We start from the raw sequence: 61,195 nt of genomic DNA, 5'->3' as shown, positions 1-61,195 counted from the left end.
AGCATCACACTGTCCCTTTAACCAATTTTTAAACTGCTTCCACGAGTTGAACTTGTCACAACAGGAAAAGCACAGGTTTAACGAACAACACTGATGACAGCAGTGTTCCATTTAGGTGTGTCCGTTCCAGTAGGCCAACATGCACAATGCCAACGATGTCTGATTGGTGCGCAGTTATAATCCGTGTCAGTAGTTACAGTTAAAGTATCCACTTCTAAAGGTTTCTTATCAGCTGACATATATACAGGAAAAATACAATATGAAAGAATATGCTGTCCTGCTAATATGATGATGGCATGAGCTGAAAAGAGCTGTGGTGGTGTGTTACCCTGGGAACGGCCTCTGGGAAACCTTAATTATGGAGCAAAGTAATTACTGAACCAACCACTGCCCGTGGGGAGAGATTCACACAACCCTGACACGCATGCTCATGCTTATTTAGAAATCATACCAAACACAATTAACACAACCAATTTATTGTCTTTCAGGAAAAAAAAAAAAAAAAAAAACACGCACAACTCTGAAAACATAGAGAAATGTACACCTTTAAATTACACAAGCTCTTATAAACAAAATAGTCTCTTTCTATATTTACATCAGCAAGGACAGGACATGAGACTCCTCAGCATGTCTCCACCAAAATAAGAATAACATTTTTCCTCTGATGTCCATCTCTGTACACAAAAGCCAGCATCTGTACTTTCCACAGCCCCAACCCTGAGGTCTGAAATCTATCTTTTCCCGCCATTTTGATTTGTCAACCTTGCAGTTAGCTAAAGGTGGATTGACCCCAGTGCTATTTGGGTACATTAGGTTTTCATTAAATTGTCCTACTGGTCAACATGCTCACTGAGTGATGAGAACAAAGACACCAAAACTACCCACGTGCTCAGAAGTGTTAGCCACAGATTACTACAGGCTAATAGCAACATGCTATTAGCTAAACATACCGAGGAGCATTTAGCAGGTTGATCTCTGGCAGTACGTGATGCAACCAAATATTCAGCTCCTGAGGAGCGGTTATGGGATGCGCACAGTCTGCCAAAACTCCAGCACCAGCTTCACTTGGACTGGAAAGAGGTAAAGTAGCTAGTTATACACACGTTTTTGTCTAACATGTTTGAATTGTACCAATTTGTGACATAAAACTACAAATGTAGCTACAGGTCATCTAAGATTACTCAGCAAATGACTTTAAAGATTGCAAGTTATATGGTCAACTTTCAAATTTACAGGCACTTAGCACAGTGTCTGCTAAACCATTCGCATCAGTAGCATTTAGCTTAAAGAGTTTTAGTATTCAAACTAAGGATTTCTCATTTCCTTTGAAGAAAAACAAAATAAAACCATTCTTAAGGTGGTATTCCTACTTGTAAAGTCAGGCGAGTTTTCAGAAACCCGGTGTGCAGCATGAGACAAATCAACATGTTTGTCCACACAGCTAACAGAACACAAATATTACTTGTATGAGCTTGAACAGGATTAAAAACAGTTTCAACTGTGGTTTCCAAACTCAACCAGTACAGACTAATCACATCTGCCCGTGAATGCCACCTTACTATCAAAGAACATGGTATGGGCATATGATAAGTGCTTACAGCCATCATAATTTTAGGTGTCTGTGTTCTCATTATTTGACCAGTGGTTCAGTCTCTCAGAAAACCCATAACCCATCAGTTAACGTTTGCTCCATTTTTGTATCCACCTCAAGAGAAGGGGGTTACATCCTACCAATCAATAATGGTTCCCTCTCCAATGTGAAACACACAGATTTGGGGATGATCTGACTATCTGTTTGATGTTTGGTGAACAGGAAAGTAAAAGATGGAGTTAGAAGACAACTGTTTAGCATACTGATTGATGTGTCACTGCAGAAATCGTTTTAAGCTTCATTCTGAATCTTCAAGTCTGAAACTAATTCCAGTGCAGCGTCAAGAAATTTCAGAAAGATGTCAGAATGTCAGTACTTTGGAACAAGGCCCAATTTCACTAGTACCAAGAAAAGATTTGTAAAAAAACAAAACAAACAAAACCGTGTTTTATTTAGATACTTTCTGCAGTGGTGTGGGAGGCTGCATCTCAAAAGGAAAAAAAACAAAAACAAAAAACAGCAGACATTTGAATACACAGATGGGAGGTGCTCAACACGAAAATCAATAAACACTCAAAGAAGCAAACACAGAGGTATATAGAACAGGTAAGGCTGAGGTCAACCCACCATGCTATGAAGAGGGAACTGATAGACACACAAATACAGCATTACACAGCACAGCTCAACTGAACAGTGTGATGTGGGAGGGCGAGGAAGAGGAGGGTTTGATTGTTGACCCCTATGAATAAATTTTGCGTCTTGGAATCAGTGTGTAGCCATTACTTTTCTAACTTCTGCAGCTCTTTAAACAGCCTAGCCCCTATGTGATATGATGTGCATGCAGTTACACCTGTTCAAGCCCAGACAATCTGAACCATGAGTTACACGGGTTACATGTAACATTTTCGCAAAAAGTAAGATACGGTAAAAATACTTTATGTGAAAAATGAACAGACAAGGTTCAGTGCTCCTCCATCTTCATTGAGCAATAACCAGCCTTCACCAGCAGGGGGCAATACTGACGCATGGATAAGATAATATAGGTTAATCACAGGCCTGTTGCTCCAAACAGAGAGAAGTTACTCAGCTGCTCTAGGGTCCTTCAGCTGTCCAACAGGTGAAAATGGGGATTCTATTGGACTTGTATGGTTCCTTTCACACTTTCCTCCGATGACTCTAATCCCCGTGGGCCATTTGGTTCGCCAAAAGCCAACATTGGAGGAAAATAAGCAGCATAAGTGATTCAACGATACACCCGGTACATTAAAACGTCAACTTCTGTATTCTAACACAAAGCAGCTGATGACATGTTGTCCATGACAGGAAATGAGTGAGATAAGAGTTTGCCTTTATGTGTGTGTGTGTGTTTCGCTGGGGACTGCGCTAATTGGCAAAGGAACAAGCGTGACATTTCCTTACAGAGGAGTAATTTTTCTCATTCAGTGACAACTCAATCCCTCCCTGTTTTCCTTAGTTCATCCTCCATTCTTCCTCTCTGTCAGCCAACAAAGAGCAACCCTTCCTTCACAGCTACCCTCGCTACCCCCTCCCATCCCTCGCCTCCATTTTCCATTTTTTTTTAACCCCCCCGCCCCCCCTCAGTCTGTCAGGAGCACCAGTTCCCCCTCACTCCTTTCTCCCCCATCACTTTCGTCTCCTTCGCTGTACGGGGGCCGCTCCCTCTCTCGTTCCCTCTCCCTCTCTCTGGGCAGGGAAGTGGGCGTGGCATGGCCCTCCCCGCGACATGGGCCGGGCGGGACCTGCGGCAGGTAATGCTCCAGTAGCGCGGGGTGAAAGGGCATAGTTGCCATGGAGACAGAGCCAGCGCCGCTTGGGTACTGGCCATCGCTGTGCGAGTAGTGGAGCTGCTGAGGCTCCGTTTGACTGAAAAGACAAATAGAATGAGACTATAACATGAATCTACTTCAGTTTGCTGGTGTACAGAGATATTTTTCTGTCATATGATAGAGATGCTTTTAATGCAATACAGTTACGTCAGATTTTAAACAAGAATTCATGAATATGTTCTGATTCTTGGTTTTTAGTGGAAATTTTAAAGTTGAACTGAAAATGTAATTGTTTACAAGGAAATATACACTATAATCTTTTTTTTTTTTTTTTTAAATTACACAGGAGAAAAACACGGACAAAGCGTCTGAGATTCTAGGTGGGTGTTTCCCATGGCAGCAACTGAGTGGCGTGGTGCGAGGAGTTATATCTGGTGCCTCTGGTTCTGGAGGTCAAATCATTTTTTCCCATAGAAAGTATTAGGTGAAGGACCTCTTCGGCTTGGAGGGACATGAAACTCTCCTGGTTGACTCATCAGTAGAAAAGACTGACAAAATATATCTAGTTCTTTGATTAAAAAGTTGAAGGTACAAGCCTGTGTTCATAAAAACTTAAGGAGAAAGTTTAACTGCCTTTAGATGCGTTTCAGCAAGAACCGTCCAGTCTCCGAGCTTCAAGTTCTGTTCAATGAGCCACTAATGGAGGGTGGACGCCAAAGATTACGGTGATGTCTACCGTGCTGGCAGCCATAATCAATTTTTCTTTTGGATTCTAGGTCAATTTTGGATGAATTCAGCAACTGTGGCGCTGTGCCTTGTTGACAAAATTCAGTGTTTTTGATTTGCCCCACTGACCGGCTTCTCCACAGCAGTCGTGGCGGAGGGTCATGGTTATTATATTTAGAGCCATCCACCAAAATGACAGACATAACATGAGTTCTCAGAAGCAAAGCTGAAATGTTTACAACTGATCATCATAACGTTAGCACTGGTTCCCACTACATGTTGCTTTCTGGTCATGTTGGCTCCTGCGCCCTCAGTGCTGTGTTTGCTAAAGGTAGTTCTCTTCTGACAGGACTGTGAAAAGTCATAGTAGCGGGTAGTCATGTTACCTCAACACCTTTGTGGTTGTGGGAATTGAAGTGATACAATAAACTATAATCATGACACATTAAAACCAGTAACTGGTTTAAAATTAAAATTAAAACCAGTAACTGGTTTTAATGTTGCAAAGAGGAACTACCCTGAAACTGATAAACACTCAGAACACACCACTGTTAACAGTTCCAACCTCCAACTCCTCCAGTTTAACTAGTTGGAGAGCTAGAGGGAACAATGGCGAGGGATGCTATTCATCGCCGAGGACAGCCTGAAAACAGCCCAGCTGCAGTATCAATACTCCACTTTTGTTTGTCTTCAAGAATCGAAGAAAAAAAAAAAAACTGCAGGCATTGTCCATAAAATGTGGAGGTGCAAAGCACACTCTTGTTAATCGAGTGAATTGTCAGTGTTGTCTGCCAGGGACAAATTCTCTCACTTTATCTCAAATTTGTGCAAAGCAGGCTGGCCTCGGTGCCTGCATTGGTTTCTACCTGTGTGTGTAGGTCGCTCTCTGTTCCTGCCGGCGGCTCTTCATCATGGCCTTGTACTCGCCCACCCTCAGCCTCCGCCCCTCCACGATGCAGGTCCGTTTGGGCCGGGGTTTGTACTTGTAGTCGGGGTAGCGCTCCAAGTGCTGCCGGCTCAGCCTCGCCTGCTCTTCATAGTAAGGCTGCTTCTCTTGGTTGGACATTGCCTTCCACCTGGAACCTAAAGACAAAGACACATTGGCAGGAGTATGGTTAAAATGTTGATTTAGCTTTGAGTTTGAGTTTTAATTTTGGCGGGGATTTGTGTGTTAGCTTTAGACTTAGTCAGTCACAGATTTTGCCAGTCCCGTTTAAGTCTGATTTTAGTCATCTTGTAATTAGTTTGACTTAAAACATACCGTTCAAAAAACGTTTGTCTTTCAATGACATTTTTTTTCCTTTCTAGTTAAAATTAAGTCCCTTCGAAGGGTGTCCTACAGGGCTGTGTAGTTAACACGCATCCAATATAACAGCAAATTCCAGCTGGGGACATCAGTTGCATGTTATGCTCCTCTTTTTCAACTTGTTTCCTGTGTGTGTCCAATAGAGGCGAAGGGCCAAAAGGATAATCGTAAAATAATAACTAGTCCTTTTGTCAGGCCTTCTTTTAGTTAGAATTCCCTCAACATTTTAGTCAAATTTAAGTCATACTTTTAAATCCATATTTCAGATAGATATATAGATATCTTTGTTTCTCCCCAACTGAAATCCCAAATAAAAATGATTTAAGTATTGCAGTTTTTAGGAGCTAACTTCAGTATCACAACTGAAACTTACTTGACTCTCTGTCACAAAAATATCAATGTCAATAAATCCCTTTCAAAGTGAGACTGAAAAGCAGTCGCTGTGGCCACAAGTGGCAATTACAAGACAATGAAACTTAACCCTTAATTTTACAAAATTCTCTTGACAAGATGTCAAAATTACGCAGGCGTGGACTGCACACCACAAGCAGCAAACAACAAGTACCTCTCCCATGACCTTTCTCAATACAGAGTAGAGCAGAAAGGAAGAATATGCTCAATTTGCAGCTGGTACAGTAATTGCGAGATGTTTAAGTTTAGTTATTTATTTTACTGGGCACCTCAGTTTATCTACTAAAGAGAATCATATCTTATGTCAAAAACACAACGGAGCTGTTGGGATGACCATAGACCTTGCCTTGCTTGTCATTTTGGGAGCTGGATAGGCCTGCTAGCTTGACCTGTAGAAAGGCCATCTCAGAAAATGTTGGTGCACTTGTTTAGTATTGACCACATTCCAAATCTAGATTGTTAGTTCCCTGCATAAATAGGATCCACAAAATATATTTGATAAAGTGGGCAGAGCAAGACCACTCCTGGGCATTTAGTGTAACAGAAGCACAACTAAAGAGGAGTCGTGCAGTCAGCATACTCAACATTAGTGTGAGTTACAAAGCAATATGTTAGCCAACGTAAGCTTCTGGTCATACCAGACCAAGTACTTAGCAAGAGTGTGTTTAATTATGACTTTGTTTTTCATTTGTAAGAGGAAGATTATTTCCTCTTTGTAAAGTTACAAGAATTGACCTTTGAAATAGATTTTGCAATATCTGGAATAGAGTTTTTTAGATTTTAATCAATCACTACATTTTCACAAATTCATTATGGTGCATGAAAATGCCTATTTCATTTTATACCGAACCAAGATGATTTGATTAGCTAAGGTCCTCCTTTTTGGGTAAATGTGTGATAAACCATCTTCAGAGAAGTCTGATGTTGGGTTTATTTACTAATTGATGTGAAAACTGGCTTAAACATTATCAATCATCCCACCACTGTAGAGTGCATTGGAAAAAGCAGTGCTTTGTACATTGAGAGGGACGTGTTTAACAAGTAGTTAATAATAAGATTGTATGTTTAAAACACAAGTAGATTACTGATATGCATAAGAGGCATGCTTGTGTGTATTCACGTCTGCATGTCTGTGTAAGTCCCGGTGAAGGATGGCGGCATATAATCACACAACCTCTCCACAACAGAAAGGAATGTAAATGTAAATGTTTGGTCCAAGGAAAGGGATTCAAGCGTGTGTGTGTGTGTGTGTGTGTGTGTGTGTGTGTGTGTGTGTGTGTGTGTGTGTGTGTGTGTGTGTGTATGTGTCTGTGTTTGTGTCTGTGTTTGTCTGTGTCTGTGTTTGTCTGTGTGTGTGTCTGTGTGTGTGTCTGGTCGGAGAAGCAGGTGGATATTCATGCCCTCACATGTTCCAGGCAGTGTCTCAGAATAGAGACACAGAGTGAAACCCACCCCTACCCAGTGCTGGGCTCACCCAGGATCTTGCTGATGGAGGAGTTGTGCATGTCAGGAAAGGCCTGCAGGATCCTCCTGCGCTCGTCCTTGGCCCACACCATGAAGGCATTCATGGGTCTCTTGATGTGGCCTGAGGAGGGAGGGGGCCGGGCCTCAGCGTAGCTGCCCGGGACCGAGACGGGCAGAGCACCTAAAGGAAAGAGGGCTACAGTCAGAGGACCGCACTACACTGGTGCCGGAATATTTTATTGAATATCTCTCTATCGCAGGGAGTGGCACACTTCTTATTAACCTTTTTCTATTATACCCCTAAAACCGGAGAATATCCTTATGCTCACCTGCTCAGTAACTTTTACTCACTGAAAGTAAAGTTTCTGTTCACCCACAAACATCTAATTGTTCAGTTATGATTCGCTTTCCCCACCTACATTCTCCATCCTGACATTTGTACCAGAAACTCTTTTCCAGTTTCTCATTAAAGCTTCTAAACTTCAAGAAGGTGATGATGTATTTTGATACAGTTCAATCTGGAGGTGGTGGTGGAAGTTATTTTTGGATACTCAAATGTCAATGTGATATTCTGAGGGGGCAATAATAAAACAGTTTGTAATGATAACTAGTAGAGTATACTGCCTTTGAAATAACACCACTCCTTATTACTTATTACATTAACATGTTACTTAACATGTTACTTCCCAACAATGAAAAGTATTAAACAGGCTCCTCCAGGGCCACCTACCCTCAGAGTCACTGCTCAGGTGGTCCTCAGTGGACGGCAGGCGATGTCTGTCTTCAACCTGCTCGGAGTGGGAAATTCTCTCGCTGTGGGGAGAATCTTTATACTCCTGCAGACATAAAAAAGACAAAACAGGTGAAGTCAGACATGCAGTAAAGGCAGGCAAATATTCACACTCAAGCACAAAGAGGCGATTTGAATTTCGACTGCAGTAAAAAGATGACCCAATGTCCAAGGGGTGTGTTCCAAGGCACGCGTGTGTTACACGGAGTGCTATTTAAGGTGAAGAAACAGCACGCTCGCCATATCAGCTGCTGTTTAAATGCAGAGCTGTAAATGCAAAGAAAGGAAATTACAACACTAAGGAGGAGGAAAAATGCTGTTTATTGTTTGAGGGAGGAAAGGTGAAGGAGAAAAGGTAACAACTTCTGAATTTGCAAAACTATCACACCATCAATGTATTATCTACCATTCATTCCCGTGCTGTAAAACAGTATTTATCCCTGCGCAGTGGAGCGGAATACCAAAATAGGTCAGTCAACAGTATTGGTGTTAAAGCAGCAGCAGAGACGAGATGGAGCAGGAAAATGGAGTAGAGGAGGAGAGCCACAGAGTACAGTATTATTGTGGACAAAGAGAGAGGGCAGGTGGCTCAGTCAATGCCACACTGAGGCCTTTGTGGTATTGTGAGGCTGTAACAGCTGTTGCTCCAGGATGAGGCTGGGACCAAAGCTCCAGCCACCTCAGAGAATGAAAACCAAGACCGGAATAGAAGACAATTTTTACAAGAACCAAAACAAAAAATAACAACCAGGATTTTTACAAGGGGGATCCAGATGAAATATATAATTTCAAGAGGCTTTATTATCACTTGAAAAAAAATAAATCTACATAGAATCTAAGATGAGAACATATGAGTGCAAAGTTTTCCATTTTCCTTTGCATTTTGCCACTAAACTCATGTGTAGTTAAAACAAGATTTTGTACTTTTCCAATGTAGCACATGACTATAATCACAAAATGTAGAAGAACATTAGCTGATACCATCTTTGTCAGGCGATACTGAATATGCCGTCCCTCTTCCCTTACTAATAATGGAAACAAGAGAGACATAACTTATTTTTCTGTTTTATTCAGTTTATTTATCAGCATTTTCCAGGGGGCAACACCCAAAATACTGCACTGTGTGTGCGGTTCTACTATAGCTGAGATATTCTTCAGTCGGTTAAATCCTCAAGAGGACCATGATTCCCTGTAACCCTAAACCTGACTCTGACCCCTGATTAGACCCCCACATGTTAGCTAGAGAAAGAGAGACACACTGAGACTGTTTCCTCATATTCAGGCTGTTCAGTAAGTATGGTGAACATAGTGCAGCACTTAGCAGCTAAAGAGCCAGATATTTCCCTCAGGAGATGGTAGAGACCAAAACCAGAGCTAAAACAGAGTGAGTATTGGACTTACATCCATGAATGAATGATCATGTTGTTCTGGATGTGTACTATACATAAGCAACTGTTTGCTAATATGTAGGCCATATCAACTTAAATGGTGACACTGTATGTAAATCTTGTGCTCACAACTTGTTTCTGCTGCCCCCAAATGGCCAAAAAATTAGTAGCTTCAGGTTTAAGCAAACAGGATAGCCGGGCACCTAGGCTGCAAGTGTTTGTCTGAAGTTCTAAATGAATCTGAAAGTATTAAACTGTAGCCAAGGTGAGTAACAGTGAGGATAACACTGTCTACACATCAGGCCTAGCGTGAGCAGCACGTTAGCAGATCAGCAGCAGCAGCTCCAGTGCCCTGTGTGTGTCTACAGAGAATGTGTTCAGGCACAGTGTTGGAGGCGCTTACAGCCCAAGACACAAAGACTGTCAAAATCATGCGTGTGAAACACAGGAAAATGACTCTGAGCATAAAAATTTGACTCATGGCACGTTAGCGAGCATGTAGTGCAAGGAAAACTCTAGCCATTACGCAGCTTGTGTGGACAGCTGGATTGACTATAATCATCCGATTTGTGTGAGACAGACGACTGAAAAACATGACTGAAACGCTTTTTGTGTAGACCTGAAGTAAACTAAGGAGCTTTGAGCTAGGGATATTTATGTAACCATCAAATTATAAAACAGTGAAAACCACACAAATTTCATTTCAAACATATTTGATATTTGTGTGAATCTGGACGTCCGTATCAGCTAATCCCTAGCAGGAGACTATTAGAGAGAGGTATCATGGATCAAACCACAAAGAAAATAAAAAGATGTGAAGAAGCCTCAGGTGTGAGAGAAGACCAAAAATAAATAAATAAATAAAAAATAAATTACAATAAGTGAACACAATTTGCTTTTACTTTCACTTGCTGTACTTTTTATTCTTTGCTACTCAACTCAGACTTGTGCCGTGTTACGGAAATGTTACTAGATACTGTCGCAACTCTAATGTAAAAATAACCTTGGTGCTTTTTCAGACATTTGCCAACATTTACGTAACAATGTCCATGTCTGAAAATGGCTCTAGACAGCAACCTTGTGACTGTGTGTGTTAATTTTGTGTAAATTGAGGATTAATTCACCATCTTTCCACCGCCGTTTCTCTCTCGGTCCCTGTCTCTCTCCCTCTCTCGCCCTGCGCTGCTGTGGCTCCTCAGGAGCTGCTGGGCATCATGGATAGCCTGGGTGACAACATCGCCATCTCCGAGGAAACCTGAAGACAAAAACAAAGGACGAGAAGCAGGAGAGGAACAAAAATGAGGAACAAGACGATAAAGATGATGAAGAAAAATTATATTAGACAGAGGAAGGTCAAGTGTTGGAGGCAGTTATGATGAAATTATGCCAATGACCATGTGCTTTTCAAATATACAAAATAGAGATTAGGCATCTAAATGTTAAATCTATCTGAATGTCCTTTTTTCCTTCTTTTTCTTTTAGCTTTATGTCAACGAACATTAACTTGTAATAAAAAAATTAAAGACATATGACAAAAACATTTTATTCACGCTCAGTTTTTCCTATGTATGCAAATGGCACTAGTTTTTTTCCTGAGCATTTTTTAGTGTGATAACCCGCAGTTCCTGCTTTGAAGTGTGCTATATGTTTGTTGCCAAGTGATCATTACTGTGGTGTGTCTGCTTGGCGCAGAGATCATCTGTCAATCAAACACTGGGGGTGGTAAGATAACTTCTTTCTTGGAGTTTGAGTTTCTGTAGGCTCCCCTCTCTTACTTGTCATAATTCATTGGTGCTAATGCTAACTTCCCCAAAATGTGAAATGCATTGTTTTCTTTGCCCTATATGACATTTTTAAGGAAAGAGGTGGGAAACACCAAGTATAAAAGCTTTAAGTTGAATCTGTGATGAAAAAAAGTAGAAAAAGTGGCATTTATCTTTTTCACAGTGCTACTTTTTTAAATTAAAAAGCTGTTATGTGTAGAATTTTAAAATGCTTGACTATGGCTTGACTTTGACTTGACTTTGTAGCCCCCAGTTGTGGAATCAAAGACCATGTGGCTGATAAAAGCCCTATAAGCAAAGAAAAAAATGCTATCACAAAGATTGAAAGATTTTGAATAATTTGTTTTTTTGTAAACAAATAAATCTTCAAAACGCATTGTTATGAGGCCTAATCAACTTGCTGAAGCATTTCCTCCCACATTAAAAATTTCCAAAGCCAATTTTTGGAGGAATCGGTCAATCAGTGAAATAGTGTGAAAACATCGGCAAGACTGTGTATCACACCACCTGTGTGCATGCACAAAGAAACAAACAAATTGGGGACCCATTCATGAAAAGCATTGCTCCATAGTGCTACTAGTGGTCGCAAACTCCAAAAGGTATCATTAAGAAAATGTTGTGTAAGCACAAGGGAGGCCTTTTATGGCCCAAAAGAAGGCAGTTTAAACCCTGTTACCTCAACAAAGCAGAAACACAGAGGGTGTTTAATACCACAACTTTGATTTGAGTGTCTTAGAGAAGCTGTGAGAATTTTTTTTTCTCCTCTGTCATCATGAAATCCTGTTTCAGTGGAACTCACTGAGGGCAGATCGTGGTGGACTGTGGGACACTTCTCTCTGGAGATCTCTGGGTCTGTAGGCCCCCTGCAGTGCCAGCGATCCTAGCTCCAGGCTTTGTGGACTGGGTGTTTTTCCCAGCTCCAGCCCCTTTGGCTTGGAGGTCAGGTTCAAGGGCTGACTGGCTTCCTAAACACACATCGAGAGCATATCAGCAGGGGGGAGGCCACTTACGCAAATTCAGGCGTAATTACAAAGGGCGAGGGTGTGCATGTATTCCAGTTATGTACGGCACATTTGGCATGTCAGAGCGCATCTGTCACACCTTTGCAGCGTTTCTGGTCTTTTGTCTTCATGTTCACCTCATCCGCTTTCCTCTTTTGTTTATTTAAGCTATGTTGGTCTATCTCTGCTCGAGAACAAGTCATGCAAATACAATTCATTCTACATAAACACACAGGGAAGAAAACGCTCATGCACACCTATACCACACACATTAAACCTTTGAACAGAGGGTGTGGTGTATTCCAAAAGCTTTTCAGCCTTCAAAATAAGAATAAAGTGCATTATCTGTTTAATCTGGAGAGCTTCAGTTTCTTTAAAACCACTCCAACCAACTTGGGAAATGAGTTTGTTCCAGTGAGAGGTACATTTACATGGTTGACATAAAATTCATACACTGGATTGATATTGTACCTGTCGGAAGGAACCACTGCTCCTCTTCACAGGGGTGGAGTGAGGGTTCGGTAGCAGCTGCATAGGATAGTCCACGGCTGTGGAAGATGTAAAATTTTCTATATGAAAAACATTATCACTGGTTGATACTCAGACTTGCAAACACAGATTCAAATGTACTGAATGTGTGGTTACTCTGAACATCAGCAGTATCAGAGAGAGCATGCTTCTACCCTGCTTGACGCACAACTGTTACATAGAGAAAGTGGCCGCGCCAAGTGCCTGCTACATCAAAACTATGGAGTCATATGTTAGCTTGTCACCCAGGTAGGGCACACTGCAAATGAATGAAACAAAGCCAATTCTACAAATTGTTGAGGATCACACTACGTGGGTTGTGTTAAGATAAATCTTAACAAGGTACGTGTTTGCTCTCTTTAATTCGCTTTTGATAGCTTAAAAAACCTGACAGCCCAATAAAATCCATTCTGAAATAAAGTGTTTTATCATTACATTAGGGTTAACATAATTCTCAACATGGCTAAAAATGTGCTTCATTTGGTTTGGCATTACTTGGGAATTCCCCGAAGTACAATGTCCTGTTGATAGTTACATGCAAGTTATATGCAAATGAGCAAACGTATACAAGACTCTATCAACATGAAATTAAATAGCATAGCGCTTGACTCTGCTATACAATCCAAAAGAAGACAACTTCGAATGTCTGGCTACAGCTGACCTCTTCCACACAACCCAACAGTCCTACAATTTTTTACATTAATCTGTTAAAACACTCTGAAGCACTCATACACTGGTGCGCACTTTCCTGAAATTGAGAGAGCAAATGAATGGGTATCCTTAAATTCCACCTACAATGTGTTAAAGACTGACCTTGTGTCAGACAGGTTTGGTTTGGTTTCATTCTTCCTTCATAACAGGGTATATATGAATAGGTTAGGAAAGAACTGACAAACCCCAATGTTCTCAGCACTAAAAGCCTGGTGGACAGAGACCTTGGATTAGGAACAATAAGTGATCACAGTGATAACTAGAATGGCACTCAGCAGAGTGCATACCTCTGCCAAGGCCAATGTCAGAGAAAAAAATTCAAATTCATGGTTAATGATCTGGATTTGCCCCAAAATCGAATGGGTTCTTCCCTGACCCATGCCCCATCCTTTCACCAAGTTTTGTGCAAATCAGTTTAGTACTTTTTGCGTAATCCCACTGACAAACAAACCAACAAACAGACATGGGTGAAGACATAACCTCCTTGGCGGTGGTCACAATAGACGGACTAATAGAATACAGATCATTAAGGATCAGACCCAGCAGAATTACATTAGCTGATTTTAGGTGCATGCAGATTATGATGGGTTGGGTTTAGATGTTTCTCTCCAACTAAAAAAAGTTGTGTTCAGACAGACAACAGAAGAAGCCTGACAAAAAAGTTCAACCTGCTCAACAGAATGTGTTGGGTAATCAAATATGTGCAAGTATAGGTTCCTGGTAGATTACTTTGTAATATAAACATGTTAATACTACTGTTTACCCCACATATGTTACAATGAAAGATAAAATGATTATTGTGGTGATAACTTTACAGAGTTTTAAATCTTATCTGATAATATGAACCACTGCATAGTGTTTTGTGCCAGATAAGTCTTAAAATCATCGATCTGTTACTCAAACTGGCCCTCCAGAATCATACTTAATCAACTCAGTGATACCTGGAATAACAACCCCCCCCCTCATCAACATAATGTAGCTCCTGGCTTTTAGGGGTGGTGTGATAGATTCATATAAGAATCACAATTCTTATCTTCTATGATTACCAGTCGCGATAGCAGGGTTGGTATTGTTTTCACCTTGTGAGTGTGTGTGTGTTTGTCATGATCGCAAAATGTGGTCCTGGAGACACCAACTGTAACTATCACATAGTTTTGAGTAATTTCACAGGTCTCTCTCTGTCTTTCTGTCTGTGGACAGATTTTGCCACCATGATAGCGTCACAACCGTGCAACATAGCCATAAAAAATTTACAGGTATGTAGTTGACATCAAAATGAATGGCCGAGTTCGAAGATTGATGTGGTCCGAGCATGGGGGCTGGAAGTAGGTGGGTTGGAAAATAGGGAAGGGAACTTTGTCCCCTCACTTCATGCCCTTGGCCCATAATCGTTTTAAGTTGTGGATCACTGTATCCCAGTTTCAATCATTCCTGTCCACTCTAAGACATTAGGTAAAACTACAGACCATCTGGCAATGGGATCACAACAATCACAACACCCGTCAACACGTTGACATTGACCAATGAGTAATAAGTAGTCACCACTAGCAACAATAGTGTGGCCGGTACTGTTTTGTGTGCACTGTGTATGTGCGCATATTTGTGTGTGTGTGTGTGTGTGTGTGTGTGTGTGTGTGTGTGTGTGTGTGTGTGTGTGTGTGTGTGTGTGTGTGTGTGTGTGTGTGTGTGTGTGTGTGTGTGTTTCTTCATGGCAAAACGTAGACACCTACTGTAAGAACTACCAGAGAGGCAGTTTTGAGTAATTTCGCAGGTGTTGCCTGAGTACTCATGGGTTGGAACGTCACGGCTGGTGTGATCCCATTGCAACGTTATGATGACAGAATGGAAAAGGCGAACCTCAATTGCAAGGGCACAGTGCAGCGCTCGGACAGTGTACACTTCGCACACACTGGAGGTATCTTGTAGTTCATCTTTGAGTGCATTTTGGACTTAACTTTTTCAGACCAAGAACTTTTTACAAAACTATTGTTAGCAGAGTGGAACACCGAATTCCAGCACTAACGAATGAGCAAACCATAGAAGAGAATAAAATTGCGGCAGATGAAAATAAGATCCGTGTGATAAGGAGACTAACCTTCCTCAGACTAATACACGAGACAGAAATGTTATATTTCCATCATGTTTTCCACATTGTTTTTGTTCGTTTGAGATTCATCTGGCACTCATTTCATTATCTTATCTTGTTGCATCCTCTGCCTCTGCATAGGTTTAATGGCACAAAACGGAATAATTAGTGCCACCAACTGTTTATCTCAATGCCCCGAAATTTCTTTTACTGATTTTCTGTCATATTCAGTTAAGAATATTACATTTTGCCATTCCAGCAGTGGATTTATGGTTTAATGCAAGCCAATGTAACCCCAATCCAACTCTCACCACAGCTGAAACCTCTCTGGTAGCTTGATGACCGACCTGGCTTGCAGGGGATTGGTTGCAGTGGCAGGGTCATCTGTGGGTCAGACGTGACTGGGAGGGGCTGGGTGTTGGGGTGGAAAGCCGGGATCATCACGTAGGGCATGTTCACCTGCTGGGACAAGGCAGGACAAATACACTTTACAGAAAAGTTCTAGCCTCATTTGTGTGAAACACAGGTTTCTGATCTGCAATTGAAACTTCTCATTTAGAAATACCACCCCATGCAAGTACTGTTGGCTGTGATATATGAAGATGTGAAGGTCTTGAGAGGAGCTGACCTGGATCTGCTGCTGAAGCAGGTTGATCTTGTGCTGCTGCTGGATTAGCTGCTGCTGCTGCTTGGCAATCTGATATACAAGACATTTCATTTTCACACACATCATTTACTGCAACCTGCAAGTATAAAAGAAACTGGTAGGTTGTTTTCTTCAGTTATTGTTAGACTGACAATGACGATCTCACACCCACTCTGCCCAGAGAGACAGGGAAGTTGTAGAGGTGGAAGGATTAAATGATGAGCCACAAGAAGTTGAGGAATGCGAGGGAGAGGGAGAGCAGCTAGTGCAGCAGCATCAAGGAGCTGACCTTCATGAACGAGCGCAGGAATGTCGCCGAGAGAGGATGGCTATAACAGGTTTATAGCCTTCTAGCAGTTACAATGCTAGCAACGTTAGCAACAATGACTCAGTACCTCTTGAGGTACAAAGGGGTATTACTGCTGATGGGCCAGGGCTAGCTGGTTAGCATGCTAACATCAGTAGATGTCTCTGCAACACAATACATAGACGTCTTTGACATAACTTAAAAACTGTTATTTCTGTGCATTCTGTTGATAATCTTTGAATGTTTTAAACTAAAATACTTGCATATTGCCCCTTTAAACAAAAGTTCTACTAATTACTATATAGTGCATTCATACTGAAAAACTGACATTTGAAATACATTGAAAATGCCTACATGTCTTTACTACATTTATTATATTTAAATGGTATAGATGTATTTGATTAAGCCAGCTTAGTTAATGAAAGAAATATATATTTCTATAAAACTGACAGTTTAAAGAAAGAAAGTTAAAGAAAGAAATGTATATTTTTGTAACACTGACAGTCAAGTTAATTATCCTGAAGTCACGTATAGGCTACTATTAGTAATGCGTTATAAACAGCACTGTTAAACTGCTGTGACAAAAATCTGATAAGTAAAATTTCTACAGTTGAAGCAATTTGTCAAGCTGCAACTACTCTGCATTCTAAGGGAAACCACAAAACTTTTCCAGGAACTTAACTTTTTAGAAACTAGTTCTAATTTTAGGTCTTTGGTCATAGCTGCTACCCAACAAAAAGTTCCAGCTTCTAAGGCTTCTCAGCTGTGGCTTTTATGAGTGAGACTATTTAGATGCCCTGGGAAGTCTTTGGGTAAAGGGGGAATGCCACTGATTTTACATTGTTTTTTAACAGTTCTTGGAGAATATTATTGTATATGTAAAAAGAGTCTTTTGTGGCTCCAAAGGGAGCTGATCAAAATCTGATAAACTGAATCGAGTGATGTCACTTGAGTCAACCTTGATTGAGGCTGAAGACTAGTTTTTTAAAAGAAAAAAAATCTGGGGATGTGGAGTTAGAAAGAAATGAGTTTACCAGACTTCTTTAGCCTGCTCCTCAATCTCTGCTTGAGGCTAGGCTCCAAGCTACATTAGTTCCTACTAGCATTATATACCCGAATCGCCGACCACACTGTTCGCGGGCGAGTTGCATTGGGGGTAGTGTAGGCGCCAGATTTTGACAAAGAAGAAGAACGCAAGAAATAAAAAAGGCAATATCTCTGGCTCTGTTGCATCAATTTTGACCCTTTCTTCTAACTTACTAATCGAGAGTCTGACAATGTTACAGGAGTGCAATGCTAAAACTGGAATATCTTTTAAGTGCTCAGCGAGTTGACTGGTCAAACACAAGTCTCCAAACTGCTACAACATGTATACAGTACCATTTAGACTGCAAGAAGGCACCGGTGGTGACTAGTATCAATATTAGAAAAAGGCATGGGGGTTACTTCTAATGGCACTGACATTTAAAAGAAAGTTGTGTCATGAGATGTCAAATTATGTTGAGTTTTTACCTAAAAGTGGAGTGAGACAAGGAGAGAGTGGATGAGTGAGTGACAGGACAGAAGAACCAAAAATTTACTTAAGGGCCAAAAATAAACCACAAGAAAATGCAATCAACAGACCATCTCTACTTCGTTGACTGCTGTCTCCCCTCTGACATTTTTTGTCTCCCACTCCACTGCTAGACTTCTCTTTTCTAACATTCATTCCAACATAACACAGTCATGCAGTAGTGAATTACAAAGAAAAACAAGATGACTCTGTGCTGTTATCTCATCGTGTGCAAATTTGACATCTCAAACAAAGATCGCTTTTAAATTTCATCTACCAAATTTGCAGTCTTTACGCTTCATATACGGTCAAACACAAACATGAATACACAGAGGGGACTTTTAGTTCCTGATTTATTTCCTTTGCCTCCTCAGTTTCTAGGCCTGTTTGGTCAGAAAGGTTTAGTTTTTATCAAAATAATAGCCGGTGTGGACACAGAAATTTGTTTTGAAGTTACATCATGTTTGCATATTTTGGTGATAATGATAGTAGATGCATTGATTCTGAGTGGTACCTGCTCCTGCTGTTGTCGAGCCAGTTCCATCTGCTGCTGCTGTTTCTCCAGCAGCAGGGCGGCCATGTTCCTCTGCTCAGAGTGGGCTCCCAGTAGCTGCTCCCTTAGACCGCTCAGCTGGTTGATCATCATCAATAACTGGAGCTCCTTCTCTGCCAGAGACTCAGGGGTACCTAGAGGGGGTCAGGGGGTCAGGTTTCTCTAAAAATGCTTGAGCGCATATATTTCATGTCAGAGAGGCAGTGTTACTTTTTTACTATTTCAAAGTTTGTGCTTCGGTTATGACTTTTCTACATATCATATTTTGATCATATTTTGGGTACACTTTCAAAAAGTGTTGTGGTTGTTGTGTGTGTGCCCCCCTCCCCCCCCCCCCATTCTCACAGGCTAAAACTATCTCTATCACAGTATTTATGTATTTTTCATCAATTGCCAAAACTACAAGAAAGGAAAATGACTACATGCTGTGACATAATGGAAATTAATCAATACTGAGAGGTACAGCAAAACTATATGTAAGACCTGACTGTGGTTACCACAGCAGGAACAGGGACAATGGTAATCGAGGCTGGGTTCCTCTGAACATCAGTTAGTGAATGTCTGTTGCCTGCTGATAATATATGTAATTTCACCAAGCAAGACTTCCCACCTTCTCCTGGTTCTCTAGATGTATCTTTTTGTTTGTCGCTATGTTTTTGTCCCAACGTACCCTGATTTTATACGGAACATAAGCTGGAACCAACAAACCACAGCAAAATGATCACACCAGCAGTGTACTAAATTACTGCACACAACCAGGTATTGCTTTTGAAATATGTAGCATTTTTGAATTAATAAAGAAAATTATGATCCTGGCAAATGAAAAAATAAAGCATATATTTTCACAACCTAATAGTAATGTGTTGGAAATAATTCTATATAAATGGTGTAAAGATGTTGGTGGTGTCTGAAAGCTGACCTTTCAGTTGTCCTGCCCCCACTGTGCTTTTATCCAGAAGTTTCTCCTTCCAGTCAGCATTCAGCAGCTTCTCAATGGTGGGCATTACTGTTAACAGGACAGAACAGGTACTCAGCAGAACCGCACTAGGCTGCACTAGATGGCATGAAAAATATAATCTGTCAAATAAAATCCATCTGACACCAAAATACTTTCTCAGCCTCTCCTCTGCCTTTCTAATGGCATTGATTGAAGAAGACATTTGAGGTGCCAAAGGGCAGAGGTTGTTTGTGCATCTGGGAGAAGTTTTGAGTGTTTGAGTGGATCAATATTTAGACAGAGAACAATCCAAGGTCAGCTAGGAGGGTGAATTTGAGAAAAATTTAAGGCGAGGAGTGCATGTTAGTGAAAGACTTGGGGGCAGGGAGAGTCTCAGGAGTGGCTTGGAGAGCAGCCTTTTACTTCACATGTGAAGGACCGAACGAAATCAGACAAAAAAGCACCGCGGCAACCCGATCCCCCCCAAACCCATTCAGGAACCAAACAACACACTCACATCGCTAGACAAATCGTCACTTTTAGGCATAGATTTTCAGTAGACTGCATTGTTTAATGCTGAATAGCAGCAAAATGTAGTGCACTTAAACACATAAGATATGGACTTATCAAAGACTGGTCAGTGAGAAAATTGAATGGACGTGTGTATACAGTGAGTGACGGAGAAAGACTCCCATAGAAAGCAAAAAAGCTGAGGTGCAGAAAGGAGACAGACTTTGGAGCTACACTGATTCAAATGTTTCAAATGGTGAGCACTTGTTGAGGTGAATTAAGTGCAGATCCAAATGCAAGTCACTTTACAGCCTCTCATGCTGCTGAGTGCTGTCGAAACAACCTGGTCTAGAAAACTACCTCCATCAATTTCAGTTTTAATTGATTTGATTATATGTTTGCAGAGATCTCTGAACAAAAATCAAACATCAGATAAATAGAGACACTATGTGCAGATTGGAAAAATGTCCGACTTTGGCGCCACCTGGTGTTAGTGCCCTCACGGATATGGCCCGGAGACACTGAAAAGACTGCACCAAATTTCAAATCAACACACTGACACTTTAAAAAGTGTAGGTTTTTTTTTTAATTATGTTCTAATATTTAAAGTTTCACTATCTTAAGGTGCCAGTATACTTCATCAGAAGTGCTTGTTGGACGGTCAAATAGCTTCAGAACCCACCTGAACAATCCGATGTACTTGTCTCTCTAGCTCTGTTTTTTTTCATGTGAACAATAGAGTGCAACACTGTGACATATATAACAGATATAGTAACTCGATCCTCTCTGACAACCAGCTATTTTCCCTGCCTTCGAGTGTTGCAACTCAGAGCACACACATCCCACCTCTCCCGGAATGTCCCACATACTGATAGCAGCTCCCTGATGCCCGCAAATCATATACGAAGTCGTTAATGTGTTTTTTGTTTTTTTTGGACAGAGCATCCATCTTCCACAGGGAACATTAGTGTCTGTACAAAATTTAATGGGACTCCATCCAGTAGTTAAGATATTTTAGTCCAGACCAAAGTTGTGAACCCAGTGACTGCTGCTGGCATGGCTAAAAAGATGACCCAACTTAAATTAAACCAGACTGATCCTTTAATATTTAACAAAAAAATCAATCATGATTATTAAATATAAATTATAAGGGTAGCTGAGGAAATACCTTTTTACTCTTACTGAGTTCTGACTGAGCTCGTTGTTTGATTCTTAACAGCAAAACATTTCCAGAAAAAGCTAGTAAGTGAACCTTATATTAAGATTATTTTGTCAAAATATTCAAAACAGGTTAACAGATATCAACAGTGTAATAGGTTGGGCCAAGTAAAAGTTTTCCAGTTTTATGTAGCACAAAGTATGATTACTTGGCAGCTCTGTCAACAATAGTCCTGACACTGCAAAGTGGAAAGTGAATGAGAGACCATGTTTAGACGGACCTTCCTTGAAGTTGGATTGCCCTTCTGGTCGATCACGTGTTCTGACCTCCTTCAGTCCCACGGGGCTTTGCCTGTGAGCCAGCTCCTTACCTGGAGAGCTGTCCTGTAAGGACACAGGAAAAAAGAGAACATCAACTGACCAAGCAACAGATCAGGATAAGGAAAAGCAAACTTTCTGCTTTGACATAGTAATCTGTTACGCTTCCCACATTTCGTAAACGCCTGTCAAAAACGCGTTTCACGTCTTTCGTGATAGCCTTACCGAAGGGGAGCGGGACAGTGGTGGGGTCAGTTGGCGAGCTTCCAGTGGCTGATTTCCTGACCAATCACGTGAGGGAGATGTCTTAGGAGGTTCAGCATTGGTAATGACTCCGCCTCCTTCATTGGACTCCTCCTGTTCTACTTTGACACCAACACCTGCCATGCTGACATCCCCGCTGGAGAGGACATGCAGCGCTGGAGGGTTAGGCTCAACCATTCTGTTGAAAGGCAAACACAACACACAATACAAGGTGTCATTTGGGTGTGGTGAGGTTTGTGCATTTGTCATGTCAACTTTGATTTTCTTAGTTGATATCATCACATCAAAGAACAGAGATCAAGATAACACCAGGAACATTTTAAGAATCCACAAATAAGTATTACATAAAGGGGACCTTCTGGAGCACTTTTGGTTTAATAATTTATCACACTGACAAAATAACAATATCTGTCTGTATCACCTCTACCTACTTTGTGTGACATGAAGAACTCTGCAAAATGAACAAGTTAAAACAGCTTTTGGAAAACAGCTGGTTGACTGGGTAGTAGCGGCAATTGTGCTGAGAGAAAAGGTAACCGGACGAAGAGTCTACAGCCATGCTAACAGCTCTGTGAGGCTGTCTTTAGGCACAGCAGTGCTTTGAGCTAAATGCTAAGCTAAATGATAGGTATAATGTTTACCAAGATCACCATCTTAGTTGGACGTGTCGTGTTGTGATGTTGCTGATTATCACTAAACACTATGTACAGCTGAGGCTGATGGGAATGTACTTAGTTTTGTAGGTACTATAAACCAGAGCATAGTTTTCGAGACAGTTCAAACCAAAAACTTCAACCACATAGTGACCCTATATGAAAAATATATATAATAAGGATACGTCCTCCTTGGATGTGTTCCACAAAATTCAGATTTTTTTCTCACCGGTAGATGTATATATATTTCATTAGGTACTTGAAAACTTTGGCCTGCTGGTGGCACTAGAGCGAAAGTTGGGGGACCCCCAAAGTCATTAGGATTTATCCTTTAGGAACAAAGTAGCTTTGAAAATGAGAACTATGACGAAATTATGTAACTATGTTACATTCTTCTTCAATGCATAAAAACTAAACAATAGTGTGAATAAAGGACAAATGGACATGTTTTAATGCAAAGTCTTCCACAACTTACATCTGTGGAATCACACTGTAGCTCCTGATTAGTAAAAACATTCCCTCTGCTGTTCAGATGATGATTTAGCCAGTTGACCTGTTGGACAACTATTAATAAGAAACATCTTGCAAAGTAATGGGTCTTTCAGCAATGTTCATCTACAATCCACTGAGAACTAGACAATGAGCGGCAACAAAAATGCTGAGTCAAACTATGAAAACATGGAGGGCAGCACGCTGACATTTACAAAAAGGTAAGCTGATGTAACTATCAAGTGCTGGGGAACTGGAGGTAACATTAACGTGGGCTATCTTCAGTGTTCTTCAGGAGGAGTGAGTAAGTTCCAGGATTAATGTCGGCGATCCATCGGAATCGTCCTCCAGATGTTCGCTAGACAAAGCAGTGGCTCACTGCTCTGCAGTGAAGAGCGCAGGTAGCAGCAGTACCGCTAGGTCAGCAGGAACAGCTGTAATAGATTACTTTAGAGGGAGCGGTTCTGTTCAGAGAGACGGAGTTGGGAAATACTAACTGGAAATACTAACTGGATTTACTGAGGTGAGTCAGTCTGTGTATTATTGCAGAGCAGTGTGACACCTGTAACCATGGTAACTGTCACAAAGATGGCGACAGCTGTAGCCCCAAAATGCATTGAAGACATAAAAATGAAAAATGTATGACGAGAATGAGGCCAACATGTCACTGACTACAACTAGACTAAAACCAACCAAAATCAAATGAGTAAAAATTGACCAAAACTAATACACATTTTCATCAAAAGAATAAGACTAAAACTAAATGAAAACCAGCTACCAAAATGAACACTGAGGTGTAGAAATGTACATGAAAAGGTTAAACCAAAGGTAGCAGTGCAAAAGGGTAAAACACTATAGAGTACAAAAGGTTTTCTTCATCTAAGTGACAAAGTTACAAGAGAAGAGATAAAGGTAAAAACAAAGGAAATCTTAGAAGTAAATCCTCCACTATTTCCATCTCTAATTTCCATCAGTACGACATTGGAGTCACGTCATACTCACAACTTTGCTGCAGAGTTGCTCTTTGACTGAATTACTTGTTTCAATCAGTAACTAATTCCAATTGGTTCTACTTTGCTGATTTTTTTTTTTTTAAATTGCTGTTAAGCTACTGTCAATGACACTCACGACTATTCTTGCAGATATTTCACATTAACACCCTACCTGGCCTCTGAGACAGAAGAAGGCTTTTAGTGTGAGACATCTATGCAGGAAATGTTGAGTTTCACTGATGGTAGCTAAACAAAGATCAAAAGATGGGAAGAGTAGTGGTGATTGGAAGTTGTTGTGATGATGGAATTCCTTCAGTACAAATGTACATCATAGTGAATTTATCTAGACAGGGAGGAAACTTAAAGGGAGTTTTCAGTTTGCATCCATAGCATATTAAAAATGGGGGGAGATCAGAAAACAGGGATTAAAAAAAAATCTCATCACTTGGGGGGATGTCAGTTTCTGATATCTTTCAGATGAAGAACGACTGTTTTAGGTCAAGGGTTAGGTGCTGGTTGTGTCAACACCACCTAAAGTCCCAGACGCTTATCGTGTGAGTGTGTGTATGTGCGCGTGTGTGTGCAACAGTGAAGAATAAGAGGTTATAGGGGTGGGAAACAGACAATGCCTCAGTGAGGGAGACAGAAAGAGAAAGGAGGAAAGGACAGGTTGAGTGAGAAAGGTTTGAACCACAGTGAACTTGAACAAGTCAACTCCGGCTTGTACGAGTGTGTGTGTGTGTGTGTGTGTGTGTGTGTGTGTGTGTGTGTGTGTGTGTGTGTGTCTGTGTGTGTGTGTGTTTGTGTGTGAGAGTGTGTGCGTGCATGTATGTGTTATTTCCCAGCTCTGCAGCAGGAGGAAAGAAAAACACAGCAGACAGCAGAACAAAACAAACAGAACACACAAGGGCAAAAAGTGCACATATATATAAAGAGGCAGAAAAAAAGCCATTGTTGAAGCCAGGGAACAAAGGAAGCCGGGACAATGGGGGAGAGGCTGACAAAAGCCGCCGGCCGCAGGAAACAGGCCGGATAACAATGCCAGCGGAATGTGCCGACCAACTCGGGAACACGGCAAAAAAATGCGGAGCGCCACCATTCTGCGGAAAGCATAATAATGATTAGAGCCCCCCCTCCACTTCACCCAGCTCTCCCAGCCTGCAAACTGTGTTTCTGAACAAAGCCACCTGTCTGCCAGGGTCTAAGGCTCCAAAACCCAAGTGATGTATATGCATGTGTATGTGTTTTCAGACGCACAATAAAATACAGCTATGACTTAAGAGCAAAAACAGTAAAGGCCATGTCATCCCTTCACAAACTGAGAAAAACAACAAATTCAGCCTCTTTGTGGTCATTGCTGGAAATCGTCCACACTGGAAGTAATGAACCAAAACTTTAGTAGTGCAACGCAAAAGTGTGTTCCAAACAACAGGGACAGGAGCTCTGGCAGAGAAATTTGCACCGAAGATGCAGCAATTCAAACGACTTAATTCACTCCCATTGACTGTATTTTTGTGTGACCGCTCAACACAATCAATCTGTTGCTCTTCAGCAATGAAAACCTTCTTAGAATTAAAGGTGCAGAGTTTTCTTTTACAGTTATGTTTACATTCTTTGTTTCTCACCAAAGTCCACTGTTGGTTTCCTTGAGTCCTGGCAAACATTTTCAAAACAAAACTGATTGTTTACATCGTCAGATACCTACATTGTTTGCATCCATGTTTTTCCCAGCTAGCACTCTCTCTCTCTAGCTTTTAGCTTAAGTTGGCGCACTGCTACATCTAATGGCAAACTGACACCACCAACTCAGTCGGTGACATAGCGTGACACTGTCAGCAGGAATGTGTGTCACATCGCCTGCATACTCATGTGGTTACATACCTGCTAGCGAAGAAGATAAAAACAAAACCGTCCCCTGCTCATCGATAGCTCCAGATTAATACTAGTGAGACATGAGCAATACTAGTAAAGGGTACGTTTAGGTTCTGCTGGAAAGTTGCTCCCTAAGTAAACTCCCTCAACCGCTACTTCAACTGCAACCGCAGCTAAAAAAAAAACTACACAACTGCATCAGACACTTAAAAAATATTATTTCAACTATTAGTACTTACTATTGCATGTATCTTTTTTCAGAAGAATAACAAGTCTTTTGGAAAGGCCATACAAAAATCAGGGTGAATGGGATTGCACTGTTGACATACAGTATCTCTGCTGTGGATTTCTGTATATAAAATGATAAATTAAACAACCATACATAACCCCATATGCAAGCATTGTTTTTTTTTAAATTGCTGTACATAATTTTAGCCACAAAAACATTAATACATACACATGTTCTTCAACAGTGTACAGGGTGCAGGTTGTGTAATGATGACAAAGAATTCCTCTCACATATTTCGGTACTGCCTTCCATTTGCGCTGAGTGGTAATGAAATATAGTATAAAGATATAACAGATAAACCTGTTGAAATTGATTGGTAGACGGGTGGTGATAAGCTGATGGAATCGAGTGAAATATCTGAGAAACGCAAATGTACTTTGGTGTAGGCTTGCTGCTTCTAGTACTGTCCAACTCCATCATCGCTACTAATACAGTTACCGCAGCTGCAACTACTGCTACCACTATTGCACTACAACCGCATCTTCGACAAACGTGCTGTCACAAGTACAACCCTCACTACCTGGTTTCGGCAATATGACAACACATGCCGTAAGATGATGATAGTGTGGTACCCCTGTTTTAGGCTGCTGTGGACAATGTTGAAAATCAATAAGCAGTCGTGAGAGAGAGTCATGGATAACATTTACGTCTGTGCACCCAATGTTATTTTATCTATAAACAGTTGCTAAATTGATTTTTCACTACTACACATCAGTACCACAGTATAAATTACGTATGCCAGTTTCATCCATATCATCTGCTCTTAGTTACTGCTGCTTATGTTGCTGGGGTATCTAACATCTTCTATTTGTACTTATACTACTGTTACTTCAGTTACTTCAACAACCTAGTACAGCTAAGTAGAGCCAGCAAATATAGCTGAAACCAATAACAGTATATTAGTATAAATATTTTTACAATATAGATACTTATATAGAACATAATATAGAACAAAATGGTAAATGTCTGCAGAGTTACAAATGAAATATTCAAAATAATTGTTTAATGCGATGAACTGTGTTCCCATTATTTATTATATCAGACAACACACTTAAAACATGTAAAACTAAAACCTCAAACTAAAACCTCTAAAAACCTTAGTTTTTAATTACATTTTACTTCATTTCATCATTAATTAAGACAACAGATATTTGGAAAATAATAACATGATATGATCATATTATAACAATATGATTCCACTAAAACGTTGCTATTAAAAAACAAAACAAAACAAAAAAAATTGTCGGCCAGTAGAAAATACCCTTCCTGCCCAGTGACTTCTTGTTTAAGAAATGTGAAATAACAGGAACAGAAAAAAAAAAAAAAAAAAATTTCTTTCTTTGCTTTATAATTTCGATTGAAGAGCAAATCCTGACACCTGTCTGCCAAGTCTGTGCAAATCGTGCGTGAAGGTGTGTGTGTGTGTGTGTATTGAAACACTGTATCATAAAAAATCCCTTTCCCACAGCTGCTGTGTAGCACATTAAATACAGCGGCAAGTTGGGGGAACAACAGCACTCAAACTCATCTGAGGCCGTTTGCTTGACTACTGTTGACTTTGAACATGATATCCCAGTTAATTGTGTGTGCATGTGTGTCTGTGCTTGGGCCTAAATCTTGTTTTATTGTTCGAAAATTGAAATTTCCTAAACAAAATGTCTGTTTTTGTTTTGCACAATTTTGCTGTTCAGTTTTAGTTTCTATTATCTAGAAGCTTTTTTCCCCAACACACTGATACTTGTCATCTGTGGTAACCACTGGAATAAAATATCAGCTATCAGTAGCTTTAAACCCACAAGGATCTGTATCAGCCTAATCTTGTCTGATTGCTATTTTCAGGTTTGGTGTGTGGTTTTGTAGAGCATTACGAAGGAATGAGAATGAAAGGGAAGAGGTGGCGAACTGTTTAGCCGACATGGCAGCAACCGCCGTCAGTATCGGCAAGGGGTTGATTGTGTGATGGCGGGGGGCCGGGCTGACAGCGGCACCACACTGAGTTTTGTCCCACGCTGAAAGTTATTCCTGGGTCCCCCCTCTACGTTCCACAGAGGCTGGACTTTAGAGCTGCCACAGGTGGCTTTCACACGCCTCCACATAGACTGTGTGTGTGTGTGTGTGTGTGTGTGTGTCACCCACTGCAGAGGTATGCACAGAATCTAAGCAACCCACAGAGCTGTTGACAGCAAGGAATGCTTCAAGGTGTGTGTGTTTTATGAGCATAAAGGGTATTTTAAACAATGCCTTTAGCGTCTTAGCTAGAACAATGAAAACCATTCAAGGTTATCGCTTCCCTGCACATTACTCTCATCTAATTAAACCCACACTTAACCTATCTGCAGCTGACTGCACCCATGCGGAACCTGACCTTGTGTATGCATGTATGTATTTTGTGTGTTGAATGATTTGAATAGCATTGCCATTTTATGAGGTTATCTGATTGAGGCCTGTTTTCTGACCACCTACAGTGTTGTTCAGCTTTTATAGGCGCTTACCACATGCCGCTAAGAAATCACAATAAAACAGACCTCGGAGCAGCTGTTGAGCCAAACAAAGTAGAACAAAGTGACCAAAAACTATCATTAGAGACTTCTGAAACCGTTTTCTCACATTTAAAATAGAACTGAATAAATTAATGACTATAGTGGTGAGTTCAGCTCAAACAGGGGATAAACCACTCGGGCAGGTGAGTTTATGTTTTTCTTCTAAAGCTAATCTATGTGTTTGAGATACTAAGCATTGTTTGCTTTATAAAATTGGGGTGATCTGCTTCATTCAGCCATGTTTACATTCACGCCTGTTGCTATGATATTCCTAAACAAAAGAAAAAAAACAAAACAAATGAAATTGCTCTGGAATGTCACTTTTTTCATGAAATCCCTGGTTAATTTTAGTGTACAGTCAGTTGTTGAACTGAGCTTAAAGCTAAACCAATAAGATTTTTTTTATTATAACAATGGCTCAACTGACAATTCATAATGTGAAAGGCGTCGAATGTAGTGACATAATCCAAAGAGAATTATCAGCAGAGTCCCCATGTTTCCTAATCTATAGTGAGCCTTTTTGCCTCTTTTAGCTTGTTGTTTTGGTTTTCAGACCCACATACTCTGCTCTTATCAACCTCATTCCACCTCATTCCTTATTCAGGAGTGTAGCAGTTTTCAGCTGAAAAGCTCTGGTATAAACTCACTGTACACTACCTATGTCAAACAATCAAAGTTAGCCACCAGCTAGTGAAGAAAGTTGAACATCTTGTATCTTTAGCTGCTAGTTTGTTTAGACTAAAACAGTTAAAAGGAGAGTGTATATAAGTCTTACAGAACTCCGAATAAATCATAGTATTAAAGTCTACGTGTTAGATGTGTAAATAGGCAACTGTGTGCTAACATGATAGCAGTAACAATTTTAAAATGTTATAATCGTTTTTTAGCTTGCTCCGCTGCCCTCAAGTGGCCAAAATATGAATTAATGCAGCTTTAATAAGTAAAATACTGAACTGACCAATCTGTTACAAAACCGAGCATCATTTGTTTGATAACCCAACATGGCTAAATGATTTGTATCTTTTTACCATGTTTCAACATATGGCTTTTGATATTTATATTTTAATGTACTGACTTGTTTCTAGGAATTTCCTGAAAACAAAATGAAACTGCAAAAGAAATGGACACAATATGCAACCTACTTTTGGTGTCACAGCAGTCACTAAACTACAGTAAAAAAGCAATGACTACAACATATCGTAGGAGAATTATGTATCTGGATGAACATGAATTTTATCTGATGAAGGTTATTAATAAATTGAATACATGTGATTGACAGAATGCAGAATTCTTTGCTTTTTTCACAGACAAGAGTTTTTGATCCTACAGGTGTTAGTAAGACTTTCTGTTGTAGTGGTACTTGTTCCTGGTAGCTGTTATCTGAAGGGGAAATCCTATGGAAAATACCAAACAATGACTTTTAAATTCAGAAAATAAAACCACAGAGTAAAGGCTGTCTTGCGATTTATGTGAACTAACACTGTAAAGAAGATGTCAGTCCGACCATAGTAATGGCTTTGCTGTTACAGGACTACACTTGTCCTGTCCCCTGCTGTGAACTGAATGCTCCTGTCGCAGCAGAGGAGGAGGCGATGGAGGATGACAGTGGACAGAGGGAATATGCCTCTGCCCTCAGATAAAAATCGGCCCCTGTCCTTTGAGTGCTGACAACACTGAAACCTTACACTTCCCATGACACAAGAATCACTTCACACAAAACCTTCAGTTACCCAACAAGTTGTAACACGTCAAACCTAACATTTCTCCCCTGGAGTATTGGCAATGCAAATCCTTTCTGTTGTTCTCTCTTTTCTTTCTTCTTTTGTTTCCTTATTCTTTTTCTCAGTGTTTTTTATTCTTCCCCTTCCTGACAAGAGCAGCTTGTAGGGTTTATATCGTCCTCATCGCTTTCCAACAAGTTCCTGAGGCAGAATAGCAGAGAGTGCAAAACAGACAGAGACAGAGAGCGCCAGGAGCCTGTCTCAGAAGTTTAGAGCAGCAGGATAAAGTGTTAAGATATCTAAAGAGGTTTACTTGGTAATAAGCAAATGAAGACCTTCTCATTGTCATCCCTGACTGACTGACAGCTGTAATGGCAGAAGGTTCCCTGCAGGAAGGCATCAAAGACAGAAAACCACAGCATGTCTCAGTCAGCTGGCTCAAAAACAACAATCTATCAAACAATCAAAAGAAAAAACTAGATGTATAATATCTCGCACCTAGATCTTGGAATATTTCAACAGCCGTGACACTGTTGCTGAATGAGAAACATTTGCAATATATTTTCTCACACATTGTTCAATTGTTGACAACGTTTCGTGTCAGCGCTCTTACAGTAAGTTACCAACCTGCTGTGCAGTCGTGTTAAGACAAGTGCGAACCGATGTATAAACAAATGTTTGGGGAAATGTTTCACAGTTAGCAGTATTTGCTTAGGGATGATAAAACAATCCATGCGCCAGCTACTACCTGTCTGCCCATAGGGCCTGGCTCGGGCTGATCAAAGCAAGAGCATCAAGTAAACTGAAACATCGCTTAAAGAAGCCAAATCTTATCTCTAAATGGTTTTGGGGTTTTTTAAGATGCCAGAATCATTTGGTTTCTCTTTAAAATTACGCTTTGTACAGAAGTTAAGTTAAGGAAAAACAGAAGAAACAATTAATAAAGAGGAAATTTTTTAGTGAATACAAAGCTGCTTTTACGTCTAAAGACCACATTTAAAAGAAGATACCCAACTCTGTCATCCTTCCATACCCTTTTTCGCTTTCAGTTTTCTATACTGACCTGGTGCAGCCGAGCAGATGTGAGGAGATCCAACAGCGATCCCGGAACAGAGGAACAGAGCTGCTGACCCAAGTCATAGTGACTGGCTCTCCCTAACCAGTAACGCCTGTCTTTTCTACTCTTCTGTTACCCCTGACCCAGCCGGCTCCCCTCCCCTTCTTCTACACCCATCTCTCCCCTCGCAAGGGGAAGTACAAAGAGCCTCTTCAAATCCCACCATATGGGGGCTTCATTTGCATAATTAGCATGCTGTTGCAGGTAAACCTCGCTGCAGCCCTGACCTGCACGATACCGATCGAGCATCAACACACCAACAGTTGTGATAGTGGTTTGATAACAGCCTTCAATAGCTTCAGACAGTTTCGAACAAAGTCGGCTTTATCTTCAGTTCTGATTCCCTGGACGCGACACTGAAACTGGGGAAAGCAAGGTCTGACTAATGACAGAGCCGTGGTGTAGAGGCCAGGGAATAATAATATGTAAACAACAAAGTGAAAATCAGAACCCATCGTTACTGCTGTTTAATATTATTTTTAATAGAGAAGTGAGGAAACTGTCAAATTTCAACCAATCTGTAGTTGCAATACTCCAACCATTAAATCAGTAATGCACAAAAAAGCCTTTTTCATGCTCTTTCTTCTTCTCATTAAAGCCTGATTTTTGGGGTTTTTTTGAGTCAGAAAGGAAACCTTTGGAGGACGGAGTAGGCTGTCATAAAGTGTCATTTGTCACAAATGACTCATCCTTTTGGTCAAATAAAGAAAATTACAAATATACTCATTCTTGCCACAACCATGTTGCAATTTGTTTTTATTTGAGTTGGACGCAGTTGCACTAGCTGCTTCTGTGGCAATATGGCTCCGACTGAGTGCATAAAAAAATGCTACATTCTCATATTAAGCTACAGAATATCCTCCCTTACATACGGTACTTCATCTCTTTTATGAAATTACTTTGGTGCAGTGATTACATGTTGCCGTACTTCCTTATACAATATATAGCACTCACGTTTGTTGAAAATATGGTGGACTGGAGACAGGGCTTTACAAGAGAGAGTATAATACTCTCTCAACAAGAGTGAGGGCTATATATTGTATAAAGAAGTACGACAGGTTACTTGAGTTGGAGGCAAATGCGTAAGGACATGTTTGAGGTGTATTATGCAGGGCTTTCACATATAAAGCACAAGCACAACATCGCATGGAGCAAGGCCATTATTACCAACGGAGAGAATAGCTGCGGAAACCATAGCGTCACGCACTGCTCTGGTTTTTTGATAGGTTTAGAGGCCCAAAAGATTGACCCCCAATCTGACCCCCAAGACTTGTGTCCAATGGCTTTCCATTATTGACAGGAGGCGGAGGTTATGAAAATGCAAATTTCACTGTAGGGTTATACAACTCTACTTTGTGATCCTACTAGGACTTGGGTAAAAAAAAAAAAAAAAAAAAAAAATCATGCCAGAAAATATCCAAGATGATGGGGATACCAGGTTAGAACATTAACACTGTAACTGTTTACATATTCCACATTTATTCCAATGCAGCATTGTAGTTAGCTGCTTTATGGTATAGCCACATCTGAAAACATTAACTGAACACCCTATTCACATAACCTGTTTAGGCCATTAAAATGGAGGATGAAATCCATGATTTTTCCGCTACCCCCTTCATGACACAATACTCAAAAAGAAAACAAAAGCAAAAACAAAACACACAAATAAAGGCTCTACCTTGTGCAAACGATGCCCTGTACAGTTCAAATTACTCAGATTACTCCATTTCTTTCTGTGTTTGCATAGCTACAAGGGTCAGCATGACATAAATGTCTTCATCAGCCCAAGTCTGGGGACTGTACACAAGAAGTGTATGTGCCAGCTGCATGTGTGCGAGGACATCGGCCTAGGCAGACACCCAGTATAGTATAAATACTGTAGAGCTGCATGTGCATCCACTGCCTGTGTTTGTTTCTGTTACGGACCTTTAGTTGGCATCGGCTCCATGATTGAGCTGTGTGCAGTTAACACCACTAGTCAGGTGGTGTAGGTGGTCTGCGTCCTAAAATATTGATCCAATGTGACCAGGAGCACAGAAAATTTAGGGAATTCAGGTGTGGTGCAAGCTATGGAGACATATGCCACCAGTCAGATGGCCGAACACCCCACAGTGGTCTGCTGACCACTCTGCATGCTCAGTATGTTTAGTTCTACCAGTATATCCTGTACATGAGTGAATATGCAGTTTCTCTAATCACACTGAACAACAGCCATCTGAGATCCACCATACAATGGAAATCGCCTCTGTGATGTGGTTCTAGCGAAACGAGATGGGAAAAGAAACATTTCTTCTGCTCTGTTTTGCTGTCTTTGACAGAAAAAAAAAAAAAAAGTCATAGTTAGGAACAAATACTGTGATAAGGTTGAACAATGGCAAGCCCAAAAATTTGTCCAGAGCTTAGAAACTGTAAATTCAGAGCAGTTGTTGATAACAAGCAGAGATCTCAATTAAGACCAAAATCACCAAAATATTTGAAAATCTACAGCAAAAGCTGGAAAAAAAGGTCTTATTACAGCAGACAAAGAGAAACCCTTACAAGTGACCTTCAATACAAATGAAAAAAACGCTCCCACTTCACTCCTGAACTTCTAAGATAGACACTTGGTTTACATACCTTTTCATATTTATTTATTTGTTTGCTTTTTAAACTTGCTTTCACCTACCAGTACCTGACTGACTTTAATTTAGGTTCCGTGAAACAAGAAAACATACACTGAACACCATTAAGATCACACTGACAGATGATCAAGTCTTAAAGACCTGGGTGCGTATGTGTTGGGTCTTGATTTTTTTTTTTTTTTTGAGAGGCTGGTAAGATGTCCATACTCGCACACAAACACAAACAGCAACAGACACACGCAGTACTTGAACAAAGCGTCCTTGCGTTGCTGACGGGGCCTCATTAGAGAATGAGCTCTCAGGACCGGAGACACAAAAGCCTCGCTTTCTTCTCCTTTCCTTCCCCTCTCTTCCTCTGTTCTCTTGGCCTTTTGATGTCAAGGGTACTGAACCTTAGTGCACAGTCCAAAGAAAAAGCTCATCAAGAATACACACTCAGTTTCCTCTTTTTTTTTTTTTTTTTTTAAATCTTGCACTGAGTGTGTGTTTGTGTGTGTTCTGAGAAACGAACACAGAGAGCTACAAGCCCTGATAAGGTGCTGTTGTTCTGCGGTCGCTGGTCAGTTCATCACACAAAGAGCAGTGTTGGGAACTCCAGCACTGCGATTGAGTGATAGAGACATCACAAAGACTACATTTTACTCCCCTTTTCCTCTTGGAGATCAGGGGCTGCCCCATAGAGGCCCGCCCACTGCACACACACACACACACACACAAAAGCAGACACAAAAATACACAAGGACACACACTCAGCTCCAACGCATCTCTAGCTCACACTTCAAATTTCCCTCATACCCGGTGATGCAATAAATAAATACCAGAGGAAGTAAAAGTTACATGAAAGAATGACCCAACAAGTAAAGAAGAACCAAGTTTGATGCTGATTCATTTACACACTTTCATTATCAGTCAGTGGCAAATTATTTTTATAGATTTTTGCTGTATAAAACAAGGTTTCCCTTTCTATCTCAAAGATCCCTTTTCGATAGAAAGGTGATGTTTGAGTTAGTTACTTTAAAAAGTTTCACATCAGGAATAGTTCCTAATCCAAGTTATGTGTTTGGTTTGAAAAAGATAACATTCGCCCATCAGCATAAACACGCTTCCCTATGTTAAACGCGCGGCCAGCGCTGAAACAGGTAAACAAAAAGTGTTTGCGTGTCCGACCTGGGAGAGGAAGGCAACGCAATCTGCAGACCTCTGGTGTGGCATGGAGAAAAAAAAGCTCCTTGAGTTTGGGAAAGAAAAGTACGTAAGTCTAAAGTGAGACGCCCGTTCTGGTTTTACTAGGGAGGAGAGGCAATGTCGCTCATCAGGCAATGATTTAGACAAGTGTTGATTTCCGTCAGTCAGTATTCGCATTCTATCTGAATGATTTTTTTGCAGTTCCTTGCGTTGCTTTTACATTTACAAGGCATTTCTTGATGCCTCGTATGTTTCGTGTAAAGTACCTTGAAATGTGCTTGTTGTTGAAATATGGCATACACATAAACTCGCCTTGCCTATTAGCAGTAAGTAATAAAAGTGATAAAGGAACTTTTGGGGTCTGTTCCAGAAGTAAGAAACCCTCATTTAAAATCACACTGATAATTGTAATAACACATACTAAAATTTAAACAGTATGTTGTGTGATTCACTCTGCATGTCAAATAAAGATGGTAAATTATTTGAACACAATCGAATACTGTTGTTTATTTAATATTTCTGTTTTTATCAGCCTTTAAAGAACACCATTTCCCACAAACCCCAGACTTTTGCAGGCTAAACATAATGAGTTCAAGGGAAGAGGTCGTTCTCACGGCTACGCCAGACGTGCCGGTACAGTGTGTATGTTTCAAACTTAGGTGTTTGTTGAATCCTCTGCACCTGAAAGTCTCTTCCCCCGACAACTGTCTGAAGTCGCAACCGGGGCCTGCGTCCAGCAATTTGTGTAACTCTCTGAAAATGACCAAACAACAAGCATGTCCACTTTACAAAGCAGTTGGCCATCTATGTGGAGGTATGAAAGCATGCAGGATATGGACTTCTCTTTCAATCTATTTTTTTTTAATTCTGGCATTGGTGGATACCACAGATATGGAAGAATCCAGCTGTGATGACGAATTACTCTATTCCTTCAATTACCTACTCTCCCCGCTAGTAAAACTTAATGGAGCTAAAGCTTTTTGTATGCTAACGAATGAAACCGTTTAATTCATAAAGTTATTCGCTAGATACCAGATTGATTCGACTGATCGTGAACTAATGAACATGCAACACACGCAAAGTTGGCATTATAGTTCATGTGCATGGGTTAAATACCCGCCGTTGGTTTGCGCAGTTGTTCTCAGGCCCAAATTTCCATTCAGTTCAGATAACTGGACTGATCAGCGACCATCATATGGGCATGGCACAAGTTCCCCCAAACTGAAGTCATCTGCAGCTTTGCTTTTTTTTTGTTCTCTTTCTTTCCATTTTTACCTTTCCTGCCCACAATATTATCTCTTCTTTACCAACCCTAACCCTTATCTGCTAAAGTTTTAACAAGGCCTTACAATGAACAGACTGCACATTATAATTCACCCCGACCGCTGACATATGCTAATTTTCTTAAATAAAACCAGACTTCAGTCTGTTGTCAGGAGATCAGGGCCGACCATTTTATTTAGATAAAATAGTTTGTAGGCTGGGACACAGAGTCAGTCATCCCACCTTGACTTGCTCCGAGCGTATGACTGCACTTTGCTCTGTGTTCTATTGACCGTCAAAGTTGAAGGTTGTGGTTGTATTCATCTCTCTGCGTTGTGTGGTTGAGCTTCTACAAATGTGATAAAGGGAGAAAGTAACAGCTTCATGTAGTGTCATCTTTGGTTTCCCTTTTTTAATGTTTTTAACCCAGCATCTAGTACACACAGCTCCAGCCCACACTACTGAGCAGTCAACTCATAGTACCGAGGTGCACATACTCAGTTTAAACCATGTATCCACTGCTTGTCAGGCTACTTACCTGTGGGACATGTATTTATAAAGTACAGTGGCATACAACTTTGCTAGTTAACTAAATGTATAAAAAATGATTTTATTTTCTCATCTTTGTAGAAGATGGAGAGCAGCCCTATCAGTTGGAGCAGCACGTGTAAAGCAGGTAAAAACGCTACTGTTTCAAGGGCCACTGTCTTTATTTTTTACATGCTCGTCTTCTACAAGCAACACATGTATTTGTTAGGGTTTCACAAGCGCAGAAATACACATGCGCGGAAAAAACAAGGACTTTTAAAGTGATGTCTGACAGATTCTGAGGACTAGGTTCATTAATCTTCCCAGTCAACAGGTATGTGAATTGAGGTAAGTGCACAGTTTGAGTGGACTACAGCTGCTGTGCTGCTTTAAGGCAGTGCTTTCAAGCTAAGACTACTTTCCGTAGAATGAGAGTTTCGGTGTCAACAAGATAAGAAACAATACAGGACAGGACACGGCTCAGTATTTTGTTATTACTGCACATGGCTTTCTACATAGCTGCCGGAACGTCAGCAACTTGTGGCCTGTTAGTGAGTGGTATGTGCTAAAAGGACTTAGTGGTTAGTAATTCTCCTAGACGTTACAGCAAATCCCTTCTCCAGTGCTACCTGTGTTGTGACATTATCTAAAGAAATGTTAATATAGATTTAGATTTTTAACAGATCTAATGTAAGAGTAGTGTGCATTGTGAGGTGTTTTATGTAGGAAAAGTGAAACAAAAATAGGATACAAATAAATAATGAACTGGTAAAAAAACAAAGAGAAAAAAAAACATGGTGTGAACATCACCAGAGCAACGTGCAGTATTAACTAAATACTGAGCCATTTACTTTTAACAAGTCAAACTTGTCCTGTCGTATTGTTTCCTGTCTTGTAGACATTTCTACTGTGACCATAACTGGATTATCAGCGACATCTTGATGTCGGTAATCTTGAAACGGAGCTTGTGCATTCTCATGCATGTGCACGATACAAACCGAACTGGAACCCACTGGTAATCATTGCTCCATACGTAGTCAACAGCTCCACAGGGTACCTTTGAGTACATTTGAGTTTTATGCCACTTTTTTTTGCTTCCACTACAAAATACTCTATTCCACTACAGTTTTTGACAGCTATAGTTACTGGTTACTTTGCAAATCAACTTTGAACCCAGAACATAAGATCATTTTGTAAAACTGAATTTGTTGCTATGGATGAAACTACTCAGTGGTAGTATACAAGTTTGAAGTTAAATTAATTTGGCTCCATATTGACCAAAAACAGCAATAAAACAAAGGTTAATGCATTACTAATTACAATGCAGTAGTGTAATGTGCACAGCATTTTGTTAATGTGCGACTCTGTATTTTACTTTTGACACTTTTGATTTGGTAAATGTTGTATGTAAGAGTTTTGCATGTAATAGAGTATGTTTAGTATGGTACTGCTACCTTTACTGAGGTCAAGGATCTGAATACATCCTCCACTAATTCCGTCCTCTATGAAAATGTCCCACAGTTAAAAAAAAACAAACAAACAAAAAAAAAAAACAAGATAAAGTTCAACATGTCACTGACAGTTGATCATTTTGCATTCTATTCAGTTTATTAGAGCCAGAAAGTAATTTCAAAGCAGAGTTCTGCTGAGTTCATGCAACTTTATGTCTTGCGCGTATTAACAGTGATCAAAATTAAACAAATATAACATGTCTGCTGTTTCCATCCTGCTCCAATAAGCTTCAGAAGTCTTTCTCTCTCTCTCTCTCTCTCTGTCCACTCTCTCTGTCAAAGGCTCTCTAAATAAGATGTATAAATAGGCTGATGACACAACTGCGCCCTTCACAAAGACACTGAGGAGAGAGAAAAGAGAGGAGAACAGAACTCCGGCTTTAGTCACGGCCCCTTTATTCTTCTGCTTTTCAGAGGCACAGGTTAAAAAGCAGCCATTTTTCTTTTCATGCCTCCCTCCCTCTCATCCCTCTCTCTCTCCCTCTCTCTCTCCCCCTTGCGTTCTCTGAAACAGGTCGTCTATTGTGGCGGCTAGCGAAAGGCTACTGTGGCATTTATCAGAGAGGAGGAGGAGGAGGAGGATGAGGGGGGGGGCGAAGACAAAACACACTCCCAATAAAGCAATAGAACAAGAGAAAGGGAAGAAAGGATGTGTATCAAGGCCACTTTTTTCTCTTCCTTCACAAAGCCCCCCCCCCACCCCCCCCCACCCCGTCCACCCCCTGCTCCTTCAGGCTAGCTCAGACAAAAGAGGCCCGACTCTCACAATGTGCTCTCTCCTTTAGCCTGGCACACTTTATATCCTCACTCCATTCACTGCTGCTTCTGGAGAGCACCCACGTGTGCACAATGTATGTGTGTGTGTGCGTGTCTGCGTTTTTATGGAGTTTGTAATGGCCGTGGTGGTCGGGGTCTATGTTTGCTGAGGGTCTCATAGACCAAGGGGCCAGGGCGCTGAGGTGTTACTATGGAAACGCCTTTGAGCAGTAAGGAACACAACAGGTGATTCTGCTGAGGGCCTGTTCGTCTCAGCATTGAGAAACTGCAGGAGGTCTTTGTTGTTTGTGTGTGCGCGCGTATGCGTGTGTACATGTGTTTCAAAGGATAGCTGCTTATGCTACAAACAACTTAGTGCCATAGGTCTTAACCAGCTCCAATAAGCTGGAGATCATGTTTGAAGTTTCTGGCCGACTGCCGTAATGACACGTTGCCTGGCTTCGAACACAGGCCCGGCCCTGGACCTGACTACACAACTGATACATCCGCAGAGTGTCTGAAAAGAGGAAAACACAGGAGGAACACTGGTGGGGGGAAAATTTAACTCAAGATATGCTCCATCAACCCTTATGTGACGGCATATAGAGAAAGCCATTCGAACAGCAATGGGGGCGCCAGTAATTATCAAAGGAAAAAGTGAAAATATATATGTCGAGTTGCCATTACCAATGTTTTTATGACGACGTATCAAATGAAAATGTGAAAACTGTGTGACAATAAGAAAAGGGTCGCCCGTAGTGATGAACCTACAGAGAACTATTACCCAAATCTGCTGCTCCCCTCAGCTCTACAGTGAGTTTATAGTGAGTTTTAGCTCATTGTTCAGCTGTCCGGCCCACTACTTTCATGTTCTGGTTCACTCTCACAGCCCTCAGAGTGTTTTTTTTTCGGCCACAGCAGGCAGCTGTTTTCAGCAAACAAGCTGTAAAACCCCTCTGTCCTCTACCTTCTCAGCACCATACAGCAGGCAGACACGGTTAGAGACTAGCTGCGGAACATAGTGGAGCATTTAGCAGCTATAGAGCCGGATCCCCAAATTCAATGACAAATTAAACAAATTAAAATGCGTTGTCTGTATCGTCTACGACACACATAGGCGTTTTCTGATCCGACACCCCTACCTGAAGGATGACATTGTTTCTCTGCACCTTCCAAAAAAAAAGTTTTATGATGCTTTGGTTAAGGTTTGACTAGATTTGGGCACCAAAAATGACTTGGTTAGGTTTAAGTGAAAATCGTGGTTTGAGTTGAAATAAATATTTAGTTAAGGTTAGGGGAGCGTTGTCATCATGGTTACAATAATAACCCTCATGGTCAAGGTTTAAAAATGTTGACTGTCTGTAGGAAACAGGAAATAAACAGCGGACTTCCATGTTAAAGCCCAATGTTTTGTTGAGCCATCCATCTGTAACTACGTCACCTGACAAATTTTTCTTTGCTCCCGTCACAACTGCTATGGCGGCAAGAGAGCTTTGTGACTTGAAACTTAATTTGTGTCGTTCTGGGGCACTGTCTGGAAAAACTGAAGCTGTCGTTTTCTTTGGAGACGGCTCCAGAGGTGAGAAAAAAAAAGTTTCCCTTACCCACCATTTTGAACCCGTGCGGAAACACTTTCCTCGATGCTACAAAAGCAAAGATTTTTTTAAAGACAACAAAGGAAGAAAAGCCCAGGTAGAAAACTGTATTTACTCTTGTCTCTATCCTTCGGGTGAGCGGGAACAGCTAAACGTTAAAGCACTTGAGAAGACCCGGCTGATAAAACAGAGAGGATTAACTATTTTCTTGTGTCTGTTTGCCTGCAAGCAAACTGTCAAAGGATCAGGCTGGTGATTTTCTATATTTGCTTTCTTGCGAACAAATTACATAAAAAGACCAAAACCAACAATGATTGATCCAGCTAACAAGTACTGTGTGACATATCTTCCTCCTTTGTGCCATAGAGCTCCATTGTTGTCCAAAAACTATTAAAAACGCATCGGGGAGCCACACTGTTGCACCGGGTGACATGTTCTTTTATCACCACGAACATATATAATGTAGTTTATTTCAACTTAATCCAACACACACCGTCCTGCTACCGCAAATACTTGCTAGAGCAGCGAATGTCGATTAAACCAATGCTGAAATTAGTCTCCACAAATGCTCTTTGAGTAATGTTTGCTGAAAGTAACAGAAGCTACAGTGACCAGCCGTTTTGGAAAATTAATTTGTTTGAGCTGTTTTTGAAGCAGTTTTAAATTTTCATCTTCATTTACCAACCTCTTACTTTTACATTTCAGTGCCTTTCTGGTCAAATACTACTTGACTCCTGGAAAACTAAAGATAGTTTTATAAATTGTGGAGCAAGTTCATGTTTCTTTACAGCAGGCGTCTTTGCTTTTGGAGGTGAAAGGCTGATAAAGTGGTTAAGTGCCACGCGCTGAAATTTATCTGGGTGGTTTCTCCCTCAATTGTGTTACACTTCAATTAATGATAAAACACATGACAAAGAATTTAAACATGGAAAGAAATCCTTATCTGCCTGCAGAGGAACAGCATCGAGCTGTCTAAGAAAAGCAAATAGAGGAAGTATAATAACAAAAGTTTAGGGTTTGTAACTGACATTGTGTAGCATGACAGTGTATGTGCTCATACAGCCCTAATCTATCACTTGGGCTTTGTTTTTTTTCTTCTTTTTTGACTTTGTAAAATATAGCATTCTTTACATCATGCATTTCCTGCCCATCTCCCTAGTGACAGATCACTCATTATTTACATCTAGGTGTTGAGAACGGTTGGGGATAAATGACAGGGACAGAGATAACTTATCTCACTACGCAGGATGTGAAAGTGAGCATGAGATTTTAAAGAAGTTATCATGTTCAGATGAAGATAAAATGCTAAAACGCTGCAGTTATATCCTCTGAGATCAGTCGGAAATGTTTTACTTTACTCAAAGAATCACATGTCACTGCATAAGACATAGTTAGACACCGTTTTTTTTGTTTTACTTCAATGAATACAGTCCTGTTTGAAATTATTGGCACCCCTGAATTTCAAGTAAAGGAATTTAGAATATCTTCAGAAATAAATGCAAATGAACCCATTTTCCATAATCAAAATATTTCAATAAAATGTCCAAGGTTACTGAACAAAAGAAAATTAAAAAAAAGAAAGAAAACTCTCATAATAGCGAAAAAATACAAAACACAAAATGTACCCCAGACACATTTATTGGCACCCTTCATTAATATTTGCTTGCAGAACCTTTGTCAACAATGGCAGCCTCTAAACGTTTTCTGTAGCCAACTAGAAACTTCTTGAACCTGTCTGCTGGTAGTTTCCGCCACTTTTCCTTTGCTATGCATTCAAGGTCTTTTAAGTTCACAGGAGTCCTTCTTGCGATGGCAGACTTCAGCTCTCTCCAAAGGTTTTCAGCGGGAACTAGATCAGCCTCATTCCTGTACAGGTTAAAACAGTCCATCTTTTGCTTTTCAGCCACTCTTTTGTGCGGCTGGATGTGTGCTTTGGGTCGTTATCCTGCTGAAAGACCCAAGACCTTCGCCTCAAACCGAGTTTTCAGACACTAGGTAACACATATCTCTCTAAAATGCCTTGGTGATCTTCTGATTTCATCATTCCTTTGATACATTCAATGCCTCCAGTACCAGAGGCAGCAAAGCAGCCCAACGGCATGATAGAACCATGTTTTACTGTAGGTAGGGTGATCTTTTCCTTTTGGGCTTCATTTCTTTGCGTGTAAACACACTGATGCACTGATTTGCCAAAGAGCTCTACCTTGGTTTCATCTGTCCAGAGAACATTATCCCAGAAAGACTGTGGCTTGTCTATGAAAGGTTTTGCAAACATTAGTCTTTCCTTTTGTCCCTATCTTTCAATAGTGGTGTCCTCCTTGGCCTTCGCCCGTGGAGCCCTACTTGGTTTATTGAGTGGTGTATGGTGCGGTCTGAAACCGCCACTCCAGATTGCTCCAGGTCAGCCTGACGCTCTTAAAATGTCTTGTGTGGTGTTTTTTCCACAATCCGCATCAACCTTCGCAGACTTCTCTCAATGAGTTTCTTCTTAGCACCACACCCTGGAAGCGTCTTAACAGTTTTATGACTGTGAAACTACTTGATAGGATTTCAAACAGTTGAAACGACACAGTTTCAAGATCTTTGGCAACTGCATTAAAGCCTTCGGAATTATTACATTTTTTGATAACAGCATTTCTGATGCTCTCGGGCAGCTCTCTTGTCTCTGCCATTATGAAAAAATAAACTGGAAACAATAAACCCCTTTTTATGCAGTCAAACCATCATTCATTGGTTAATTCAGGTCATTCAGTGAACACTGACAGTCAAGCACGGGTGAGTTTTATTTGTTTGAGGAACTAATTCAAATTTATCAAAACGTGCCAATAATAGTGTCGAGCGTACATTTTATGTCTGTATTTTTCATTTCACTATATGAAAACATTTTCTTGGTGTTTTTCAACAACTTTCACAATTTATTAAATATTCTGATTATACCAAATTGGTTCATTTGTATGTATTCATCAATATATTCTAAATTCAGGGATGCCAATAACTTCAAGCAGGATTGTACTAAAAAAGTATCAAACACTTAAAGGCACCGTTAATGATAAATCATAGTCATATTATAGTTCACAGAAGTATTACACACACCAAAAATGTTAAAGTCAAGCAGGAAACCAACTTATACAAAGTTTGCACATAATGGCATACTGTTGCTTTAGATTTCACAGATCTTGAAATGAAATGCAAATCATGCCACTGTACTGCTCTGACGCAAATGACCACACACACACACGTGCACACACAAACACATGCACACATAACAAACAGGTGTAGAGCATATTTTTTTTTAAAAATTAAAATAAAAAAATAAAAAAAATCTACTTAAGGTCTCATATGACAACAGAGCAGCATTGTTGAGCCTGATGGAAAGTCATGTAAATGGACTGGTATGTTTTTATTTGTGCACACAGAGCTCATCTATCAATAGGGTGTTTGTGAATACTTCCAATTGGCACACAAATAAACAAATCAGCAGGAAAGGGGATAGCAACAAGCTGATTATACCTTCATCCTCAGTCTTGGTGAACATGAAAACATCTGTTTGTTCGCACTTCTCTGATGGCAATGGGAATCTGTGGGTTACTGCTGAAAAAGTAGTAAAAGGAGCTGAATCATACTAAAAGGCAAACAGAACCTTTTTGTCGTTGTGGTAGTGTGAAATGTTAAACTATCGGTAAGTTTGACAAATTTATATATTAATTCAACTTATTTATGTCATAATCATCTCTTAATTACGTCTAATACAATCACTTTTTTCATTGAAGCTCTACATTTATAATGATCGACACAAAATTCTCAACATCATTTTCAACTCATGACATTTTTATTCTTTTCTCTCTCTATAGGCTCTCTAAATTAAGAGGCAGGTTTTACAGAATTTAGTTGTTGCTTATAAACTTGCTTATTCATGTCCTGTGTGCCAAACAATACTGGGCTATTTTATGATAAGCGTTATGGGAACAGTGAGACAAAAAGAAACCTGTAGTTATGGCCCTTTCTCAAAGATCAGAACTTAAAACACGCCACGTACTTCCCAACAAAAGCTTCCCTCTCAACTCTGTATTCAATGAAACACACCTTAGTCCTGTAGGAGCTTGTATTCTGACATTGCGTGCCGTAGGAACCCAAGTGTATTCAACACTGGCGTGCTCACATGTAGGGAAAGTTCAGAAAATTCAAATGCCGTGGGGTTTTTTTATTTTTTTTATTTTAGGGATTAAAAACTGTTCACAAGTGGCACGAGAAATACAGAGCGGCGTTCAAAGATGCTTCCTCTCTTTCTTCGTCAAAACTGATTTACGGCTGTTGATAAATAGCCAGCCACAGCTGAGAGCGCGGGCTTACTCCTGCATTATTAACACGTTATTATGAGCTTATAACCGCATTCACGGACGAGTGAGTGCACATTCAAAGCACAGCTGGCAGAAAGTAAATGCACTATGCATGTGCAGGACAGAATGAGAATTCTTTTAAAAACCCTTGTTTAATCTTCAGCTTTATTGAATAGAAACCTAAACATGTGGATATCGCATTACTGCTCTCAGACACACAAATTATCAGATGCCTTAACAGTGCATCTGCCTCAGAAGTAAACACATGAAAAGCTCGTGAGCAGAGAAGCAAACAAATGGTTTGTTAAAGAAGTGTTTGCTGCATGTAAAGCAGGGATCTTACCTTGAATGTGTGTGTAGATGCTTATAGGGTTGTGTGTGTGCGGCCGCTGTTGTCTCTAGGTGTCTCTGAAAGTGGCTCATCACCAGTACAAGACTTGCACTTTATCACCCGCCCAGTGTGAGCCACTGAGTGTCCTTTGTTTGTGTTTGTGTGTGTGTGTGTGTGTGTGTGTGTGTGTGCGTGTGTGTGTGTGCGTGTGTGTGTCTGAGTGTGTGTGTGTGCATGTATAAGTGTGTGTTTCCTATGAACTCCCTACAGTCATCCTTTTTTGCTTCCTCTACCAAGGCAACAAGTAGAAAGGGTCTTTAAAAAGTCCCAAGAAGACTGATAAGAGGAGATGTTAAGATGAAGCAACAGGAATCAAAGAACACTTTGTGCTTCCTTCAGTAACAGAAGGACTCTTGAACTGCTTCCCCTGACACATTTAACATCTCCGCTTATAATTACTGCTCTTTCTCACCCCATTTGCCTCAAAAGATTTAAAAAAAAAAAAAAAAAACTGAAGATGAGATGTGTCTTGACACTTTAAGGATGACCAAGAATTTCTCACCTCAGCCATTCTTTTAAAAATAGCACCATTTTCTCAGCACTTACAGTAAATGTACTGGATTTTTTCCTTGTGTTACTGATGTAAAGAATCATTGAAGACTACATGTTCATGGATCATAATGGCTTAACATGAGGAGAACAGGCTGTTACATAAAGCAGAAGAGGGTATTGTGAGGCATAGAAACCGATTGTGATATGGCGCTCTTGAATAATAACTTGAATAATCCTATTTTATCCACTTTTTAAGGCACAGAAAGAAAAGCAGCATCTTAACAGCCTATCGGGCCTGAATAGAAACATGGATTTACAGTGAATAAACTCACAGCTGACACAAGTAAGTACCCCCTCAACAGCATCTCTAAGCAATAGACCTTCATCGCTTTAAAATACAGCTGCAACTGCCAGTTACTTTCTTGATTTCTTCACGGCTTTGTCAGTAAAGTAAAGAGTAAAGAGCCCAAGGTGACATCTTCCGGATTCTTGTTTGATCTGACCAACAGTCCAAAATGCAAAGATATTCAGTTTACCATCGTATAAGACAAAGAAAAGCAGAAAATCCTCTCATTTGCAAAGCTGGAACTAGAGACTTTTTGACATTTTTGTTCGAAAAACGCTGACAACTGATTATCAAAGATTTAGGTTGCAGATTAATTTTCTGCACATTGAGTAATCAACTAATCACAATAATGGTCAGACTGCTGGTCTGCAGACAAAGATGTTTTTTGTTTCTTTAGTTAGCAGCACACTGTCTCCTCAAGAGGACTTTTTTCTATTTTCTGTGTTTTTTTTCCCCAATTTTGGGCTTACAGAAAAAATAAAGTGTAAAATGTCAAAGTCACATCACCTGTATTCAAGTTTAACAAAAAGCAGCAGATTTCAAGAACTGAAAAACATGTTACATGACTGTATAGCAGAAGAAAGCTGAGTACAGATCTCGGGGAGGTTCACACCAAAACTGTCGGTCCTAATTTACCCACTTTATCCAGAGCCTGCCTTCTCAGTGTTCTACAGATGTCTGTAGGGACGGAGATGGGCAAGAGAGCTTGGAACAATGTGCAGAAGAACTTGAAATTGTGAGAGACTACTTTTGGTCAATTTTAATCAATTTTAAAGGATCTATAAAGATAGCATTTCAAGATCTTTGCATATGCATTTGCATGTAACTTATTGATATACATATACTTATTGTATATACCGGACATTATTCATGCTCTTTTGTAGCATCTGACAGTCTCTCAGTCTGTATTATATCTAATGTGTAACAATATTCCTATGCTGCCCTTTTAGCTTGGTGTCTCTTAAAACAGAGATATTAATCTCAATGAGACTTTTTATACAGTTAAATAAAGGAAAATGAGAATGGATTTACATCTCAATTAGGGCAGGGAAAAAGGTTGAAATCATTATCACATTATGTTTCAATTTTTCATAGAAAATTATAGTACACCACAATTTTCCACTTGTATACAAAATCAATTATATAATAATTATGGCTGCAATTAACAGTTATTTTCATTATGAATAATTTGTCAATTATTTTTGCTTAAAAATGTGAAAAGAATAGTAAAAACTATCCAGCAAATCCTCACATTGGATAAAACGAGACAAGCAATCTTTTGGAATGTTTGCAATTACTGATGGATTGATTATCAGAATTGATCATCAATTCTGATATCAACTATGAACTGTTCAATTAACCGCTCAGCTCTAAAAATAATTAAACTGATATTCAAAGCAATGAACTGTGTTCCACTGTAATGTGGCCATGAGACCAAACTGTTCATGCGTCAACAAAAACTTCAACAACTCATTTAGTCCATTTTTAAATTACCACTTAGTCAAAGACAATAAACTGGTCGATAAAAATCTGCAGAACAATAACATGATATGATCGTGATATCACAATATGCTTCAGCTGATAAACGAATGATTCTGATTTACTCCCCAGGCCTACAGTCAATGATGCAAACTGGCGATGCTGACCAGTCTGAAGTCTGAGTCTGTGAGACGCAACACGCGGATAAAACTGTCGACTGTCACTGACACAGAGTGTTTATCAGTCAGTCAACCCGCTGTGTGTTTTCACGTTCACAGTTCCAATGCAGCACGAAGGTTTTATTTAAAGAGATCACAAGGCTTCCCCGAACCCAGCATTGTTCTGTGTGATTGGCTTGGCCTCACACTGCGCTACAGGAGAGGCTGAGGAGCATTCACGCACACAGACACAGACACAGACACAGAAACACACACCCACACACACACCATTATTCTCCATTGTGGTGTTTCTCTGTGGAGTCCTAGTTCAATAGGATTCAGAGAACAATGTCCAGAGGATATAGGAGGTCAGGAGGAGAGAGGGGAAAAAACCTGTGTCTGCTCTGCTGCCCTTATGGAGATGTCGGATGTGTAGGAAATAGTGCACACGCACGTATATGCACACTCACACACACACATTCTCACTTCCACACAGACAGACAAAAAAAAAACAATGTAATGCAACAATTTCAAAAGCCTAATTCAAGTTCGAAATACATGATACAAATAATGCACAAGAAGGTGTCCTGATATACAAAAATAAAAAGTAAGGTGGAGTCCATTATTTTCTATATTTCAGCACTGCAGCATGTATAATAGCAACTATAACATGGCTTGCATTAGGGAAAAAGGGAAAAGGAAATAAAAGAGGCTGAGCAAAAAATTGTCATCCATTTCTGAGCATTTTTTCTGTTTTTTGTAAATCCATGGTGGGGTTGGTTTGTTATAGTCCCAGTTTGTGCCTCTCATGTATTACCATTACAGTCCAGTAACAAAGCTAAGAGTCTGATTTTGCTTTTGTGCAATTCTAACAAAGCAACTTCCCTACGGAGATCAATAAGGTTTTCCTGACTGTGATTCCGAAAAAAAATACCTGCCAATCTTTGAAAAACCCAGAAGGTCGTATAATAACACTGACTGGTATTTCCAGGGACAAAAACACTACATTTGTTGCATGTAAAACAGTTGTACATGTTGAGCAAGGAGATACATCATTTCTGACTACCGTCTTGGTTTAGGAAAAAGACACATAACTAAGGAAACATATTAAAAATCTTTTTTATAGTACAGCTGATGCTGAGAAGTTTAGTAAATATTGTTAAATGACCTTCTGTGTTTTATTATGTTTTTATATTTTTATGAAAATATGATGCTTAACACTCTGACTTGAATGTAATGGTAATATTGAAGGCACAAGCTAGGGCTATAATAAACTAACCCAAGCATGGGTTTACAATAAACTTTAAAAATTAGGTGACAATTCTTTGCAGAGCCCAATTTCTTCCCCTCAATTCCCGCTTTTTCCTAAACAGCTGTGTTATAATCCCTATAATGCACTCCACAGTGTTCCAAATATAGAAAATAATGTACTCCACCTTACCTGTTATTTTTGCTGGAGTTTAATAAAACTTCATTATGATTTAAAACAGTGGATAAACAGTTGACTAGTCTGAGGTGTTCCGATATACAATTTTAACAGATATCTGCCACCCAATCATAAATTAGTATCTCCTATGGTTATGATGTATGACATGATAGCACTCAACCCGACTGACAGAAAGAGAGAGACAGAGTGAGCACCCATGTCACCTTTCCTACATGAACCCATTCACCTGGAAAGACAAAGACCCAAAAGAGAGAAAGGGTGAGGAGGAGGGGGGCAGAGGTGAAAGGTGAAATGCCAAAGCACTCAAGATTATCCTCTATGTGTGTGTGTGTGTGTGTGTGTGTGTGTGTGTGTGTATGTGTGTGCATGTGTGTGCGCGTCGGAGAGAGGAGGACAGGTATACACAATACACTACAGTGGTGTTGGAAGACAGACTCTTTACATCTGCACTACCCTATCCTGTTCACCACTGTGGAGAGTTGTTGCTGCATATAGAGATGCAGCGTTACAGTCCTTATAGTAAGCCCAAAGAAAGAAAAGAAAAGAAAAGAATACAAAACAAAACAAAACAAAACAAAACAAAACAAAACAAAACCAAACAAAAGAGAAGAAAAGGAGTGGTGGCAGCAGTAGGGAGTGTGAAGATGGGAGCGAAGAGCGTACGAGGAAAGAAAGGAAACTGACGGAAAGAAAGGTCAGAGACTCCCCACTGACGGACAGCTTTGTATTCAGCCAGCCACTGTAAAGACAAGCACACAAACACACACACAGACACACTCGCACAAATCTACAACTTCACTGCTCAGTATGACCTCCGCCGTGGTAGAATACCCACAAAGCTTTACATACTTTGTACTTTGCACTGAGGCTGAGACAGAGACTGTCAGCTCTGAGCTGGCCCCAGGCCTGCTGTCTGTCCATCCACAACCAGAGTTCACACTGAGGGTATCGTCAACTGTATCACACCAAGACAGCCCCACTGTTGATTCACATTAGACACACACAGACACTTATTTCTGCCTTTTCACACGCTGGGGCCCCCCTGAATGCTCTTAAAGGACCTTTGGGTGGGACCTTAGACACCACGAACCTACAATACTCCCAAGCTTTGTGTACTACATCAAGTAAAAGACTAATCCTGTACAGCCAGTGTCACTTTTTTACCCTCGGATTTATCTAAACTACAGTCCTAGATAAATGACACCTGACCAGATGTTAAGTGCTTCCTTGATTTTTTTTTTTTTTTTTAATATGACCACTAGGACAACTTCACCTCATTCTGGAGCTGTTTACACCTGTGCCTGTTCTCAGTGAACCTGCTGATATCTGCTCATTTGCATCCGCCAACAGAATTGACATCCCCATCATCATCCTCATCATCATCATTATGTCCCCCCACTTGCTAACTGTGTAAGCTGCCTGCCGTGCCGTGCTGTCAGCCTCTCACCTCGGCACATTCAGAGGAAAGAAATAAAGACTTCACAAGAGGGACGTGAAAGTTGCCGGTGGAGGACAGTGGACAGAAGCTGGGTCGAGTCAGAATAAAGTGGATCCTTTGCTAGGATCATGACCATGAGGGGAAGCAAACATCGAAGGTTTTGCAAGTTTGAAATTCATGGAAGATGCGGAATTTGAAAAACAATGCCCTCCTTTAAGCTGACAGTTTGGTCACATTCACTAATGCCACAGGTCCACGCCTGACATTTGAGAAAGTTTTGGAAGTTTTCGGAGCTAATGTTCCACGACACAAAGACTCCCAGTGAGGTCTAATTGGTGCAGAGGTTCCTAACACCTGAAGGATTCGCTCATGCCAGAGCTTCGCTTTTTACATGAAGTGCATTTCAAGCCTGATAACACTGAAATGTAATCAAGTCTCCACTCACCAGTCCCCGTGCGCCCTGAGCTCTCCGCGAGTGAAAGGGAAAAAAAGGGGGGGAAAAAAAAAAAAAAAAATGCCGTCCTCCCCCTCTTTCTCTCCCGCTTTAATTGCTCACCGCATGCAAAGCACGGTGGTTTGGAATAGAGGCTGCTCGGTACTTGCGCGCACTTCTCCGCTCCCGGTCCTTCAGAGTGGGGAGAGCCGCTTGGTAGTCGTGGATTTGGTGGAGATGACGGCGGGGAGTGCAGAGAGAGAGAGAGAGAGAGAGAGAGAGAGGTGGAATACTGCTGCCGTGCGTAAATGTTTTGGAGACAGAGAGCGGAACTCCGCTCTCACTTACTCACTCCCGGTGACTTTCTGTCTACTGGTCTGGGTTTCCAGCAGTCGCCGTCCGCAGCTCCCTGCCGCTCACCTCCCACTTAAAGGGAGAGGGACTGATTTCCAGGTGGTGGCGGTGGGGCCGGAGACAGAGAGAGAGAGAGAGAGAGAGAGAGAATAAAAACCAAAACAAAGAGTGAGAACCAAAACAAAGAGTGAGAGGCAGGGGAGGGAGAGTCGACAATCTGTCACTTGCTCCGTCGTCATATTCACACACAAACTGACCAGTCTACCCATGACTCCTGATGGGTTAGTTCCCATAAGTTGACAGTCTCTTCTCTTCCATTGTGAAATTCAAAAAGTGCTACAGTCACAAGTTCCCAAGGTGAAGCCTTCAAATCTCCAAGGGACTGTACAAAAATTCCTAGGGGGGGGGGGGGTGTTCGTAAGGAAGGCATTGTAACAATACAGTCATTGAACGTTATCTTCAGCAGAGAGCATTTAGTATGGTTTGTTTTTGTTTTCACTAACCTACGCTCTCGCTTCTTTGTTCTGCATCATGACAGCAGAGTTGAGGTGAAGTTAAAGGTGTCATACAGAATAAAACCTGCGGTGCGGAACTTTTGTCCCCCCCCCCTGGAAGTGAGAGTAACTACAGAAACGCTCTTAAATGCAGAGAAATCTCCACAGTTCCAAGACAATAATCCATTATTTAGGTAGAGTGGATGTAATAGCCACACAGCCTACTCCACATATTTTAACAAATGCCAACCTGTCCAAGAGCAGTAAGACGACATTCTTCTCTGTCCTCAGTCCTTTCTCTTCTGTTAGCGCTCTCCAACCAGGAAAAGCCACACCAATGGTAATCCGTGTTTGTCCTTGCCATCGATCGCTGTCTTTTTTAGACTGTAATCCCTCCTCTAAATACCATATTTCTTTTTCATGTGGAGCATCATAAACTTTTCTTTGGACGCTTCTCAGGTTTTTCCGCCGTAGGCTCCGCCATACTCCGAGTCGCTGCACGCCTCCTCCATCTCCGTCGCTACGGTTGTTCCCCTTTTCAGCTCTGGCAAACTTGCTGGTTGACATAAAACACAATGCTACCGGTGCGCCAGCACGAGAATGGCGCCGGAGACGCCAGATTTAAAACTCTGGTAAAATGCCAAATACAGAGAGATTTACCTGGCGCTGATAGGCTTCATCAGCATTTGTGAAGTCATTTGGCAGGGGCTTGAATGTAACGGACATTCATTTATATGTGAAAGTCCCGCAATCGAGCTTTAAATATATAATGCAGGTTCAGTGTTACATGTTGCCAACTGTTCTACTAACTAGTGTAATGAAATGAAACCCGATGGCTGTGACTGTGGAAAAGTTTATACTGTGTATATCACTTTGGACAAATTACCTAACCACAGCGCTTAAAAAAAAAGAAAGAAAAAAAAAGTGTCTGAAATATTGGTAAATATGCTGCATCATAAATTTTTATCATCTTTAAATCTTGATACTTTCCTCTTTTAGTTATTTATTATTACTTTGAAGAAAATAGGGGCAGAGTTTTGCAGTTTTTCACGTTAAGGGTGCAGTTCAAAGAAAATATAATTAAAGTTGGGAAGGGTCTTGATTGTTTTAAAAAGCGAAGACGAGGTTCAGCCCCCCTCACCACCCTAGGAATTTTTGTACAGTCCCTTATTTTGTCTGACCAACAGATAATCAGTTAAAGAAAAGCAGCAAATCTTCACACTGGAGAAGCTGAAATTAGCGAGTTTTTTTGGTAATTTTACTTAAGAAGCGCCAGCTAGCAATTCATTTTCTGTCATTCGACCAACTGTTTCATCTCTAGCAACCAATTAACCTGTAAAAGGGTCCGTTCAACCACTTTACGAAAAAGTTCTCTAATTTATCCTTAGCAGTTTCTATGCTCTGTGCAAATTTTGTTTTTAGGTGTCAAGGTTTTGACATATTCACCACCGAAATATCTGCCATCACCCCAATACTCCAGAGATAAAAAAGAATTCCATTTGTTCTGGTTAAAACAACAAAATAAATAATGTTTGACAAACTCAACAGCAATTTGTCTTTCCAGGAAAATGTTCCATAATCCACAAAAATCCAATTGTTTTGTGACCTTGGGTACAAAATAATACCAATTCTCTCTTCTTAACGAAAACATTTGCAAGAATAGTTTTACTCAGAGTAATTGGTTTTTGCCAAACACTTAAATTCCTTGTAAATTTAGAAAAAAGCGTTTTAAACTTTTGACAGCATTGCACCCTGACTATTCTGTATGTCTTGACATACAACCTATTCAAACCCCAAACCGTGCTTTTTTTTTTTTTTTTTGCAGCTGCACTATTACATCAAATGAACCTAGTCTTGTCGTCTTGTGTCTGTTTTTATGCTTCTGTCATTTGATATTTTATATATGCTGTATCTTTGAAACCAATAGCATGTTTAGGACATTGGAAGACAGATTTTAAAATAAAGTTCTTTAGGTTTAAACAGCCGTTTACTCAGCCTCAGGCAGAGTTAATACTAGTGTGGATTTATTAGAAAATATAGCTTGAGTTACTGTGCGTTCAGACCATAAGTTTGCCAAAATAATACAAAAACACTTCAAGGTCCCGCAATTCTCTTCCTCTGGAAGAGTTTTCTCTGATAGGACAGGCACAGAGGTGGGATTGTTGAAAACTTTGCAAAAGCTGTTAGCACAGTGGCGCCAACTTCAGCGGGCTAACATTCTCATATTGGCATTGCTGTTGTTAAGCAGGTATAATGTTTACCATTTTCACCATCTTACTTTTGCATGCTAGAATGCTAACATATGCTAATTACAGCCAAACACCTACAGCTGAGGTCATAAATCGAAGCACTGGACAAATTAAAGTTTTGACCTGATTACGTTGCTAAAGGAAAAGTTAAGGAGTCACCAAAGTGATTCCAGTTCATCCTGAGGGAAACATGAATGTCTGTACCAAATGTCATGACAATCCATCCAGTTGTTGTCGAGACATTTCACATAGTATGGAGAGAAAGTAAGTGTGGCGCTAGATGAGAATTCGCTAAGATCACCAAAGTCTTTAGGATTCATCCCCTGGGGACCATAAATGTCACAAATTCCATGGCAATCTACCTTATAGTTGTTGAGATATTTCAGTCTGAGCCGAAGTGGTGGACTGAACAACCATCATTTCTATCCGTACAGTCATGCTGCTATCATGTTTTATAAATAATGCGATTCCAGTTCCTGTGTTGACAATAAATAAATATTTTGCAGAACGATCAGAAACTGTGAACACAGCTTGAGACTACAGTTTGTACTATGGTAATGTAGTATTGTACAGAACAAGGCAATGGTACATCTCTAAGATGAACCTTTTTTTCCCCCATTTCCAAAAACAGTGCACTAGTTTTTCTGTTGGCCAACTTTGTGAGTTAAAAGCTGAACAAATGTGGAATCTTCCCCGCAAGTCTAACAGGAAAGTCGTCCTTGGATTTAATGGTTGTACGCCTCTCAGTGGAGGTGGGTGGGAGACTGAGCGAATGTTTGCAGGATGCAAGTGTAATGTGACTCTATCGGTACACCTGCTAGTGCACCATGAGGTCACTACCGAAGATGCACTGCTTTACACGGAGGTTCAGCTTTCCAAGAAGAGCAAGCGCTCCTTTCATGGGATCTTTAAATCTCTTCTTCTTTCTGCTTGACTGCACCCTTCTGAGGTTGCATTGATGGACCAGTCGCTCTGCTTGGTTCTGTCTCCTCTGACTCTGTTATCATTTGTTTTGTGTCTCAATATATTGGATTGCGCTGTGGTTGTCATTGATGTCTTTCTGTTTCTGCTGTCACGGGACTCGATATGCAGAGAATTGTGATTTGATCAAAGTTTGATCCAGTGTTCCTCAGATTTCTTCCTCATAAGAAAACAGTCATCTCACGCTGCAGTGCGGAAGTACCGTACAGTCTCCATAATTGTAGAAAGTTGTCGGTCATCGTCAGTGTTTCCAAAATGCTCCATGTTCAGTGGTGTAAAATGATGGCTGAGGGATAATGAACAGCCAAAAACTGTGACTAAAAGATGCGTTTCTGAATGTATCTGCAAGAGTATGGACAGCTTGTACAGCAGCCTTGTTTTATCTGCATCTGTGTGAATAACGCTGGCAGTGAGGAAGGCAGAGAGGAACAACAGGGCTGAAAGAACGTCACAAAAATGTGACTGAAGAAGTGAAGACCTCATATCGAGGAAGAAAGAAAGAACGAGGAAAACAGAAAGAAAGAATCAGCGAGGTCATGGGGGTGCAGAGGGTGAAAAGATAAAAGGAGGGGCGGCTCTATGGGGACGGGGAGAGATAGAGAAAGAAAGAGGAGGAGAAAGAGAGGAGGAGAGAGAATGAAAGAGAGAAAGAGAATGAGGTAGAGAGAGCTTGGCTGTGCATTGGGGGAGCTGATGTGCAATTTCTAATCCCTCCTGTTCGTGGCTTTGTGCCGTGGCCCAGCAGGAAGTGGGAGCTGGGCAGACAACAATTAACAAAAGAGCTGTGAAGAATACAATTAGCCATCAATGGCCAACCACAGGCCTTTGTGCCTGTCGCCATGGAGACGGCACAACACCACTATACTGAGATTACAAAACCCTTTTCTACACTTCTCCTTTTTTTCTCTCCATCTACCCTTTTCTCTTTTACCCTTTCACTTTTTTCCACCTTTCTCTTTTCTTCCGCTTTGCAACTAAGGTTCCTTTTTTCTCTTCAGTTCGTCTTTTCAGTCCCTTTCTCTCCGACACAGTGGACAGACTCGTATGTGCTGCTATACCTGTGGCGGCTTGGTCCGTGCTCTCTGTGAAGCTGTACGCCGTCTCTGTCTTGTGATGGTCAGGCGTTCTTGAATTTCTCACTCTGGAGATTCAGGCACTAATGCACCTCACTACATCCTCCAGTAAGAGAAACTGACCCCTCGGTATGAGTTCCGGCTAAATTTGTTCAGGCAATCCTGGACAGTGATGTTGCATCTAATTCTGTGTGAAGAATGAAGCTGCTGCACTTGCACTTGCCATGTTGACTACAGCATTTACCTTTTAGCTGCATTTTAGAAACAACTGTGGCTGTGAGAGCCTGTGCCCACTAAGAGGATGTTCATCGAGACTGTTGGGTTTTTTCCAAGCTCGTCCCGTAATGTGGTGTCTCCACATCAAAAGAGAATGATTTTTTTTTTTTTTTTTTGGACTGAGCTGCTTTCAGTCAACAAACTTGTTGTGCTCTTTATGGATCACAGCCGCTGGGGAAAAAAAAGGCGATTCTTAAAGGGAAACTCCACCGATTTTACACATCAATTTCTGCTTGAGTGTTCTAGGCAGCAAACCAGAAAAACTTTACTTTGTCTATCCAAGTATTTTCGCTCGTTTGCTGCTTACGATTATTCTTACGTCCTGTGCAGTTGAGCGCACCTCCCTACAGTTTTGGGTGTGTTGGGTACATAGCAGTCTATTTCCAGGTCTTGGGGAGAACTACTGAATATGTTAAAAACACGTAGTATAAAGCCCCGATGTGGCGCCAGTTGCTACTTGCATGACACACCGGAAGCTCCAACAGAACTGTTGGTAGTCAAGGTGCATTGTGGGTAATGTAGGACTGTTTTTTTTTTTTTTTTTTTAACAGTCCATCGTGAGCATGAAAATGTGGATTACTCTCTTAGACTTAAGTTGTACTTTCAGCTCCGCATAGCTGAAATGGTCCACCTGATGCAATTTTTGCTATCTGCCCTCCTCTGCATGTGAGGAGATGGACATCTGTACACGGACGCCAGATATTGTGTATAAACCAAGCTGTGTGTGCATCTGTGTCAGTCTTAGAGTATATGTATACTTGTAGTATATAACAGCCTTCCCCATGCCAACTTCTGCTGATGTGCTAGCAACAATACAGTAGCGACTTAATTCGAGCCACCAGTTAAAGAAGTGTCTTCCCTGTTGTTATTCAGAGATACAGTGGAGTCTCCCTGGATATTTTGATAGGGTTATTTTTTGACCGAGAAATCATTTTGCTTCTGCTTTTGTTTTTTGCTTTGCTTTTTTCTATTAGCTAAGTATAGCAAATGACTCTAAATACCACAGTACCCATGAGCCTCTGCAGCTGTTGCTATGGAGAAGCAAACCACGCCTTTGGCAAATTCAGAAAGCGTCATAGTTGCAAGCAATAACAAAACACCACACCATAGTTAGTGAAATCTTTCAAATTGACACAGAATCTTAAAGGGAACTGATTTACAGATTGTCTTCGTTGTTCGGATTCACTAAGGGAAACTGTAGTTTAAGGGTGCAGTCACATCAGCATTACAATTTCAGAATGATCGAATGATGAATGATCACTTCGATGAAATCGCTGTGATCAGTGGATTTGTTATTCTTCTAACTTTTTCAGCAGTTACCAAACACATGCAGGTGCATTACCACCCCCCTCTGGATTGGAGTAGACCCAACCCTGATTTGCATGTAGTTTGGGAAAATCCAAGCCGAATAGTGCTGGGATGTTCGAGTCTTTTTTGTACCCTTGGTATATATCAGGCGCAGACCTCTAAATGTATTTAGGATTTTGAGTGGAAGTGAAACAATATGCTCCATCATCCTCCCAAAACATTAAGCTGCAGGCTACATAAAGCCGATAACTTATGACATCGAGAAGTTTCTCGTAATTCTGTTGGTGCTAACTGTGCATTTTTACAGGAAAATAAACAAAACTCCACCAACTCATGTATATCTTTTATCATGACAGCAAAATGCAAAACAGCACTAACGGGTCACAGGCTAACAAGCACTGAGTCTACTGTCTAAGTTTGGTGTGTGATGGAACTTGGCTCATGAACTGTACGGTGCACGGGCTGCAGCTCAGCTTGAACGGGAAGTGTCGAGGAAAACCAGTATGCACTGTTTGAGAGCTGGTATCAGCATCAGCTGAGTCAAGTTGAGAAGTTGTACAGGTTTTGTCATACAGGGCTTATTTTGACATAAGTAGTAGTAGTGAGCACTTTGTCTCCAACAATACATCCGAACCATTGAGACACACTCTAGTATGTCAAAAACTGGATGCGGAGGGAGTAGGAAGTGCAGCCATCAGGCACAGGATTGCTCTGGAGGAGGCCTTCCAAGGAAAAACCAAATGAAATCAGGGAAGCAATTGTGGATAAAAAACTGTAATATAATCAACCACAGGCAAGATATAGAGCAGTAAGCATCTTTAACTGTCCTTCCATCCACTTTAAACAGCATTTGCAGTATTTTGTTCAAGGTCACGCTTGTCAGCAGGTTCAAACCCAGGACCTTCTGGCTGTGAGCCACCCCCCATCCCCTCAACACACTGTTTAAAATATTTTTAATATCTCATTTTATTTTGATTTGCTTGTGTCAGGTGGCTGCAGGCGTGAACTGTTTCGAAACAGAGTCTTGTTTTCTTTTTTCTATCTTCTGTTAAGATTTTTTTCCCCTAGTATTTTTGATGTAGATGCCACTATTTGAATTTTGTTAATAGTATGAAGAGTTTCAAAAACACATTTTGAGTGGGAATTTACTATTTTGCAAACTGAAACACAGTTGTGTTGTTTGTGTAACCTATTCTAAAAAGCATTCACTATTGTTTCTGACAAAGCCAGTGGAGAGAAGCTGTATTTTGCTGAATGATTACCTTCAGCCCGCCAGCTTGGGACCAATCTGAGGACTGGCTGAAATCTACAAAGACTGGACAAAACCAGACATAAAGATTGCTTCCACCAACTTGCAGATATTTTTTTAGTTTTTTACATTCAGAAAGGAACATAAACCCTACAACTGAGTAGATACACTAGTCAACACGCTTAGCACTGCTCAGTAACCGCTGGAGTTCTGGTGTTAGACAACCCCGCAAATCCAACAAGAACGCCAATTGTCGTGTGATGTTGTACCGGACACGGGCCGCTACCAGCAGCTTTCACTGTATATATTTCACTGAATATCATATGTTTAAAAACATCTTCATGAGAACGACTGGCAGCGACTGGATCTGAAGACTTTAGATTAGAATCTTTACACATCACACTAACAACAAAATGACATTTGATGAACGTAATGTGGAAAATGAGAGACTAATTGCACCTGTCATTTCAAGCAGCTGTTGCAAAAATGGTTTGTTGTTTAAACCTCTGTTACAATTCATCTTTTAAGTAATTATTTTACTCATTTACACTTGTACTTTACTTATGTTTTTTCATGTTATGCAACTTTATACTTCTACCTTACTACATTTCAAAGGGAGATATACTTTTTACTCCCCCACACGTATTTGATAACTGCAGTTTCTACTAGAGTTACTCTGCAACCTGAAGGTTCTGCACACCCATACAGGTGTTTTCAGTCCTTGCGCAGTTGCGACCTTAGGAAGATGGGACGTTAACTTTTTGCCACTTGAAAATAGCATGAATTTGGATTTGTCTGCATTTAACACCAACTTAGGTTGAGTTAAATGGGACTGAACTACATCAAAGGCAGACTGCACGAATTCAAGGGTTTGTACTACTGAATGAGCACTGATAAACTGTATCATCTGCATCAAAGTGGAATGTATCATTTGATAAATTATAGCAAATATTATTTATGTACATATAGAGGACAGCAGTGGTACTAGTATGGGTAAGAGGAACACCCAGCAAAATGGACACATTGCATTCTATCCGAAAAGTAATTTGAAAACCAACTTAGAGCATGCCCAGAGAGGCCAATATTGTAGAGTCTATCTGCCAAGGTGACATGGTCAACTGTGCCAAAAGCTTTGGAAAAATCATTAAAAGAGTTGCACAATATTTTTTTCAGTCCAGTGCCTCAATAATGTCATTCAGCACTTTAATAGCAGTGGTTATTGTGCTGTGTTGTTTTCTAAAACCTGACTGATGTTGTGATAGAATACCATTTGTGTCTAAAAGTTCTTTAAGGACTTTTCAAGGACTTCAGCTAAAACACACAATTTAGAGATAGGACTGTAGTTACTAACAACTGATGCATCCCCTCCTTCAGCAAAGGGAGAACATAGGCAGATTTCCATAACCTCGTAGTTGGAAAGGGTATGATTAAAATATGAACCAGAGGTTCTGCTATAAAGTCTACAGCTAACTTGAGAAAGTAAGGATCAGGCTTGTCAGGACCTGCAGATTTGTTAGGATCCAGTTGCTTCTATCACATCCAGAGGAATAAAACTGAATGGCTGAACCACAGAATTAATTGGGGGTGGTGAAGAGTGAGCCCTCAGCTCATTAGGACTGTTTTGGATCTAGATGTAAAGACTCAAATAAGGAACCTGAAGAAACAAAATGTTCATTAAAGCAGTTAAGAATGGCTGGTTTCTCAGTTAGAGTACATTAGTCTTACAATGCAGGCTGGCAA

General features: G+C 40.6%; 1 protein-coding gene across 4 annotated transcripts; it reads right to left on the bottom strand.

The window, feature by feature from the left end:
• Positions 1–521: 521 nt before the first annotated feature.
• On the bottom strand, positions 522–51,823 carry LOC120807231 (transcription factor SOX-13-like). Of its 4 annotated transcripts, none has more exons than XM_040158999.1 (14): positions 51,484–51,823; positions 21,780–21,996; positions 21,518–21,620; positions 19,551–19,637; positions 18,593–18,765; positions 16,202–16,270; positions 15,921–16,035; positions 12,720–12,796; positions 12,047–12,212; positions 10,588–10,718; positions 8,016–8,121; positions 7,296–7,466; positions 4,971–5,187; positions 522–3,475 (listed from the first exon to the last, which is right to left on the bottom strand). In XM_040158999.1, exons 2-14 carry the CDS (start codon positions 21,993–21,995, stop codon positions 3,190–3,192), a joined length of 1,917 nt encoding a protein of 638 aa, XP_040014933.1. In that variant the 5' UTR covers position 21,996; positions 51,484–51,823; the 3' UTR covers positions 522–3,189. The 4 variants fall into 4 exon arrangements, with proteins under 4 accessions (XP_040014933.1, XP_040014932.1, XP_040014929.1 ...); XM_040158998.1 differs by having other exon boundaries at positions 51,595–51,617; XM_040158995.1 differs by lacking the exon at positions 51,484–51,823 and adding an exon at positions 45,631–45,710.
• Between the last annotated feature and the right edge of the window lie 9,372 nt (positions 51,824–61,195).

The sequence above is a fragment of the Xiphias gladius genome, chromosome 21, assembly GCF_016859285.1.
Source record: "Xiphias gladius isolate SHS-SW01 ecotype Sanya breed wild chromosome 21, ASM1685928v1, whole genome shotgun sequence".
NCBI classification, from domain to species: Eukaryota; Metazoa; Chordata; class Actinopteri; order Istiophoriformes; family Xiphiidae; genus Xiphias; species Xiphias gladius.
This window is presented reverse-complemented; position numbering and strand designations above follow the sequence as displayed.

What these genes read in the sequence shown, in the direction of transcription:
- LOC120807231 (XM_040158995.1), bottom strand. Translation starts at nt 45,710, where the DNA reads ATGAGCCACTTTCAGAGACACCTAGAGACAACAGCGGCCGCACACACA. An exon ending in GCAATCCAACTTCAAGGAAG is followed by an intron (nt 19,638 to 21,517) that starts GTCCGTCTAAAC and finishes TCCTGTTAACAG; the next exon opens with TAATGCCCACCATTGAGAAG. An exon ending in TCCACCACGATCTGCCCTCA is followed by an intron (nt 10,719 to 12,046) that starts GTGAGTTCCACT and finishes TTTTGTCTTCAG; the next exon opens with GTTTCCTCGGAGATGGCGAT.